The sequence below is a fragment of the Triticum urartu genome, chromosome 7A (genome assembly GCF_056163025.1).
Source record: "Triticum urartu cultivar PI428250 chromosome 7A, HENAU_Tu73, whole genome shotgun sequence".
Classification (NCBI taxonomy): domain Eukaryota; kingdom Viridiplantae; phylum Streptophyta; class Magnoliopsida; order Poales; family Poaceae; genus Triticum; species Triticum urartu.
The window spans coordinates 494,811,796-494,883,884 of NC_141879.1; the positions used below are offsets into that span (position 1 = coordinate 494,811,796).

Sequence of the window (72,089 nt, forward strand, 5' to 3'; positions counted from 1 at the left end):
ATGAATTACCAAAACCACCTAGGGATAGTTGCACTTTCAATCTCCCCCTTTTTGGTAATTGATGACAACATATAGATCAAAGCTTCGACAAATGATAATAAGCATGAAGTATATCGTCGCTTTGAGAAGTATGTGATAAGTAAGAGCTCCCCCTAAATTTGTGCATATAGAAAATTTGCTTTGGACTGCAAATGCACAAAGAGTTAGAGTCATGGGTTACTCTTCGATGTCACATACATCTTGGTGGAGCGCTCAAAATGATAAGAATGAAATACATGCACTCATCACCAAGAATAGTGAATGATCACAACGATAGATAGCATGATAATATTTAAGCAAGCATTAAGCAAACATTAAGTGTAGCTTATGATCAAACACATGATCATCGATGTCTCACAAATAATGACATAGTATCAAGCACTCAAAAGCAGAAAAAGTTCGAAAAGACCACCAAATAAAACAAGAGAGAAAAGCAACACTCTCTCTCTCGAAGCCTATGATCTATACATATTCTCCCCCTTTGGCAACAAGTTACCAAAAAGTTCCTAGAAAATGCATAGTGCTAAGTCGTCGCTCAGGCTTGATCTTCAGGTGGTGGTGGAGTCCGGATCACTCCAAGGACGAAGGCTTCTGTAGATGCTGAAGTAGTCGCTGGAGTTGGAGCTGAGGTAGACGCTGGAGCTGAGGCTGTGGCTGGTGCAGACGTTGTAGCTCTGGTGTCAGCAACTGGCAGTGCAGACGACCTCGGACCTCGTGGCACTCTAGAAAAGGCATGAGTTGTGGTCCTACCTCTCCTCTCATTCCTGTCCTCCTGGAGCTGCTCCACTACAGACTGGACTTCTGTTACCTTGACATCCAAGTCATAGAACTTCTGTTCCATGATCCTCTCTAGGCTCTGCTGATTTTTAGTGAGGTTGGCTAGACTTTGCTCAATTCTCAGCGAGGATGCAATCAAGTAACTGAGCTGCTCTTGTTTGGTCTTCAAGAAGTACTCAGATGCCTCCTCTTGAGTAGGCATCCTGGCAGCTTTCTCCTTCTTCGCCTTCTCCTTCTTTGCATAAGCTTGTGCAGAGAATGGCTCATTCTCTGTCATCATAACTTCATTGTTCTCAAAATCTGGACGGATGGGCAGGTGTTCCTTATCCAACAAATATACGCCCGTGCCCATCTTGGAGTTGATGAGCTCCTGAATCTGAGGGGCATATCCACAGCTCCTCTTTTGATCTGCAGCTGTCCTCTTAATGGTTTCCACAATGAGACTCATGACCTTGAATTTTTGAGGCACGTCAAAGACATGAAGCAGGTTGATCGCGTGACCTCTGATCATCTTGTGATCTCCAGACTTAGGCAACAGAGTGTGCCTTAGTATCCAATTGATAGTAGGCAATCCTGAGAGCAGATAGTGCACTGAGCCAAACTTGAATGTGTCAAGAGCTTCATTGGGAATTTCCTTGTACATGTTGGACATGGAGTTATGGTCCATTTTCTTCTTGGCATAGATGTCCAAGTCCTCATCTTGCTCTTCTGGGGCATTGATGATCTGTGCCCACTCAGCCACTGTAGATTGGTACCTTGTACCCTCTGACATCCATGTCATCCTTCCATCCAGATAAAAGTGAGCTGTGGAGTAGAACTGCATGATGAGTTCCTCGTTCCACTTTGTGAGCTTCTGCCCAACAAAGTCCTCTACTCCACACGCTCTGAAGCTGTCCTGAACTCCTGGGTAGTGCTCTTCATTCTCCTTGATATGGGTCCAGTCGACCCATCTCATGTCACAAACGATTGGCTTCTTTTCAAGCAAAACAGTCTCATAAAAATCTTGTTGCTCCTTTGTGTGAAATCTGTAGTCCACGGCAGTCCTTCTCCTATAAGCATATGGATCTGCTTCTCTCCATTTCCTGAGCCCTGAGTCTCTCCTGAGCTTCATGTCCTCAGCCACAGGATGAGCATCGTTGTGGTCTGGGATCTTGGGCTTGAGCTTCCGAAGGACACTCTCTTCCTCTTCTTCAATAGCTTCAGGCACTGGGGCCTTGTTCTTTTCTGCAGCAGGTATACTCCTTGTGTTTCTCTTGGGAGCTGTCTTAGGCTTAGATGCAGCCTTAGGAGCTTCCTTGGGCTTGGATGCAGCTCTCCCTGACCTTATGGCATCTCCCATAAGTTTGGCTGCCTTGGGTGCTGGTGCAGCAACCTCTTCTTCCTCCTCCTCTTCTACCATGATGGAGGCTCTCCCAAGCACTTTGGCTACAGTCTTTTTCACTCTCTCTTTCCTCTTCTTACCCTCAGCAGCAATGGGCTCAATGGGAGCAGGTGCAGGCTTCTCAGTTGAGGCTCTAGCCTTTGACATTGGCTGCCTGCCTGCTGGCCTCTTGATTTTCAGGCCTGGCTTTGAGCCTTGAGCTGGCTCAACCCTCTTGGAAGTGGCCTCTTCCTCTACCACATAGTCTTCATCCTCAGAATCAGACGTTCTCTTCTTCCTTTGACGTGTGGCAGCCTTAGGCAGATTGCTGGGTGTGCTCCTGCTGCCATCATCAGAAGAACTTGAGGGGCTAGTGCCCTCACTCATCACAACTTGCTGCTCTGAGAGGTTCTGGCTGTCACTTTGATCAGACATGTTGCAAACTGACTGCTGACCCTGTGAATAGATTATAGAAGAGATAGAGTGGATGAGCATCACAAAAAGCAGAGATTTTTGCAAAACATTAATTCAAAAACTTAGTTTTAGTTTTCCACAGAAAGCATCTCGGATCTACCGATTTTCAAACTCGGTGACACCGAAGCAGTTTTGGCACCAGAACTGGTGAATCGGTCAGACCGAGTCACAGTTTGGTGGCACCGAGACTGCTAGGGTTTCACAGAATTCCAAAATCGGTCGCACCGATAAGTTATTCTCGGTCAGACCGAGTTTAACTTGTGCAATGGCAAAAGCCAGATCGGTGGGACCGAGTTTTTCAACTCGGTGGGTCCGAGATGGTTCCGGCGGAAACCTAACCCTAAAATTTTCGAATTAAACCTAATCTACGAGCGTTTTGACTGGATAGAAGTTTATCAATCGTGGCAAGATTCATGATGATCGCAATGTGCTAGGAATCAGATTGAGGAATAGCACAATGATCAAGTCCATACCCTAGTTCGGCGTGGACTTGCTACGGCGGCAACGGCGGGGCAGAAATCCGTTGACGGCGGCGGAGACCAGCGACTGGAGGCTGCTGGCAGCGAGGAGACGATCCGGAGACCTCGAGGGCAGAGCAGGCTATCGCGCGGGCGAGGAGGTTTCGGAGAAATTTCCAAAATTCTGCCCGTCACTATATATAGCCCGACCCTGTCGGTGTGACCGAGTGGAACAACTCGGTGGAACCGAGATGCAAAACTGTGTGCAGTTATTGCAACTCGGTGTGACCGAAAAGTTCAAATCGGTTGCACCGAGATCAAAAACCTAGATCAACTTAATGAACTCGGTAGGACCGAAAATGGAGTATCGGTCAGACCGAGATTCATAAAGAGGTTTTGGAAGTTTAAGTCTATGACGAATCGGGGACTCCGAGCGCTCCTCACACAAAGTGGTTCGAATCTGACTTGATCAAATTTTGTGATGCAGCATGAATAGAGTTTGAGACGAGAAAAGCATAGATAGCTAGAGGAGGTTCTTAGGCATTCTTGTCCATCCACTTGGCAAAAGAAGATAAAGCCAAACAATCAAAACAACAAGTGGATGTCCTTGAATGAGTAAAATATGCAACCAACATGCTCACACAATAAGATAGCAAATGAAATATGTGGCAAATCATGCACAACCAATTCTAGCATCTATCAAGCAATTTGCGATGACTAGGTCATCTATATATGAGTATATTGACTTAGGAGTCAAGTGAGAACACTTGATCGTAGGTCATACTCATCGTTTAAGCTCAAGTGGGTTGCCACTTTTACATAAAGCATTGTTTTGTTCACATCTTTAGAGTTGCTTTAGCTCAAGTCTTAGAGTAAAGCTCCCCCTAGATGTGATATCCCCCCTAAGAGGGATGAACTAACCTTGGGTTTTGTCGATGATGACTTCATGTAGATATTGAAGATGTGGATGCTCAATGTTGATGTAGATCTCTTGGAGCTATCCTTTTGAGTGAATTGCACTTTCAATACCTACATGGGTTAGTCCCACAAGGAACAAACAAGGATATCCATAGACATAGAGTGATGTACACAAAAGATGATGTCCATGAAAACTTTAGGTTACCTTGTCCCTTGTCTTACCAACAAGAGGGTTTGTGACTCCTTGAACTAGTGCAAGATGTGGAAGTTGATTGCACTTGTTCTTGCCAAAATGATAAGAGTGAAGTATGTTGGTGGAGTCACCCTCAAGAACTCTCTAGTTCTTCTTCTTTTGGATCCACATCATCTTGATGGGAATCCTTGGAGTTGTAGTCGTACTTGATGAAGTGGAACTTGAAGTAGTCTTGGGAATCCACTTGACTAAGGTCTTAGGAGCTTCCTCAAATGCATCGATTTCCTCTTGAACCTTGTCCTTGCCTTTTTGCTCGTAGTCTTGTGGTGGAAGATCATATTGAGCTTGTGTCCCCTTGAAAGAAGTATACTTCTCTTGTTGAGGGACAAACTTCGTCTTGGGGTATTGATCTTCTTCCCATTCAACTCCATTGGCATTGAACTTTCGTTCAAAACCAACACCTTGATTCTTCCGGTGCATTCCTTGCTTGCGCACAATTTCCTCGAATTGCTTACTCCCGGCAAGGCTTTTGTACACTCCTTTCTCTATAATTCCCTTCAATAAGCTATTTTCTTGCTCAAGTGTAACTTGGCTAAGAGAATCATTAGTGGAATCAAGAGAACTACTAGAAGCAACAATATTGGATTTAGCATGATCATTGTTACTACTAGAGGAAGAATCTTTCTTGTTAGATTTGACTTGAGGCATGTAAGTGGATGAGAGTAAACGCTTGGCAATGTAAGAAGAACTTTTCTTGCGGAGATCATCATTGATTGCCTTTAAGAACTCATGCTCTTGCTCAAGATTGAGCTTTTCAAAGCATAGCTTCTCATGAGCCCTTAAAAGTTCTTGATGATCTTCGAAGATAGTGTCATGAGCTAACTTAAGAGTTTTTAGTTCTTTAGTTAGAGCCTCAATCTTCTCCTTATCATTGTCATTCGCTTTATCTTGTTTGGCATGATTAATTGGTCTTTCATCATAGTATTCATCACTAGAGTTGTCACCAAGTAAATCATCACCTAACAAGTCATCTTCATCACTATTGAAATCAACATACTCGGGGTGTGTTACCTTAGGACCTTTGGCCATGAAGCATCTTCCAATTCCTTCATTTGGTGAGTCAAGTATGTCGTAGGAGTTGGTTGACACAAGTGCTAGACCGGCAACACCTTCATCTTGAGTATCTTCGGAGTCGGAGTGATAACTTCTCTCGGAGTGGCAGTCGGAGTCGGAGCCGGATACCCATTCACCAACATGAGCTTGATGTCTTCGTCTTGTGTAGCTCCTTCATGATTTTTCCTTCCTTTCCGAGTCCTTGCTTCTCCGTGAGTATCTTCGTTCATAACGATCATCTCTACTCCTTCTCTCTCTTGGTGGTGATCCTTTGCTTCTTCTTTTCGGAGAATCTTCTCTTCTCTTGTAGGGAGCCGTACACTCATTGGAATAGTGTCCGGGTCTTCCACAGTTGTAGTAGTTTCGCTCTCGACTAGAAGATCTTTTGTCATTGTAGGACCTTGATTTGGAGCTTCTATATTTGCTTCTATTCTTGTAGAACTTGTTGAAGTTCTTCACCATTAAGCTCAATTCTTCATTGAAGTCTTGTTTCTCACTTGATGATGTAGGGGCTTCACATGAGGCTTTGTAGGCACCACTTGATTTGTTGTGAAGTTCCTCTTTATCCTTAAGTGACATCTCATGAGCAACAATCCTTCCAATCACCTCCGTTGGCTTGAGATCTTTGTAATTGGGCATCATTTGGATCAATGTGCACACGGTATCATATTTTCCATCCAAGGCTCTTAGGATCTTCTTGATGATGAATTTATCGGTCATCTCTTCACTTCCTAAGCCGGCAATCTCATTTGTGATGAGAGCAAGCCTAGAGTACATTTCAGCGACACCTTCACCATCCTTCATCTTGAACTTGTCAAGTTGGCTTTGAAGCACATCCAACTTGGATTCCTTGACGGAGTTGGTACCTTCATGCATATCAATCAAAGTGTCCCAAATTTCCTTTGCATTCTCAAGGCGGCTGATTTTGTTGAATTCTTCGGGGCACAATCCGTTGAAGAGAATATCACAAGCTTGAGCATTGTATTGCAACATCTTCAACTCATCAGCGGTAGCTTCACGGTTTGGTTCTTTCCCATCAAAGAAGTCACCTTTCAAACCAACACACGCAATAGCCCAAACGGCGGGGTTATGTCCAAGAATATGCATTTTCATTTTATGCTTCCAACTAGCAAAATTAGTACCATCAAAGTAAGGACCTCTACGGTGATAATTTCCCTCGCTAGACGCCATACTCTCCTAGGTTGTGAAACCAAGTCTATGACCACCAAAAGCAATGGAGATCAAGCAAATGGAGACCAAAGCTCTGATGCCACTTGTAGGATCGAAAGTATGTCTAGAGGGGGGGTGATTAGACTACTTGACCAAATAAAAACTTAACCTTTTCCCAATTTTATTTCTTGGCAGATTTTAGCTATTTTAGGACAAGTCAAGCAATCATCACATAATTCAAGCAAGCATGCAAAGAGTATATTGGCAGCGGAAAGTAAAGCATGCAACTTGCAAGAATATAAAGGGAAGGGTTTGGAGATTTCAAACGCTATTGGAGACACGGATGTTTTTCCCGTGGTTCGGATAGGTGGTGCTATCCTACATCCACGTTGATGGAGACTTCAACCCACGAAGGGTAACGGTTGCGCGATTCCACACAGGGCTCCACCGAAGGGCAACGGTTGCGCGAGTCCACGGAGGGCTCCACCCACGAAGGGTCCACGAAGGAGCAACCACCCACAAAGGGTCCACGAAGAAGCAACCTTGTCTATCCCACCATGGCCAACGCCCACGAAGGACTTGCCTCACTAGCGGTAGAGCTCACGAAGTAGGCGATCTCCTTGCCCTTACAAACTCCTTGGTTCAACTCCACAATCTTGTCGGAGGCTCCCAAGTGACACCTAGCCAATCTAGGAGACACCACTCTCCAAGAAGTAACAAATGGTGTGTAGGTAATGAACTCCTTGCTCTTGTGCTTCAAATGATAGTCTCCCCAACACTCAACTCTCTCTCATAGGATTTGGATTTGGTGGAAAGAAGATTTGAGTGGAAAGCAACTTGGGAAGGCTAGAGATCAAGATTCATATGGTAGGAATGGAATGTCTTGATCTCAACACATGAGTAGGTGGTTTTCTCTCAGAACATATGAGTAGGAATGGTGTGTGTGTTCTGATGGCTCTCTCATCGAATGAGAAGGAGGTGGAGGGGTATATATAGCCTCCACTCAAAATCCAACCGTTACACACAATTTACCAATCTTGGTGGGACCGAATCAGAAAACTCGGTCGGACCGAAATGGTAAACCTAGTGACCGTTAGGAATTTCGGTGGGACTGACATGCAACTCGGTAGGACCGATTCGGTTAGGGTTTGGGCATAACGTAATCTCGGTGAGACCGATTACACAAACTCGGTGAGACCGAGTTTGGTAATTAGCTAACCAGAGAGTTGGTCAGGCAAACTCGGTGGGACCCATTTGCTCTTTCGGTAGGACCGAGTGGAACTCGGTGAGACCGAAAAGTTAAGGGGAAACACTGAGTTTACATTGCAATCTTGGTGGGACCGATTCGCTCTTTCGGTGGGACCGAAAAGTTACGAAAGGGAAACAGAGAGTTTGCAACCCCATCTTGGTGGGACCGAGATCCTTATCGGTAGGACCGAATTGCTAGGGTTTGGCAGTGGCTAATGACAATTGAAACTCGGTGGCGCCGGATAGGAAAAATCGGTAGGACCGAGTTTGGCTTAGAGTTTAGGTCATATGTGGATATGGGAAAGTAGTTGAGGGTTTTGGAGCATATCATTAAGCACATGAAGCAAGAGGCTCATTAAGCAACACCTCATCCCTCCTTGATAGTATTGGCTTTTCCTATGGACTCAATGTGATCTTGGATCACTAAAATATAAAAAGAAGAGTCTTGAGCTTTTGAGCTTAAGTCAATCCTTTGTCCTTAGCATTTTGAGGGTTCCACTTTCACATCCATGCCATGCCAATCATTGAGCTTTCCTGAAATAATCATCTTGGAATAGCATTAGCTCAATGAGCTATATGTTGTTATGAATTACCAAAACCACCTAGGGATAGTTGCACTTTCACCTGCTCTGGCCGCTGTCGCCGGCGCCGGGCCACGCGCCGGCCCTCCCCTTCAACCGCTGGCCGCAGCGCCCTGTCGGGCGGGCTGGTGCCCGGCTCCGCCCGCGCCCGTCGCTCGCGCCCGCAGTGGCCTATGGGCCACTGATCTGTGGGCCTTGCCTCCCTGTGGCAATGAGAAGTGGGGCCTGCCCCTGTGAAACGTTTAAAATAAAATAAGATTTTAAAAAAAATATAATAAAATTAATAATTAATTAATTAGTAAATTAATTAACTTAATTAAAACTTGATTAGGTAGCTAATTAAAACCTAATTAATATGCTAATAAAACTAACTAATGTTGATTAGTGTTCAGTCAATGACAGTTGGGGCCCACATGTCAGGTTGACCCGGTCAACTGCTGACGTCATGATGACGTCAACAAACACTATTCTGGATAATGTTAATTTAAATAATTAAATAAATCCTAAAAATGATTTAAATCTTTTAAAATTAATATAAAATAAACCGTAGCTCGGATGAAAAAACTTTGTACATGAAAGTTGCTCACAACGACGAGACGAATCCGAATACGCAGCCCGTTCGTCCGCCACGCATCCCTAGCATAGCGAACATGCAACTTTCACACTCCGGTTCATCTGTCCGAAAACGCGAAACACGGGGGATACTTTCCCGGATGTTTCCCCCCTTTGCCGGTATCACCTCCTACCGCGTTAGATCACAACCGGCACATCTTATTGCCATGTTATGCTTTGTGGTGCTATGTTTGCTTAATATTTACTGTTTCTTCTCCCTCTTCTCTCCGGTAGACCCCGAGAGCGATGCTACCCTTGTGATCGACTACATCGACGATGACCCCTCCTTGCCAGAACAACCAGGCAAGCAAACCCCCCTTTGAGCATTCCGATATCGCCCATTTCTTTCCCTCTCATGCTTGCATTAGAACTGCTACTACTTTCTGTATGATCCTACTCTGATGCATAGCCTGTTGTTGTTACCTGCTTTCATACCTTACCTACTTATCCTAAACTGCTTAGTATAGGTTGGTTAGAGATCCATCAGTGACCCCCACCTTGTCCCAGTTGCCCCGCTTTATGTTCGATGACTCGGTCAACGTGATTGACGTCCAGGCCCCGACACCGCACATCACCCCCTAGTTGTACGACTCTGCAGAGTTACCATCGAGTGCCGAGGGTGGAACCTCTTACATCACTCCTGATGAGATCTCTGTAGTGTAGCTTTACGGTCGAGGTCATCGAGGGTGATTTCCTCCTTAACCACTTCCGTTACGGCTCTGTCGCGCAACCCATCAAATGTGAACCTCGAGGGTGGATCCTCTTACGTTCACCTTGATGACAACATCAAGTGGAATTCACCGGGGGTGATTCCTCGGGTTTTCCCTTTGGTGTTAGACACACAGTTACTATGGTTACTATGACTTTACACTGAACCATGTTACTAAAGACGGGTCGACCCTAAGGGGTACCCGCGCGAGCTTAATAGCGAGTGATGTGGAGTCGGGTTGACCTGGAAGGTGCCCGCGAGATACTTACGAGGCGTGGCCGGGCATTCTTAGCCCTTGCCGCAAGTACTCGAGATGGGGTGACGGGGTCACATCGATCGTGAGTCTCTGCTCGTTACCGCGTGTTCCTAATCCACTACGATTTGGATATTTGATCCGAGGGGCCTCTGGCCTGATAGCACTAACCATCACGTGGGCATAGTATGGGCGCTCTGCGTCGTATACATCAGCCGAAGCTTAATAGACATCAGCGACTAAGCAGCGCGCGCCGGGTTGGACTACGTAAGCTCCTGCCTTGTTGAAGGAGGTAGCTAGGTCTGCTCACCGGCCGCGTACGCAACGTGCAGGAGTTCCCGGGAGATGGCCCATGACCCCTGGGGGCATAGGTTTAGTCCGGCGTGCTGGCCTCTCTATTAATCCTAGGTCGGGTTGCGCCGTATTGTTTGGCTGAGGCCGGGCATGACCCAGGAAAGTGTGTCCGGCCGGAGTAAATCGAGCATGGTGGATAAGTTGGTGCACCCCTGCAGGGAAGAAAACATCTATCGGTAGCTTGTCCTATGGTAACGGACACTTGGAGTTGTATCCCGATTGATACAACTAGAACTGGATACTTGTGATGAGAACTGGATGGTGATAAGATTTGGAATGTGTTGACACTTGGATAGTATGGCTCTGGGATTGCTTTCTCGCAGGGAGTCGAGAAAGGATCTCTGGCCAAGGTTGATAACATTACTGCTACTTTACTTTATGCTACTCTACTCCCTCATGTTGCTGCAAGATGGTGGTTTCCAGAAGATGCTAGTCTTCGATAGGATAGGCTTTCCCCTTCCCTTCTGGCATTCTGTAGTTTAGTCCACAGATACAACCTATTCCTTTGATACATATGCATACTTAGTTAAGATCTGATGTAAGTCTTGTGAGTACTTTGGATGAGTACTCACAGTTGCTTTGCTACTTCTTTTCCCCCATACCCGATTGTTGCGACCAGATGATGAACCCCTGGAGCCAGACGACGCCACTGATGACTACTACTTCCCGGAGGATGCCTACTACTATGTGACGACCGTTGACGACTTGGAGTAGTTAGGAGGCTCCCAGGCAGGAGGCCTTACCTTTTCGATCGTTGTTGCTTTTGTGCTAGCCTTCTTAAGGCAAACTTGTCTAACTTGTGTTTGTACTTAGATATTGTTGCTTCCGCTGACTCTTGTGTATTCGAGCTTATGTATTCGAGCCCTCGAGGCCCCTGGCTTGTAATATAAAGCTTGTATTATTTTAATTTGCGTCTAGAGTTGTGTTGTGATATCTTCCCGTGAGTCCTTGATCTTGATCGTACATATTTGCATGTATGATTAGTGTACGATTGAATTGAGGGCATCACAACAGGTTGCTACCATCACTCTGGATTTCTGCATGCACTCCTTACATAATCTCACTATGTTTTATTCCTATGCATGACAGTTATTGTAAACAATGGAACTGAACATGTAGAGCAAAAGAGACGAGCCTTGCGTGGCAATAAAATTTCATGCAGAAGTCGCTCCATGGTAGGCGCAAAGGCAGCCCCCCTCCACGCATTTCGGATTGTAATCGAGAGGAAGATATCTGTTCTGAGGGGGATTCAGAAGGAGAAGACAACTCCTATTTACCCCCTGAGGTCTTCGCTCTAACTTGGCATGCTGATGTTGGTTATATCATGCATATGGTGTCTTGCATTGCTTACTTTATACATCAAATATGTCATGTGCTTAGTTTAGACATCCTTTGTGCGAATGCCATCTGTTTAGTTTATTCATCGTTTATGTGAACTATGCAACGCCATCTTGTTTAGCCAGGCATCATATATGTGAATTTTGCAATGCCATCCTGCTTAGTCAGTCATCTTATATGTAAATTATATCAGGCCATCCTTTTTTCGTTACATATTACATTTGTCAACAATGTTAGTACATTCAACTGCTCTTCGTGTGCATCAGCCATTTGACACGGTGAAGGCAAATTCTGGAGTGAAAACAAGGTCTTCATAGCAGACTATGCTATCTGACGAAGCGCATATCTCGCTGGTTACGGATAGCTCCTCACAGGAGGATTCAGAGACAGATGACCAGTCCTATTCCCCCCCCCCCCCGAGGTGTATGCTCTAACTTGGCAGGGTTATGTTGCTCATATCGTGCGTATGGTGTCTCGCATTACTATGTCATTTGATTAGTTTAGACATGCTTTGTGTGAATGCCACCTATTCAGTGTCTAATTACCATATATGTGAATTATGCATTGCCATCTTGTTGCAAGACATTATATATGTGAATTATACAATGCTATCTTGTTGCAAAGGCATTATATATGTGAATTATGCAATGCCATGTTGTTTAGACAATCATCATGTATGTGAATTATATCATGCTATCATTTTTTTTGTATTACGTGTTCCATTTGTCGACAACGTTTGTATATTCAACTACTCTTCCTATGCATCAGCCACTTGAAGCGGTGATGGAAGTATCTGGAGTGAAAATAAGGTATTCAGAGCAGACAATGCTACCTGCTGAAGCAGACATCTTGCTGGTTATAGAGAGCTCCTCAGAGGAGGATTCGGAGACTGATGACCAGTCCTATTTCCCCCCTGAGGTCTATGCTCAAACTTGGCAGGGTTATATTACCCATGTCATGCATGTTGTCTTGCATTGCTTAGTTTTTACATCATATATGGATTGCCATCCGCTTACTTGCTCACTATATAAATCATATATTTGAATTATATCATGCCATCATGTTTACATAGTACATACACATCATCTATCTGAATTATGGCATGGCAACCCATTTAATAAAGACATCATATAGTTATATCATCTCATCCTGTTTAGTGTTTACAGTCATCATATTTTGAATTATGGCATTCTATCTGTGAATGTATGTGAATTATGGCATGCCAACCTATTTAATAAACACATTATATAGTTATGTCATGTCATCCTGTTTACATAGTCTCATATTTTGAACTATGTCTTTCCATCTTTTTTAGTTAGCCATCATAATGTGAAATTGTGTCATGCTATCCTGTTTAGTTAGCCATCATATATGTGAAATTGTGTCATGCTATCCTGTTTGGTTAGACAACATAAATATGAATTATTTCATGCCCTCTTTTATTCCCCACTATCCATTGCACCTGTCTATCATACAATGTCTATACTTTCAATTACTTTTCTTATTTATCAGCCATTTGAATTGGAGAGCGTGATGGCAGTATCTAAGGGAGTAACAACATGGTCTTCAGAAAAGATAGTGCTACCAGTTGATGCAGATAGAACCACGGTTGTACTTGCCCAAGGACCAGATCCACCACACATAACCCAGACTCTCACAAATTGTACCCCTACCCAGTTGGACAGAGAACCAGCTACACCCCTTCTAACCCCAACCCCGGCAGATAGTAACCCAGTTCCAGTTGACACAGCACAGTCTCCACCACAGAGCACCCAAACACGAGCAGTTAGTAAGGGAACTGCAGTGCCCAAAGCACGAGGACCACCACTCCGAATCCCAACTCAACACTTAAAGGATAAGAAGATTTGTTCTCAGGTCAGGTTCTGTAGCTATGGTTCATACTCCTTTGCTCTTGCATTACTGTATTTACTCATACAAACTATTTTCAAATTTGAAGGATGGAATTGAAACTCCAATGGCGCAACAGGCATGTTTTAAACCTGTTTCTTTAACTGGTTTGCTGTTGTAACCTGCTCTATGTTGATTTCAGTTTCAATTCAATAAATAGTTATGTTCTCATGTCATGCACATTACAAGTGTTGTTATTGCTCTATAGTTACCCACACTTATATTCTGTCTATTCTGCTTTGTCTTGAACAAATATTATTTGAACTGTGTCTCTATCTTGATTTGGCAACAAAAACTAGAATGATATAGACCATAAAGTGACCATGGTACATAGATATATGTTTGTTTCATGTTGTTATCCTGTCCACTTTACTACTGAACTCATTTACCAAAATGAGTTTCATATACAACATGGTAAACATGTGATGTGTCTGCTTGTTTCTCTTTTAGAATGCGGACAAAATATTGGAGAACAGTACCGCATTATCCAATGGTAAAGGAAGTAATGCAGATAAGGTTCAAGATAGTGAGACATCCCTGTTGGTCTCCAAGAAAGCTGATAAAAACTATCTTGACGACAGTGAGGGAACCCAAAAGTCCTGTCTTGATGTAGTGTTCGAGTTACTGGCCACAACTGCTGGCACAAGCTCTTCGAACTCGCTGCCGGAATTAGTTCGTCTTCTTGAGTCTCAACTTTAAGTTGATAGACATCGATCAGATGTGCTGCGACAGGAAACTGAAGGACTGAGTAAGTCCCTGCAGAATTTAGATGCATATTTTCTGGTGCAACAGCAAGCGCTGGAGGATTTAAGCGCCAAACAAGAGAAAGTTAATAAGCTTGCTAAGCATCTTGCCAGCATTATGGGTACCCAGGATATTGTTTCTTGAGATCTTCTGAAGTGGTTTCAGTTCTGGATTTGTTTTTCTGCGGCGTTTATTTGTGCTGGCCGCCAACTTTGACAACCAGTGTATATGATATGCTGCTTTGTTCCCTATATTTGCACTGGTGGCGAACTTTGATGCCCAGTGGATGTAATATGTGTAATAGCCGTGATAGCCTAGCGTTAGTTGCTTGCTTATTTATTTCCTTGTTGTCTTGTTTATTTGTTTGCTTGTAGTCATTGCAGTTCTTTTTCCGCGGTTAGCTAGTGGCTGCAATAACCTATTTTTTAAAACTAGGCCACAATAACCATGGGCTAATATTTACTGTAGTGACACTGGGCCTCCTATTGGCCGTAGAAACAGTGGGCCTTCTACGAGCCATAGAAACAATGGGCCTTCTATGGGCCGTAGAAACAATGGGCCTTCTGTGGGCCGTATCATCAATGGGCCTTATACGGGTCGTATGATCGATTGGCCAAACATGGGCCAAACAGACCGCATTATGGCCGTAAACGGGCTAGAGTTGGAATCGTCCGTTCATGGGCCGACCATAACGGACCATCGTTAATAGGCCGCATTTGATGACGCTATGAAAACGGCCCAACGTATTAATGGACCACAAACGGGCTGACTGTAACCACGGGCTGAATTTGGCCCACAAGCAGAAAATGACAGTAACGGGCCGTAAGTAAACGAATGCTGGAAATGAGCCCAAGAATAAATGGGCTCTGAGAAGGCTGAAAGATAACATGGGCTGGAAACGGCCCAACGGAATAACGGGCCGTTAATGGGTATAAAGCGATACATTGTTCATTACGGGCCAGTTTCACCATGGGCCGTTAATGGGTGTAAAGTGATACATTGTTCATTACGGGCCAGTTTCACCATGGGTCGTTAATAGGCCAAGAGTTACATAGGGCCTCATATGGGTCGAAAGACGTCATGGGACATACATGCCAGAAGTGAAAACAGGCTGGAATCATATTGGGTGGCCCAGATGACGCTACTGGGCCTAATTCGGATAGGGCGTAACGGGCCTTGGGTTAGCGGGCTGTAAATGGGCTATATGCGAACAGGCCGTTAACAGGCTTTACATGGGCCGGCCCGCCACCTTTTGACCAAGTCAAACGGGCCGGCCTTTTCACAGGAATGGGCCTCTATTAGGCCGTGCCACGTGTCGATGTATCATAGGCGCCTTCTGTCTAATGAGTGGATGACATCTGTCCCAACGATGAGCCGACACGTGTTTCCTCCAGCCAATGATGATTTTACACGTGGAAAATCCCCATTGGTCAGGGTTGTTAATGGGTTATCGGATCCAAAACCCGACCCGATAGCTTAACGGTGTTCCGTTACGGTGGATGCCACGTGTCGGTCACCCTTGACGAAAGCACTTCTGTGACGCGGGATTTATCGTCATGGAAGTGGACACTTCTGTGATGATAATTTTGGTAATGTCATGGAACAATTCTACGACAGCACATGTATGACTATCTTGATTCTGTCATAAAATCGTCATGGATGTACATGCATGACAAAAAATGCGACCTACTATGACAAACACGTATCATCACGGAAGTGTTTTTTTGTAGTGATGGGAGTTCTTAAGTAATATGATTAATTGAACTTCAATTTATCAAGAACTTAGTCCTGATAGTATTTGCATAACTATGTTGTAGATCAATAGCTCGCGATGTAGCTCCCCTTTTATTTTTTATATGTTCATAGAGAAAAACTATGTTGAAAGATGATAGTAGCAATGATGCAGACTGGGTCAGTGATCTGAGGATTATCCTCATTGCTGCACAGAAGAAATTATGTCCTTGATGCACCGCTAGGTGACGGACCTATTGCAGGAGCAGATGCAGATGTTATGAACGTTTGGCAAGCTCGGTATGATAACTACTTGATAGTTTAGTGCGCCATGCTTTATGGCTTAGAACCGGGACTTCAAAAATGTTTTGAACGCCACGGAGCATATAAGGTGTTCCAAGAGCTGAAATTGGTATTTCAGACTCATGCCCGAGTCAAGAGGTATGAAACCTCTGACAAGTACTTTGCCTACAAGATGGAGGAGAATAGCTCAACCGGTGAGCATGTGCTCAGAATGTTTGAGTACTACAATCGCTTGAATCAAGTGTGATTTAATCTTCCAGATAAGATAGTGATTGACAGAGTTCTCTAGTCACTATCACCAAGTTACTAGAACTTCGTGATGAACTATAATATGCAAGGGATGACGAAAATGGTTCCCTGAGCTCTTCGCGATGCTGAAATCAGCGAAGGTAGTAATCAAGAAATAGCATCAAGTGTTGATGGTTTATAAGACCACTAGTTTCAAGTAAAAGGGCAAGGAAAAGAAAGGGAACTTCAAGAAGAATGACTTGCAAGTTGCCACTCCCATGAAGAAGCCCAAAGCTAGACCCAAGAGTGAAACTGAGTGCTTCTACTGCAAAGCAAATGGTCACTGGAAGTGGAACTGCCCTAGATACTTGGCAGATAAGAAGGATGTCAAAGTGAACAAAGGTATATTTGATATACATGTTATTGATGTGTACTTTACTAGTGTTTATAGCAACCCCTTGGTATTTGATACTGGTTCAGTTGCTAAGAGTAGTAACTCGAAACGGGAGTTGCAAAATAAACAGATACTAGTTAAGGGCGAGGTGATGATGTGTGTTGGAAGTGATTCCAAGGTTGATAAGATCACCATCGCACACTCCCTTTACCTTCGGAATTAGTGTTGAACCTAAAATAAATGTTATTTGGTGTTTGCGTTGAGCATGAATACGATTGGATCATGTTTATTGCAAAACGGTTATTCATTTAAGTCAAAGAATAATTGTTGTTCTATTTACATGAATAAAACCTTCTATGGTCATACACTCAATATAAATGGTTTATTGAATCTCAATTGTAGTGATACACATATTCATAATATTGAAGCCAAAAGACGCTAAGTTAATAATGATAGTGCAACTTATTTGTGGCACTGCCGTTTAGGTCATATTGGTGTAAAGCGCATGAAGAAACTCTGTTCTCCGGAACAATGGAGCAAGCAACAAACTTGTTGGAAATAATACATATTGATGTATGTGGTCTGATAAGTGTTGATGCTCGCGGCGGGTATCATTACTTTCTGACCTTCACAGATGATTTGAGCAGATATGGGTATATCTACTGGACGAAACATAAGTCTGAAACATTTGAAAAGTTCAAAGAACTTCAGAGTGAAGTGGAAAATCATTGTAACAAGAAAATAAAGTTTCTACGATCTGATCGTGGATGTGAATATTTGAGTTACGAGTTTGGCCTTCATTTGAAACAATGCGGAATAGTTTCACAACTCACGCCACCCGGAACACCATATCATAATGGTGTGTCCGAAAGTCGTAACCGCAATTTATTAGATATGGTGCGATCCGTGATGTCTCTTACTGATTTACCGCTATCGTTTTGGGGTTATGCATTAGAGATAGATGCATTCACGTTAAATAGGGCACCATCTAAATCCATTGAGACGACACCATATGAACTGTGATTTAGAAAGAAACCTAAGTTGTCGTTTCTTAAAGTTTGGGGTTGCGATGCTTATGTGAAAAAGATTCAACCTGATAAGCTCGAACCCAAATCAGAGAAGTGCGTCTTCATAGGATACCCAAAAGAAAATGTTGGGTGCACCTTCTATCACAGATCCGAAGGCAAGATCATTGTTGCTAAATGGATCCTTTCTAGAGAAGGGGTTTCTCTCGAAAGAAGTGAGTGGGCGGAAGTAGAACATGATGAGTTAATTGTACCTTCTCCCGAATTGGAAAGTAGTTCATCGCAGAAATCAGTTCCAGTGATGCCTACACCAATTAGTGAGGAAGTTAATGATGATGATCATAAAACTTCAGATCAAGTTACTACCGAACCTCATAGGTCAACCAGACTACGTTCCGCACCAGAGTGGTACGGTAATCATGTTTTGGAAATCATGTTACTAGACCATGACGATCCTACGAACTATGAGGAAGTGATGATGAGCCCAAATTCCGCGAAATGGCTTAAGGCCATGAAATCTAAGATAGGATCCATGTATGAGAACAAAGTATGGACTTTGGTTGACTTGCCCGATGATCGGCAAGCCATAGAGAATAAAATGGATCTTCAAGAGGAAGACGGACGCTGATAGTAGTGTTACTATATACAAAGCTCGAATTGTCACAAAAAATGTTTTTGACAAGTTCAAGGTGTTGACTACAATGAGATTTTTTCACTTGTATCGATGCTTAAAAGTCTGTCCGAACCATGTTAACAATTGCCGCATTTTATGAAATTTGGCAAATGGATGTCAAACCCGCATTCCTTAATGGATTTCTTAAAGAAGAGTTGTATATGATGCAGCCAGAAGGTTTTGTCGATCCTAAAGGTGCTAACAAAGTGTGCAAAGCTCCAGCGATCCATCTATGGACTGGTGCAAGCATCTCAGAGTTGGAATATACGCTTTGATGAGTTGATCAAAGCATACAGTTTTATACAGACTTGCGGTGAAGCCTGTATTTACAAGAAAGTGAGTGGGACCACTACAACCCTTCTGATAAGTATATGTGAATGACATATTGTTGATCGGAAATGATGTAGAATTTTCTGGAAAGCATAAAGGAGTGTTTGAAAGGAGTTTTTTCAAAGAAAGACCTCGGTGAAGCTGCTTACATATTGAGCATCAAGATCTATAGAGATAGATCAAGACGCTTGATAAGTTTTTTCAATAAGTACATACCTTGACAAGTTTTTGAAGTAGTTCAAAATGGAATAGTCAAAGAAGGAGTTCTTGCCTGTGTTGCAAGGTGTGAAGTTGAGTAAGACTCAAAGCCCGACCACGACAGAAGATAGAGAGAGAATGAAAGTCATTCCCTATGCCTCAGCCATAGGTTCTATAAAGAATGCCATGCTATGTACCAGACCTATTGTATATCCTGCCCTGAGTTTGGCAAGGGAGTACAATAGTGATCTAGGAGTAGATCACTGGACATTGGTCAAAATTATCCTTAGAGGACTAAGGAAATATTTCTCTATTATGGAGGTGATAAAGAGTTCATCGTAAAGAGTTACGTCGATGCAAGCTTTGACACCGATCTGGATGACTCTGAGTTTCGATCTAGATACATATTGAAAGTGGGAGCAAATAGCTAGAGTAGCTCCATGCAGAGCATTGTAGACATAGATATCTGCAAAATGCATACGGATCTGAATGTGGCACACCCGTAGACTAAAACTTATCTCACAAGCAAAACATGATCACACCTTAATGTTCTTGGGTGTTAATCACATAGCGATGTGAACTAGATTGTTGACTCTAGTAAACCCTTTGAGTGTTGGTCACATGTCGATGTAAACTATAGAGTGTTGAATCACATGACGATGTGAAGTGTTGGTGTTAAATCACATGGCAATGTGAATTAGATTATTGACTCTAGTGCAAGTGGGAGACTGAAGGAAATATGCCCTAGAGGCAATAATAAAGTTGTTATTTATATTTCCTTATATCATGATAAATTTTTATTATTCATGCTAGAATTGTATTAACCGGAAACTTGACACGTGTGTAAATACATAGACAAAATAGAGTGTCCCTAGTATGCCTCTACTTGACTAGCTCGTTAATCAAAGATGCTTAAGTTTCCTAGCCATAGACATGTGTTGTCATTTGATGAACGAGATCACATCATTAGAGAATGATGTGATGGACAAGACCCATCTGTTAGCTTAGCATAAAGATTGTTAAGTTTTATTGCCATTGCTTTCTTCATGACTTATACATGTTCCTGTGATTATGAGATTATGCAACTCCCAAATACTGGAGGAATACTTAGTGTGCTATCAAACATCACAACGTAACTGGGTGATTATAAAGATGCTCTACATGTGTCACCGATGGTGTTCGTTGAGTTGGCATAGATCGAGATTAGGATTTGTCACTCCGAATGTCGGAGAGGTATCTCTAAGCCCTCTCGGTAATGCTCATCACTATAAGCCTTGCAAGCAATGTGACTAATGAGTTAGTTGTGGGATGATGCATTACGGAACGAGTAAATAGACTTGCCGGTAACGAGATTGAACTAGGTATGATGATACCGACGATCGAATCTTGGGCAAGTAACATACCGATGACAAAGGGAACAATGTATGTTGTTATGCGGTTTGACCGATAAAGATCTTTGTAGAATATGTAGGAGCCAATATGAGCACCCAGGTTCCACTATTGGTTATTGACCAGAGATGTGTCTCGGTCATGTCTACATAGTTCTCAAACCCGTAGGGTCCGCACGCTTAACATTCAATGACGATTTGAATTATGATTTATGTGATTTGATGTATCGAAGTTTGTTTGGAATCCCGGATGAGATCACGGACATGACAAGGAGTCTCGAAATGGTCGAGAGGTAAAGATTCATATATTGGAAGGTTGCATTTGGACATCGAAATGGTTTCGAGTGATCCGGGCATTTTTTTTGGAGTACCACGAGGTTACCGGAAACCCCGGGGATAGATACGGGCCTTATGGGCCATAGGAGGGAGGCTAATAAGCCCACAAGGGGCTAGTGTGCCCCCCACAAAGGAGGAGGCCGAATTGGACTTGGGAAGGGAGCGCCACCCCCCTTTCCTTCTCCTACTCCCTCTCCTTCCCCTTTTCCCCCTTCGGTAAAAGGAAAAAAGAGTGGGGCAGAATCCTACTAGGACTGGAGTCCTAGTAGGACTCCCCTCTCCCTGGCGCGCCCCTTGTTGTCTGGCCGCCTCCTCCCCTCCTTTATATATGGGGGCAGGGGCACCCCAAAGACACAGAAGTTGATCTTTAGCCGTGTGCGGTGTCCCCTCCATAGTTTTACACCTCGGTCATATTGTCGTAGTGCTTAGGCGAAGCCCTGCGCCGGTAACTTCATCATCACCGTCACCACGCCATCGTGCTGACGGAACTCTCCCTCGGCCTCAACTACATCAAGAGTTCGAGGGACGTCATCGAGCTGAACGTGTGCAGATTGCGGAGGTGCCATGCTTTCGGTACTTGGATCGGTTGGATCGCGAAGACATTCGACTACATTAACCGTGTTACTAAACGCTTCTGCTTTCGGTCTACGAGGGTACGTGGACACACTCTCGCTGCTCGTTGCTATGCTTCTCCAAGATAGATCTTGCGTGATCGTAGGCAAATTTTTTGAAATACTACGTTCCCTAACATTGGCATCCGAGCTAGGTCTATGTGTAGATGTTATATGCACGAGTAGAACACAAAGAGTTGTGGGCGATAATAGTCATACTTCTTACCAGCATGTCTTTGATTCGGCGGTATTGTTGGATGAAGTGGCCCAGACTGACATTACATGACTGCGTTCATGAGACTGGTTCTACCGCCGTGCTTCGCACACAGGTGGCTAGTGGGTGTCTGTTTCTCTAACTTTAGTTGAATTGAGTGTGACTACACTCGGTCCTTGTAGAAGGTTAAAACAACACACTTGATGAAAAAATCATTGTGGTTTTGATGTGTAGGTAAGAATGGTTCTTGCTAAGCCCGTAACGGCCACGTAAAACTTGCAACAACAAAGTAGAGGACATCTAACTTGTTTTTGCAGGGCGTGCTGTGATGTGATATGGTCAAGACGTGATGATATATAAATTGTTGTATGAGATGATCATGTTTTGTAATAGTTATCGGCAACTAGCAGGAGCCATATGGTTGTCGCTTTATTGTATAAAATGCAATCGCCATGTAATTGCTTTACTTTATCACTAAGCGGTATCGATTGTCGTAGAAGCAATAGTTGGCGAGACGACAACGATGCTTCGATGGAGATCAAGGTGTCAAGCCGGTGACGATGGTGATCATGATGGTGCTTTGGAGATGGAGATCAAAGGCACAAGATGACGACGGCCATATCATATCACTTATATTGATTGCATGTGATGTTTATCCTTTATGCATCTTATTTTGCTTAGTATGGAGGTAGCATTATAAGATGATCTCTCACTAAAATTTCAAGGTATAAGTGTTCTCCCTGAGTATGCACCATTGCGACAGTTCTTCATGCTGAGACACCACGTGATGATCAGGTGTGATAAGCTCTACGTTCACATAAAACGGGTGCAAGCCAGTTTTGCACACGCAGAATACTCGGGTTAAACTTGACGAGACTAGCATATGCAGATATGGCCTCAGAACACTGAGACCGAAAGGTCGAGCGTGAATCATATAGTAGATATGATCAACATAGTGATGTTCACCATTGAAAACTTCTCCATCTCACGTGATGATCGGACATGGTTTAGTTGATATGGATCACGTGATCATTTAGATGACTAGAGGGATGTCTATATAAGTGGGAGTTCTTGAGTAATATGATTAATTGAACTTTAATTTATCATGAACTTAGTCCTGATAGTATTTGCATAACTATGTTGTAGATCAATACCTCGCGATGTAGCTCCCCGTTTATTTTTGATATGTTCCTAGAGAAAAACTATGTTGAAAGATGATAGTAGCAATGATGCGGATTGGGTCCGTGATCTGAGGAGTATCCTCATTACTGCACAAAAGAATTATGTCCTTGATGCACCGCTAGGTGACGGACCTATTGCAGGAGCAGATGCAGACGTTATGAACTTTTGGCAAGCTCGGTGTGATGACCACTTGATAGTTCAGTGCAACATGCTTTACAGCTTAGAACCGGGACATTAAAAACATTTTGAACGCCACAGAGCATATAAGGTGTTCCAAGAGCTGAAATTGGTATTTCAGACTCATGCCCGAGTCGAGAGGTATGAGACCTCTGACAAGTACTTTGCCTACAAGATGGAGGAGAATAGCTCAACCAGTGAGCACGTGCTCAGAATGTTTGAGTACTACAATCGCTTGAATCAAGTGGGAGTTAATCTTCCAGATAAGATAGTGATTGACAGAGTTCTGTAGTTGTCAGTGTCAAAACCGGCGGATCTCGGGTAGGGGGTCCCGAACTGTGCGTGTAAGGTTGATGGTAACAGGAGACAGGGGACACGAAGTATTACCCAGGTCCGGGCCCTCTCGATGGAGGTAGTACCCTACGTCCTGCTTGATTAACATTGATGAGTATGGGGCTTACAAGAGTTGATCTACCACAAGATCGTAATGGCTAAAACCCTAGGAGCCTGTATGATTATGATTGCCTCTACGGACTAAACCCTTCGGTTCATATAGACACTGGAGGGGCCTAGGGTTGTACAAAGTCGGTTACATAGAAAGGAAATAGTACATCCGGCCGCCTAGCTTGCCTTCCACGCAAAGGAGAGTCCTATCCGGACATGGGAGGAAGTCTTCTATCTTGTATCTTCATGGCCCAATAGTCTGGCCCACGTCACACAGGTCGGACGCCCGAAGACCCCTTAATCCAGGACTCCCTCAGTAGCCCCCGAACCAGGCTTCAATGACGAGGTGTCCGGCGTGCAGATTGTCTTCGGCATTGCAAGGTGGGTTCCTCCTCCAATCACTTCAAAGTACCTGACTTAAAGAGCTGTATTCGACCCTCCATTTAATGTCACACCCATCGGCTTCTGTGCCTCCACGCCTTCTGCTTCCACATGTCGAGCGAATACGAGAGGTCAGGGTATTTTTTGCATAACCCCCCTCTGGCCACATAAGAGAGGCCTCTATTTAAAGGGATTGGATCTCAAATCCATTCCACACCAAGCAGAAAATCCTCAGAGTCTTTGCCATAGGAAACCATTCAACATGGCTAATGTCCCTAGTTCCTCCTCCCGCCCTCACGGCTCCGAAAAAGGCGATTGGGAGAGATACTTTGTATCCCATGAGCAGTTGGTCAAGCTCCAAACACAAGGATTCCTTCCCCCCGCATCTGGTCCCTGTTCGAGCAGGATTGACCACCTTCACAGGCGAAGTTCTGGCGGAAAATTTCCCAATCCAACCAGGGGGAACGGGTGTGCTTCGTATATATCTTACTTGTTGAGAGGCGTCGGGTTTCCAATACACCCTTTCCTCCGTGGACTCCTGGAGTATTACGGCCTCCAACTGCACAACCTCACGCTGGCCTCTATCCTGCACATCGCGGGTTTTGTTGCCATGTGCGAGCTTTTCCTGGGCTGTGAAGCCCACTTTGATTTGTGGAGGAAGCTATTCTGCCTCATCCCTCGCAACCGAGAAGGGTCGATATTCGAGGTGGGCGGCGCTGAAGTATGGCGCATAGCCGGGACCGGATACCTGTCCGGTACGCCGAAGAAGGCGCCCGAAGAATGGCCCTCAGAATGGTTCTATATCAAGGATGTTGCTCGCCCCGACCCAGTGCGAAGGGGTCTTCCTGAATTTTCAAGTGCTCCACTGAAGAAACGCCATAGCTGGCGCCCCCGGAGTCTCGAGGAGGAAGATAGCGCGGAAGTCCATCAATTGATGGGCAAGATAAAGACACTTGCCCAGTCCAGATTATCAATAATCAAGGTGATGTTGACTTCCATAGTGTGGGGGGTCCAGCCACTTCAATACGAAGGGCTTCCCATGTGGCACTATAATGGGGAGGATGACGCCTCATGCTGCGGTCGGAAGGGTCCGGACACCCCCACCGCTTTGGTCAAAATATTGGCCGAACTGTACAAAGGGGAGAAAGAGGAGCTCATTCGTCTGAAACGTCGAGATGGATTTTCCATGTACAATCCTCCGAGCTGGGTGAGTTCTAATCCCACCACTTTACTCGATCCTCTCCCTGAATCGCTTTTAATGGATATTGACTCATCTATTCGTAACAGGAATGGCGGAAGGTCACCGAGGGGATTTATAGCCCCGCCCCACGTCCAGAGGATCCCAAACGGGACCTAGACCCCGGATTCGAAGAGGATCTGGACATATTTGTGGAGCTCGAGGATGGAGTATTCTACCAGGCGAGCTATGATGGCACAGTAGTGCCAATCGTGGCTGACTATCCCGGCCTCCTTCCTGCCTCATATGTAAGTAATCAAGAGACATCTTCTTCGAAAGAGCTTCCTCATTATGCCTCACCCATTGCACTATTGCATGCTCCAAAGGGGAGGCGCTCGACGCCACAACGTGCACCAGAGGCATCTCCTAGGAGAGCGGTGCCCGCACCGAGCAAAACTTCAAAGAGAAAGGCGAATGACAATACGGCAGAACCTTCATCAAAGAGGTATGATTTTCAACCATGCCTCCTGGCAGTCATATCAAACTGTGACATTATCCGTTGTGTCTTATCAGGAAAAGCGTTCGCCGGACTATGTCTGGGGATCCTGCCGGCCATGCCTCCACTAGTCAGATTCCAGACCCTGCCCTAAGGGCAGGGGCTGACACGGGAGTGGCGCCGGACTGTCCTTCCGTAGAGGACTCAGATGATATGTCTGTTACAAACTCTGAAGTGGAGAGTGCCATGAATCATCGGCGCCGGAGGGCTGCTCTCCGCGACCCCGGCTTTTCAAAAGAGGCATTCAATGCCTTCAACTCGGTCAATGCATACATCCGAGCTGCTCGGGATGGACTTGCCAGAGCCACGGACCAGCATTTAAAAAATATGCGGGTAAGTGTAGATTTGATAATCATATACCAGTAGCCCCCGAGACTTGAAGCGGTTGATACAACTGATTTAAGGATCATTGTATAATCGGGTACTCACGGAGAAGAACAGCCTGCTGTGTCAAGAGCTAGAAAAGTGTCAGACCCAGCTAGCTGTGGCTACCGCCGAATTGGAGAAATCCAAGGGGGCATCGCCGGGTAATGTTTCCCCGCTGTCAAGGGAAATGACACCTATGGGATCACTGCGGTCCCTTTTTGCTACGGTTGGCGGGCGCGGGGTTGTGCAAAGAGCGGGTCTAGAAGGCAGCACGAGGATCGTTTACCCAGGTTCGGGCCGCAAGGATTCGTAATACCCTAGTCCTGCTTTGGTGTATATTTGAGTGTTCTTGAGTTCTTGAAATAGCTACGACGTGTGCGTCATCCAAAAAATACGAATCCTCTCTCAGTACACCGCGGGCCTCCTTTTATAGTCAAAAGGGGCTGCCACAGTGGCACACAGGAGGTGGAAAGGTATACAGTAATCGAGTCTATCTCCTGGCACCGTAGGACACACGCATTTAATGCACTGCCGACGTGCCCTTCTTGCTTTATCAGGGACAGCAAGGAAGCACGTCCCAGCTGTCGCCGCCTCACCTGGCTTTGACGCGCGTCCGAACTGACGAGGCGTGTAGTGCCATGTTGGTTGGCTGCTGAGTTGGTGCGGTGGCTAAATCTTCATGAAGATCGGCATGCCACCACGCAGGTGCTTGTCGAGTCGGCCTAGAGGACGCACGTCTCCACGCAGGTGCCTGCCTAGCTGGTGGGCTGGTAGCTGCATGGGAACGGCGGTGGAGTCTTGGCAGACGTGGGACTGGCTGCGGCCCCACGGATGTTTTCGGCAAGAGTATTGCCGAGGACCCGACAAGGGCCTTGCCGTGGCATCTTGGTCGTCCCCGGCAAGGGTCTTGCCAGGGGTCTCGTGGGTATCCTTGGCAAGGATCTTGCCGAGGATCGTCGTCTTCTGGGCGCCATCTAGTCTTGTGTGTTTCTGGTTTCCACAAAGATTTGCATGCCACCATGGAGGTGCCTCCCGAGCCTCGGTTCCAATGATGTCGATGGCGTTGGAACTCACATGCTCAAGGGTGGATGTGACATTGGTGTTGGGCAAGTTGCCCCGGCAAGGTTCTTGTCAGGGCTGCGGAGGCCGCCCCGGCAAGGGCCTTGCTGGGGGAGTCCACTTCGCCCCTCTGCTCTTCATGTTGCTGGCTTGGCGTTGTTCTGGCTGTCTTGTGGCTTTGCTTCCTTCCTCTGCCCCGCTAGGTGTGGCCGCAGGCGTGGCTCCAACTGCCCGCGCACAAGTAAAGGGGTACAAAATAGGACCCCTCCTTTTATGCACCGACACCCACATCAGAAAAAAGTATAATCATATACCAGTAATATTAATATTGTTGTGTTTCCACTGACGGGATCCGTAGATCAACTGAGGGAAAAGCTGAAAATCGCCTAGGCTGGTGAATAGGAGGCCAAAAGGCAACATGCGGTAGGCGGGCGTGTGCTGACGCGGGCCAGGGATGAAAAGAAACAAGCTGCAAGATTCCAATACCCTGCTGGGCAAAGAACTAAAAGATGTGCGAGCCCAGCTGGCTGACGCCGTCAAAGAGAATATGAGGCTACAAGGCGACATATTCAGTATGTGTTTAACTTTACCTTTATGTAATTCGGCAAAGAAATGATCTGACAGATTTATGTCTGCGGGTATGTTGACTGGCCATCCCGAAGAGGAAATGTCCGGCTCTCAAGGCGACCTTCTGCAAGAGTTGTCCCAATTGCACGAGCGAGCTCGGCAAGCAATGCGGAGCATTGCCAAAGCTTTGTGGCCGTCCGCCTCTCCTCCAGGGAGTATGGAGGAGCTTGTGAAGCTATTCCAGGGAGCTCGGTGGCGCTTTCGATTATGGAAGATATCAGCCTGCCGAGAGGGTGCGCGAGAGGCCTGGGCCATGTTAAAAACACGGTACACCAAGCTCGATCCGAATCATATGGCCCGGGTCAGACCTAAGGGGTCAGATGGAAAGGAAATTCCGGTTAGTTTGGTATACGACCAAGTAAAGGTAGCCGCCACATATTCCCAACAAGATTGTAAGGTAGACAGCCTGTTAGATGGCATAGAAGAAGAAGTTTTTGAGTCTAAATGACTATGTACTTCAATTGACAAATTTGTTCCTAGCCGGATTGTAAAACGATTGTCATGGCAGACCTTTTCGCTTCGACCTCTGGACCCGAAGGCTCGGAGTGTTTCCGAATACCTGCTCGGTAATATAAACCGGGGTATGCATGGAAACTAGGCGTAGGGGTCATAGTTGCTTGAACAGACAAGTTGTATCCGGCTAGCTATGTTATATTACCTTATAATTGTAAGAAACATCTTCCAGGGAGAATAGTTCCGTTAAGGGTTCCTTTCCCTGGGCGAATATGCGTTAGTATGCATGTCCGACTGTGATTGAAAAAATCGCAGTGTGAATGACATCTAGGGGTTCATAGTGTAATGAGTGTAACACGTCTTTAGTCCGCCGACCGAATATTCCCTTAAGAACGCTAGATTTTGGCTTCACCTAGTCCGAGGTATACGTCCGGATGACCCGGCAGTAACAATCGCAGAGGTGCTCCCTTTATGTCGTAGCTGAACAAACGGGAACGTAGGGCATAAGCACGGGAGCAAGGCAACCCAGCTTGGCCAAAACTTAAGTCATAACAATGCATATAATGGCAAAGAAAAGGTACATATGCGGAAGAGGACACATATGTGTTGAGCTTGATGCTCGGAAAAGAATAATAAGCTTCTGTAAAAGAAGCCCCCAGGTATTATGAGTGTATACATTTAAGGATGTGCACATCATAGGTGTGCGGTGTGGTCACACAAGAGCTAAAGAGCTAAACGAAAAGTTAAAGAGAGGAAAAGAAAATAATGGGAACAAAAGGAGAAGAAGACGAACAAAGAGTCCGGCTCTAGGCGTAGAATCTTCGGAGTCTGGCGGCATTCCATGGGTTCGGCTCTAAGCGGTTGTCCGATGCATCACGCGGGTGGTACACTCCTCCAATGAGAACTTCATCTGTGATGAAGGGACCCTCCCACTTGGGCTTGAGTTTGTCCTTTTTCTTCTCTGGTAGGCGTAGAACAAGTTTGCCAATGTTATAAGTCTTGGCACGCACTTCTTTGCTTTGATATCTGCGAGCCTGTTGTTGATAAAATGCGAAACAGGCTTTTGCGATGTCGCGCTCCTCCTCCAGGGCATCTAAGTCGTCCTGCCGATCAAGCTCGGCCTCTCTCTCTCTCTCTCTTCATACATGCGCACTCAATGTGAGTCATGAATAATGTCGCAGGGCAACACAGCCTCTACGCCGTACACCATGAAGAAGGGTGTATATCCGGTAGTGCGATTGGGCGTGGTCCGCAACCCCCAGAGTATGGAGTCGAGCTCCTCAACCCAGTGCTTTTCTGATTCTTTCAAATACCACACTAGTCTAGGCTTAATGCCGCTCATAATAAGACCATTAGCTCGTTCGACTTGACCGTTTGTTTGTGGATGATAGACCGAGGCATGATCGAGTTTAATGCCCAATTTAGCACACCAGGATTTCACTTCATCGGCTGTGAAATTGGAGCCGTTATCAATGATGGTTGTGTGGGACACCATAATGGTGCACGACATCGGATATAAAGTCTATCACCGGTCTAGCTTCGGCCGTTTTCACTGGTTTGGCCTCTATCCACTTGGTGAATTTATCTACCATGACTAGCAGATATTTTTTTCTTATGGCTACCTCCTTTAAGGGGACCCACCATATCAAGCCCCCAGACCGCAAAAGGCCAAGTAATGGGGATTGTTTGTAGTGCAGTAGGCGGCATATGGCTTTGATTGGCGAAGAGCTGGCATCCGACACAACGTAGGACCAAGTCCTGTGCGTCTGCTCGAGCCGTCGTCCAGAAAAAACCTGTACGGAAGGCCTTACTTACAAGGGCCCGAGCCTCGGCGTGGTGACCGCCAAGGCCAGCATGAATTTCGGCCAGGAGTTGCCGTCCTTCTTCTTCGGAGATACATCTTTGAAGGACTCCGGTAGCACTTTTCTTATAGAGCTCTCCGTCATGGACCTTGTAGGCTTTCGAGCGCCGAACAATGCAGCGAGCCTCATTCTGGTCCTCAGGGAGCTCTCGCCTATTAAGGTAGGCCAAGAACGGTTTGGTCCATGGGGTAATTACTGCCATGGTTAGATGGCCCGATGGTGTTATTTGGGTGGCCGAGCCCCTGATGATATCGGTATTGTGTTCGGAATCTGGGGGTCTAGTCGGATCCGGACTAGTGTTGCCGCTCTCATCCTGCCATACCACAGATGGCTTGAAGAGCCTTTCCAAAAAGATGTTAGGCGGGACGGGGTCGTGCTTGGCGCCCATGTGAGTGAGGACGTCTGCCGCTTGATTACTTTCTCGAGCCACATGATGGAACTCGAGTCCCTCGAACCGTGCTGATATTTTGAGCACGGCATTACGATAGGCCGCCATCTTCGGATCCTTGGCATCGAAGTCTCCATTTATTTGGGATATTGTGAGGTTTGAATCCCCGCGCACCTCCAGGCGTTGTATGCCCATGGAGGTAGCCATCCGAAGACCGTGCAATAAGGCCTCATATTCGGCTGCATTGTTTGAGTCTGTGTATAATATTTGGAGTACATACTGGACCGTGTCTCTAGTGGGGGACTTTAAAACGACTCCTGCTCCTAAACCAGCCAGCATTTTAGAACCATCGAAGTACATGACCCAGTTGGAATATGTGCCGTACTCTTTAGGGAGTTCGGCCTCTGTCCATTCGGCGACGAAGTCGGCCAATACTTGGGATTTAATAGCTTGGCGTGGTTTGTATGTTATGTCAAATGGTAGGAGATCAATATCCCACTTGGCAATCCGACCCGTAGCGTCGCGGTTATTTATTATGTCATTAAGTGGTACTTCGGAAGCCATTGTAATCGAGCACTCTTGGAAGTAGTGTTGTAGCTTCCGGGATGCCATGAATACCGCATATGCTATCTTTTGGTAATGAGGGTACCAGGATTTGCATGGTGTAAGGACAGTGGATACGTAGTATACTAGTTTCTGGAGTGGGAACTTGTGTCCATCCTCCTCTCGCTCAACGACGAGCACTGCGCTCACCACCTGGTGCGTTGCAGAGATTATAATAACATCGGTTCACCGATGTTTGGCGCGGCTAGGATTGGGTTGCTTGCTAAAAGAGCCTTTATTTCCTCCAGTCCGGCCGTTGACGCTTCTGTCCACTCGAAGTGATCGGTACATTGGAGAAGTTGATAAAGCGGCAATGCTTTTTCTCCTAGTCTGGAGATAAAGCGGCTTAAAGCTGCCATGCATCCAGCTAGTTTTTGGACCTGTTTAAGGTCGGTTGGTGTAGCCAATTGTGACAAAGCTTGGATTTTGTCTGGATTTGCCTCAATTCCTATATTGGAAACGATGAAGCCGAGCAGCTTTCCGGCGGGAATGCCGAAAACACACTTTTCCGGATTGAGCTTAATGTCATATGTCCGGAGGTTGTCGAATGTGAGACGTAAGTCGTCGATTAACGACTCGACATGTTTATTCTTGATGATGACATCATCCACATATGCTTCCACTGTCTTGCCGGTTTGCTTCTCCAGGCATATTTGAATCATGCGTTGGTAGGTGGCGCTGGCATTTTTAAGCCCAAGGGCATAGTGTTGAAGCAGAAAGGCCCATATGGGGTGATGAATGCCGTTGCAGCTTGATCGGATTCCTTCATTTTAATTTGATGGTATCTGGAGTATGCGTCGAGAAAACACAGTGAGTCGTGTCCTGCAGTAGCATCAATGATCTGATCGATGCGGGGGATGTGGAAGGGATCCTTAGGGCAAGCCTTATTGAGGTCTTTAAAGTCGACGCACAGGCGCCAGGATTTGTCCTTCTTTGGTACCATCACCAGGTTTGCTAGCTAGTCCGGGTGTTTTATTTCTCTGATGAATCCGGCCTCGATTAACTTGGCTAGCTCCTCCCCCATGGCTTGTCGTTTGGGTTTGGAAAAGCGCCGCAGTGTTTGCTTGACCGGCTTATATCCCTTCAATATATTGAGGCTGTGTTCAGCCAGCCTGCGTGGGATTCCCTGCATATCAGAAGGGTGCCAGGCGAATATATCCCAGTTCTCGCGCAGGAACGTTCGTAGTGCGGCGTCAACCGTTGGGTCCAGCTGTGCCCCGATGGAAGCTGTCTTCTTGGGGTTCGTCGAGTGGACTTGGAATTTGACTATTTCGTCTACTGGTTTGAAGGAGGTGGATTTGGGACGCTTATCAAGGATTACGTTGTCCCTATCCACCGTAGAGCGTAGTGCGGTTAACTCTTCGGCCGCGAGGGCCTCAGACAGTGCCTCGAGGGCTAGGGATGTTGTTTTGTTTTCGGCGCGGAGGGCTATGTCCGGATCACTAGCAAGAGTGATAATACCGTTGGGCCCGGGCATCTTGAGCTTCATATACCCGTAATGAGGTGTAGCTTGAAAGCGTGTGAATGCATCTCGCCCCAACAGGGCATGATATCCACTGTTGAAAGGGGCCACTTGGAAGGTTATCTCCTCGGACCAATAGTTCTCTGGCGTGCCAAATACCACATCGAGTGTAATTTTCCCCGCGCATCGTGCCTCCCGGCTGGGAATGATCCCTCGGAAGGTTGTATTACTATGCTCGATGCGGCTCCTGTCTATTTCCATTTTATTCAGTGTGTCCTCGTAGATGAGGTTTAGTCCGCTGCCACCGTCCATGAGCACTTTAGTGAGCCGAAAGCCATCCACAATTGGGTTAAGGACCAAGGCGGCTAGTGCCCGGACTGACCGGATTTTTGGTTCGTCACTAGCATTGAAAGTTATGGCTGTGTCGTTCCAAGGATTTATTGTTGTGACTTGGCAGACTTCGGCGAGGTCACGGAGTGCCCTCTTGCGCCGATTGTTTGAAGTGAAAGTCTCGAGGACTGTCAATACTCTATGGTCATCGTGTTCTGGGGGGAGTTGCCCAGTGGTGTTTTTGGTGAGGATATCCTCGCTGCTCTTGGCCACTTGCCGGAGTATCCAACATGCTCTAAGGCTGTGGGTTGGTATGGTATCTGGTGTTGTGTGTATTTTGCATGGCCTATCGAGCCATCCCTCCAGAACGGTTCTACGGCCCGTGATGGGCTTAGATTTCTTTACTATTGGGTCGGGCGCCCCATGAGGGTGCATCCTTTTTGCCCGGACGAGGGGTTGAGTGGAAACCGGTGGTTCCCAGTGAGCTGCCTGAGTTTTCCAGGCGCTTTCCATTGCGCAGTACTTCTGTACTATGGTTGCCAAGTCAGCAAAGTGTTATATGTGACGGCGGTTGATGGCATTGAGGATTCCTTCGTCCGTGCAATTATTACAGAATACTAAGATTGCGTCTTCGTCGCGCAATCTTTAATTTTGTCTTTGACAAGGAGGAATCTGACCCAAAAGTGATGGACTGTTTCCTGAGACTGATGTCGTATGCACGTGAGATCGCTCATATCTGGGTGGGTGGGTGGCTTTAGATCCGAACCCTAACCCAACTTGGGATCCGGAGTCTGAGGAACTTCCAAGCTTAATAGTTCGGGCTCCGGGATATCAACAGATTTTTCAGGTCAGTCGTCCGATTCTAGGTTCGGAGGACGGGGCGTGTTGTTCCGCGGACGGGTATCTGGCTCTTCGAGCTCGGAAATTCTAACATAGTTCGTCCTCAATATAGAGGAAGAGTTGTTGATTTGCTCCTCTACTACCGCTATCTGATGGGTGATCGGCAAAGATTTGATATCTCTCTGATCGGGTTTAAGCCCAATCCGATCGTAGTCTGTAGCGACCCCCAAGGCAGCGATGCGATCCAGGAGCTCGTTTAAAGACGACAACTCTGTCGGATCCAACCGTTTGGAGTATTCTGGGTCAACATGAAGGCGATTTTCGATGACCCAAGAAGTCATCGTCGGCTTAACGGCCGGACGGGCGGTCATGGAAAGCGGCCCGGCCGGAGGATTTGGCCTGAGGCCAGGGCTCCTCCGGAGGTGATACTGTCCTTGATAACAAGGCGAGCCATCAATCCTGTCTTCGACATCGGAGAGGAACTCTCAATGAAAGCACCAATGTCGGTGTCAAAACTGGCGGATCTCGGGTAGAGGGTACCGAACTGTGCGTCCAAGGTTGATGGTAACAGGAGACAGGGGACACAAAGTTTTACCCAGGTTCGGGCCCTCTCGATGGAGGTAATACCCTACTTACTGCTTGATTAATATTGATGAATATGGGGGTTACAAGAGTTGATCTACCAAGAGATCGTAATGGCTAAAACCCTAGGAGTCTGGCCTATATGATTATGTTTGCCTCTACGGACTAAACCCTCCGGTTTATATAGACACCAGAGGGGCCTAGGATTGTACAAAGTCGGTTACAAAGAAAGGAAATAGTACATCTGGCCGCCTAGCTTTCCTTCCACGCAAAGGCGAGTCCTATCCGGACACGGGAGGAAGTCTTTTATCATGTATCTTCATGGCCCAATAGTCCGGCCCACGTCACACAGGCCAGACCCCCGAGGACCCCTTAATCCAGGACTCCCTCACTAGTCACTATCACCAAGTTACTGGAATTTCGTGATGAACTATAATATGCAAGGGATGCCGAAAATGATTCCATGAGCTCTTCGCAATGCTGAAATCAGCGAAGGTAGAAATCAAGAAATAGCATCAAGTGTTGATGGTTGACAAGACCACTAGTTTCAAGTAAAAGGGCAAGGGAAAGAAAGGGAACTTCAAGAAGAATGACTTGCAAGTTGCCACTCCCATGAAGAAGCCCAAAGCTAGACCCAAGCGTGAAACTGAGTGCTACTACTGCAAAGGAAATGGTCACTGGAAGTGGAACTGCCCTTGATACTTGGCGGATAAGAAGGATGGTAAAGTGAACAAAGGTATATTTGATATACATGTTATTGATGTGTACTTTACTAGTGTTTATAGCAACCCCTCGGTATTTGATATTGGTTCAGTTGCTAAGAGTAGTAACTCGAAACGGGAGTTGCAAAATAAACAGAGACTAGTTAAGGGTGAGGTAATGATGTGTGCTGGAAGTGATTCCAAGGTTGATAAGATCACCATCGCACACTCCCTTTGCCTTCGGGATTAGTGTTGAACCTAAAATAAATGTTACTTGGTGTTTCCGTTGAGCATGAATATGATTGGATCATGTTTATTGCAAAACGGTTATTCATTTAAGTCAAAGAATAATTGTTATTCTATTTACATGAATAAAACCTTCTATGGTCATACACTCAATATAAATGGTTTATTGAATCTCGATTTTAGTGATACACATATTCATAATATTGAAGCCAAAAGATGCTAAGTTAATAATGATAGTGCAACTTATTTGTGGCACTGCTGTTTAAATCATATTGGTGTAAAGCGCATGAAGAAACTCCATACCGATGGGCTTTTGGAATCACTTGATTATGAATCACTTGATGCTTGCGAACCATGCCTCATGGGCAAGATGACTAAGACTCCGTTCTCCGGAACAATGGAGCGAGCAACAGACTTGTTGGAAATAATACATACTGATGTATGCGGTCTGATAAGTGTTGATGCTCGCGGCGGGTATCATTATTTTATGACCTTCACAGATGATTTGAGCAAATATGGTATATCTACTTGATGAAAGATAAGTCTGAAACATTTGAAAAGTTCAAAGAATTTCAGAGTGAGGTGGAAAATCATCGTAACAAGAAAATAAAGTTTCTATGATCTGATCGTGGAGGTGAACATTTGAGTTACGAGTTTGGCCTTCATTTGAAACAATGCGGAATAGTTTCACAACTCCCGCCACCCGGAACACCACAGCATAATGGTGTGTCCGAACATCGTAACCGCACTTTATTAGATATTGTGCGATCTGTGATATCTCTTACTGATTTACCGTTATCGTTTTGGGGTTATGCATTAAGACAACTACATTCACGTTAAATAGGGCACCATATAAAATCCGTTGAGATGACACCGTATGAACTGTGGTTTAGCAAGAAACCTAAGCTGTCGTTTCTTAAAGTTTGGGGTTGCGATGCTTATGTGAAAAAGTTTCAACCTAATAAGCTCGAACCCAAATCAGAGAAGTGCGTCTTCATAGGATACCCAAGAGAAAATGTTGGGTACACCTTCTATCACAGATCCAAAGGAAAGATCATTGTTGCTAAATGGATCCTTTCTAGAGAAGGGGTTTCTCTCGAAAGAAGTGAGTGGGAGGAAGTAGAACTTGATGAGGCAATTGTACCTTCTCTCGAATTGGAAAGTAGTTCATCGCAGGAATTAGTTCCGGTGATGCCTACACCAATTAGCGAGGAAGTTAATGATGATGATCATAAAACTCAAGTTACTACTGAACCTCGTAGGTCAACCAGACTATGTTCCGCACCAGAGTGGTACGGTAATCCTGTTTTGGAAATCATGTTACTAGACCATGACGAACCTACGAACTATGAGGAAGCGATGATGAGCCCAAATTCCGCGAAATGGCTTAAGGCCATGAAATCTAAGATAGGATCCATGTATGAGAACAAAGTATGGACTTTGGTTGACTTGCCCGATGATCGGCAAGCCATAGAGAATAAAATGGATCTTCAAGAGGAAGACGGACGCTGATAGTAGTGTTACTATATACAAAGCTCGAATTGTCACAAAAAATGTTTTTGACAAGTTCAAGGTGTTGACTACAATGAGATTTTTTCACTTGTATCGATGCTTAAAAGTCTGTCCGAACCATGTTAACAATTGCCGCATTTTATGAAATTTGGCAAATGGATGTCAAACCCGCATTCCTTAATGGATTTCTTAAAGAAGAGTTGTATATGATGCAGCCAGAAGGTTTTGTCGATCCTAAAGGTGCTAACAAAGTGTGCAAAGCTCCAGCGATCCATCTATGGACTGGTGCAAGCATCTCAGAGTTGGAATATACGCTTTGATGAGTTGATCAAAGCATACAGTTTTATACAGACTTGCGGTGAAGCCTGTATTTACAAGAAAGTGAGTGGGAGCACTACAACCTTTCTGATAAGTATATGTGAATGACATATTGTTGATCGGAAATGATGTAGAATTTTCTGGAAAGCATAAAGGAGTGTTTGAAAGGAGTTTTTTCAAAGAAAGACCTCGGTGAAGCTGCTTACATATTGAGCATCAAGATCTATAGAGATAGATCAAGGCGCTTGATAAGTTTTTTCAATAAGTACATACCTTGACAAGTTTTTGAAGTAGTTCAAAATGGAATAGTCAAAGAAGGAGTTCTTGCCTGTGTTGCAAGGTGTGAAGTTGAGTAAGACTCAAAGCCCGACCACGACAGAAGATAGAGAGAGAATGCAAGTCATTGCCTATGCCTCAAGCATAGGTTCTATAAAGTATGCCATGCTATGTACCAGACCTATTGTATACCCTACACTGAGTTTGGCAAGGGAGTACAATAGTGATCTAGGAGTAGACCATTGGACATTGGTCAAAATTATCCTTAGAGGACTAAGGAAATATTTCTCGATTATGGAGGTCATAAAGAGTTCGTCGTAAAGAGTTACGTCGATGCAAGCTTTGACACCGATCTGGATGACTCTGAGTTTGATTGAGATACATATTGAAAGCGGGAGGAAATAGCTAGAGTAGCTCCGTGTAGAGCATTGTAGACATAGATATTTGCAAAATGCATAAGGATCTGAATGTGGCAGACCCGTAGACTAAAACTTATCTCACAAGCAAAACATGATCACACCTTAATGTTCTTGGGTGTTGATCACATAGCGGTGTGAACTAGATTATTGAGTCTAGTAAACCCTTTGAGTGTTGGTCACATGGCGATGTAAACTATAGAGTGTTGAATCACATGACGATGTGAACTATTGGTGTTAAATCACATGGCGATGTGAACTAGATTATTGACTCTAGTGCAAGTGGGAGACTGAAGGAAATATGCCCTAGAGGCAATAATAAAGTTGTTATTTTTATTTCCTTATATCATGATAAATGTTTATTATTCATGCTAGAATTGTATTAACCAGAAACTTGATACATTTGTGAATACATAGACAAAACAAAGTGTCCCTAGTATACCGGAGGAACACTTTGTGTGCTACCAAACGTCACAACATAACTAGGTGATTATAAAGGTGCTCTACAGGTGTCTCCGATGGTGTTTGTTGAGTTGGCATAGATCGAGATTAGGATTTGTCACTCCGAATGTCGGAGAGGTATCTCTGGGCCCTCTCGGTAATGCTCATCACTATAAGCCTTGCAGGCAATGTGACTAATGAGTTAGTTGCGGGATGATGCATTATGGAACGAGTAAAGAGACTTGCCGGTAACGAGATTGAACTAGGTATGATGATATCGACGATCGAATCTCGGGCAAGTAACATACCGATGACAAAGGGAACAATGTATGTTGTTATGCGGTTTGACTGATAAAGATCTTCGTAGAATATGTAGGAGCCAATATGAGCATCCAGGTTCTGTTATTGGTTATTGACCGGAGATGTGTCTCGGTCATGTCTACATAGTTCTTGAACCCATAGGGTCCGCACACTTAACGTTCGATGATGATTTGTATTATGAGTTATGTGATTTGATGTACCAAAGTTTGTTCGGAGTCCTGGATGAGATCACGGACATGACGAGGAGTCTCGAAATGGTCAAGGGGTAAAGATTCATATATTGGAACGTTGCATTTGGACATCAGAATGGTTCCGGGTGATTCAGGCATTTTTTCGGAGTACCAGGAGGTTACCGGAACCCCCGGAGAAAGATATGGGCCTTATGGGCCATAGAAGGGAGGCTAACCAGCCCACAAGGGCTGGTGCGCCCCCCACAAGGGAGGAGGCCGAATTGGACTTGGGAAGGGGGCGCCACCCCCCTTTCCTTCTCCTACTCCCTCTCCTTCCCCTTTTCCCCCTCCGGTAGAAGGAAAAAAGTGTGGGGTCGAATCCTACTAGGACTGGAGTCCTAGTAGGACTCCCCTTTCCCTGGCGTGCCCCTTGTTGGTCGGCCTCCTCCTCCCCTCCTTTATATACGGGGGAAGGGAGGCACCCCAAAGACACACAAGTTGATCTTTACCCGTGTGCGGTGCCCCCCTCTACAATTTTACACCTCGGTCATATTGTCGTGGTGCTTAGGCGAAGCCTTGCGCCGGTAACTTCATCATCACCGTCACCATGCCATCGTGCTGATGGAACTCTCCCTCGGCCTCAACTAGATCAAGAGTTCGAGGCACGTCACCGAGTTGAACGTGTGCATATCGCGGAGGTGTCGTGCGTTCGGTACTTGGATCGGTTGGATCGCTAATACGTTCGACTACATCAACCGCGTTACTAAACGCTTCCGCTTTCGGTCTACGAGGGTACGTGGACACACTCTCCCCGCTCGTTGCTATGCTTCTCCTAGATAGATCTTGCGTGATCGTAGGGAAAATTTTTGAAATACTACGTTCCCCAACACCTGGTGACTGCCACATTGCAGATGGTGGGGGTGCAGAGCATCGGGAGCGTGTCAGCACCAGCCGTGGTTGCGGGGTGGTCCCTTGAGTCGAAGGTGAGGTCGGCCATAGGCGCTTGGTGGCGCTCCTCGCTGTATGTGGGCGGCGCCCACTTGGCAAAAGAACTGCTTGACGTGGCGGTCCGAGGCCGACGCTTGTGAGCCGCCGAGGATGGCCGCAACGGCATCAGGCGCTGGCGCCGTGAAACATGTGATAAAAAGGCCGTGCAGCTCCTCCCAGGAGGCCATTGAAGACTCCGGCAAGCCCATGAGCCAGGCGCGCGACACGCCCGTGAGGGCCATGGGTAGCCAGTTTGCCATGGCCTTGTCATTGCCGCCAGCCACCAAAACAGCCTCCGCGTATGCCTGGAGAAACCCCGTCGGGTCCGCCGCGCCGTCGTAATGAGGCGGCAGCTCCGGCCTGAACTTGGGCGGCCACTGCACCAAGCTCTGAGACCCACGGCCCCCCCGAACACACCCATCGGTCCGGTCGGTGGAGCGACGCCCGCCATGAGAGCCAAACGGCGTGGTGGAGTGTGGCGAGCGGAGAGGCGAATCTTCAACGCACCCCTACCTAGCGCCAAATGTCAGATTCTCGGCTCCGCAGACCTTGGATAGATTCGAACTCTGGGGTGCGTGCGAAGAACTCGACCTCCCTAGCCTGCCTACTCGCCGATCTCACAGCCTGGCTCAATGAACAGGAAGGAAACAAGACAAGGCAGTTTATCCAGGTTGGGGCCACCTTGCAGTGTAAAACCCTACTCCTACTTTGTGGTGGATTAGCCTCGAGGTGGGCTGAGGATGAACTAGTACAGTGGGAGAACAACCTCACGAGGTGTGTTCTTGTGTGGGTGTGAGCTGGTGAGGGAGGAGTGGATTCGATCCCCCTCTATGGTAGTAGCTAGGCTATATTTATAGTGGCCTTGGTCCTCTTCCCCCAAAACGAAGGCGGGAAGGGATCCCCACAACGGCCAAATTCGAAAGGGAACAACTAGTACATCTTATCCTGACAAAAGGTGGTCTTCGCCTGCAAAGCTTCTGGTCGTGACGCCGTGGTGGGCTCGGTGATGACCTTCATCCTGCCGTCCTGAGGGTCTTGGCCTTGTTGCATGAGAATGGAAACCTTTGGCTGATTCATCGGGACTCCGTGCCTGCGCTTGCCTCCTTAGCACCAAAGAGAAAACTGTTGTACTGCGCCCTCTGGCGCCCGCCTGGCCTTGGTCGTCATGGCTTGCGTCATCTGAACCTCACGAGGTGGAAAGCTTGCATAGAGATCTCCGCTCCTCAGGAGCCAGCCTGAGGAGGCCGCTCCTCCTGGAGGTCTTGGTGTCGTCCGCCTTGCGAAGCTTGGCCCCTCGCGAGGGTCTTGTGTTGGTGACGCTGAAGGTGGGCCATACCAGGCCGTCGGTGGAGCCACGTTGTGGGCCGCGGGCAGGCAAGTCTGGGTACCCCCGTTCCCAGAACGCCGACAATTACAATCCCCCCAACATCAATCATATGACCATTCATTAAAAAAATGAATCTCCAACTAATTTTGTGATGAACTAGGGTTCATATGGAAACTACATAGAATCTCTCCAACTAGTTACTAGAGTTCATATTCAACTCCATACATCATATAGAATCAAGCTAAACAAACCTAGCATCAATCAAAATTAAAATCTAGTAGGAAAATACGGTTTATTTGGACCAAATAATGCATCGAATCGAATGTTTTTTGACTAAAACTAATTGGAGGGATTGAGAGAGCTTACTTTTCTCGTTTTGGAGCCATATCGATTCGCAAAAATGGTGAAGAGACGAAGAAGATCAGAGGAGGGGAGTGGGGGGGGCTCTCTATTGCTAGGCGACGCGGCGCAGTCGCGGGAGAGAAGATGGGGGCTGGAGTTCGTGGGTGGGCCCCGCGCCCCGGTCTTTAGCGGTAGGGTTGCATAGCCTACCACTTAGGACTCTGGCGGTAGGGTGGGCCGCAGGAGACGTCTGTCGTTTACTCGGATTGACGTGGATGAGTGAGCTATCGCCTAGGCTTCTGGTGCTAGCCTTTACAACCCTACTTTCGAGGACCCTGGCGATAGGAAAAAGGCTCAAATCTCGAAAAACTTTCAAACCGAGGTCAGATCCGGCTAAACTTTTCGAAAAAGGTCAAAACACAAAAATTAGCCATGTGTGAAGAACTTTGTGTGATGTGATGAAGAACTGCCGCTTGATCGTCAACAATTTCTGGCGCGGATGTTTTTATTATTAAATTTGCAGTATCGTTTTAGAGGATCTGTTCAGTCATTGTTTGCGCGATACCGTAAATCAGTATATCCCTCAAACGTTTTTTGCGGTACCGATTTATAGCTGATCTGGAGATGCTAAGTGTGATTCAGAAAAAGTACGAGAGAGTTAGCAGCAGCAAGTCAATAAAGACAAACTAGGGTGGGTGTCGGCCGAGGAAGCGAGAGAAAGAGGAGCGCACGGAAGGTGTCTTCTTTCGAGAGGGGGAGGGGAGAGGGGAGAGACCAAGGGAAGCTTCGCCGAGGATGGCCGACGTCCCTCCGCCGGAGACCGCGCTCTCCTCCGCGGCGGACGGCTCGGATGACGAGGATGGGGACCAGTGCCGCATCTGCCGCTTCCCAGCCGAGGCGGATCGCCCTCTGCGCCGCCCCTGCGCCTGCAGCGGCAGCATCAGGTTCGTCCACGACGACTGCCTCCTCCGATGGCTCGCCACCAGCCGCCAATCCCGGTGCGAGGTATCCCTCTAGTCTTCGCCTCCGCCTGCCCTCTCTCGGCATCGATCATATCCGCCATGAATGGTCCATGCCCTTGTTTGCTAATTTCGATTCATGCTGTTGCTGTGTGGTTCGCGCTTAGCTTAATCTTCGAGTTCCAATTCGACGCGATGCTCATGTTCCTCTGCTCCTTCGATCAGGTGTGCAGCCGCGAGATCACCATCAGCCCTCTCTACGCTCCAAACGCCCCTGCGAGGCTGCCCCTTTCCGAATTCATGCTCGGCTTGGCCAACAAGGTCATGGGTTGGGTTATCGTGCTGCTCTCCCTCGTCGTCGCGGTCCTCGTCTGGGAATTCATCATGCCCGTCACCACTCTCTGGACATGGCGCCTCGCTCTCTCCAGGAGCTTTGCTCAAGTGCGACACCTGCTCTCCCTCCGGCTCTCCGCCACCTCCTTCTTTGCAGATGGGTTCTACAGGTTCAGGTTCATGCCTTCCGTGGATACCATATTCGCCTGTGTTTCTATCAGAAGAGCCTTCGTCAGGGACCTTGGCCATTTTAGACAGCTTAACGGGCTCGCCAGAATTGGTGCTGATGCTGTTGCTCCATTTGCTCTCTGGGTTGCTCGCCTGGAAACTCACCTTCAAAACAGATTTGGGGGATTGGATAGCCTGCAAGTCCTTGCGCTGCATACTGTGGAAGCTTCCTTGATGGTACGCTTCTTGCTTTGATCTCCCCACTGTCCTCTGACTGTACATTTATCGTTTTCCTTTTCTGAGGGAACGTCCACAAGCTTTGCACATCTTATGACTAAGTAGAGAAGCAAATTCTAATTCACAAGAGCCTGGCATTAAGGGTTTTTTCATCCAACACCAACTACTGTTTCTTGTTTACTGTGATGGGAGGATTCTACATTCTACCTGCAGAAGTAGAGCACTGATTAATGAAGTTATATTCTAGAGATTAAGCACATCTTGTCATGGTTTTGCTTAACACTGGTCATAGTAGAGTATAACTTCAGTTCAAAGGGAAGATGCTGCTTACGGTCCTGACTATTGCGAGTAACAGCAAAACTTAAATGATTTGGTCATCACATGGACCAAAATAGTATGAGTTCTTTTGTAAAACTGGATGGCGTTCAGTTCTTTACCTTTTTCCTACCCTGCAATTGGGCGAGACATCATCAATATGGTTTGCTGTCCATCAGTCTGGACCCTGGAGGCGTAGAAAGTGCAATGTTGGATGACTATTCCTAATATGTAGGTTTAGGATTTCTTAGGCCATTATTTTGAGTGCACCTCCATGAGTGGCTAACCTTGTCCTCCTTGGTGCTTTAATCATTGTGTTGTTGCTGTAGCTTTTGTTACCTTGTTGGGCTAGTTCCACCATGGTTTTAATTAACATTTTTGGACAATGCTTCAACACCACATGTGGATGCTTTATTGCTTTTGTAGGATGGAGGCTTCAGATATCTTCTGCTTATCTTTTTTAATATACTTAATTGCGGAAAATTCTAACTAAATCATTTTCTATTCAGGTGGTAATAGTTGACATAGGCATTGCTTTCATGTTTGGTTTTGTTCCCTTCACGTTGGGAAGGATAATCCTATGGTGCGTTTCGTGTTTCAATTTTGGAAATGTGGATGATGTCAACTCATACACTTCAACAGCTTATATCCTTTTAATTGGATATGGATTTATCTTTTCACTGGGTGTAACTTTTGGTGGGATGCATACTTTCCATCAATACTCGAGGGGAGAGCGACTTCTGATTGCCATTTTCTTCAAGATCTTGGCTGATGGGACATGCTGGTTGTTGAGCCCCTTTAGATGGCTGCATCGTATACATGTAATGATCCGCAAGACATTCTCTCTCTGCCAGATGTTCTTCAGAGGGATCGCAAATTTGATCACTTTTGCCAACTTTTCTCTTAATGTCATAAACATGATTATAGTATTCCCCTTGCTCTTTGGCTGGTCTCTTGATATCTGTACTTCGAAAATGTTTGGTGCAACAATACATCAAAGGTTCAAACTTCTGTGGGCTTCATCCTTTCCTTCTATTACTCTACATTGGCTTACTGGATGCATCTTTTTGATACTACGCTCCAAATTGTCCAGTCTTCTTCGCCCGGTATTTATCGTACTGTATTTGTGGTCTCATCATTTCGTAGTGCATGCAGTATATGTTTCAGGGGTGTAACAGTAATTTTTTTGTTTGCTTGTGAATAGATACTGAGGCCAGGAGTTAGTATTCCATTTTTCCATCTTGCTGAAGAGCATAATGTGAAACCATGCATGCGCGAACCATTCTATATTATCTCTTTCAAGAAGCTTCCTCGTCTTTTTGTTGGCATTATCAATGTTGGTATGGTCTTTCTTGTTCCTGTTCAAATCGCTGGTGGATTGGCACCTAAGTTGTTCCCATTAGATATCATGTAAGTATTCTTTTTTCTTCTTCATCTTATGCATCTGCCAGTCTTTGGTGATTCAACGCATTTATTTTAATATTATGAACTGTAGCTACTTCGATCCACCTACTAAGGGCACATCATTTTGGCAAGCGCCACGGACCTACGCAGAGTTACTTTCTGGCATTGTCCTTCTGAGGTTTCTCATTTGCAATACACTCAAATACCTTCAACCTCGCAAACTGGTGGAGAAGATACTGCGAAATTGGTTTGCCACTACTGGACAAGCTCTTGGTCTATTAGATTTGTTGATTGTCCAGCCTGACGGAGCATCTGGACATGAGGTTAGTAATAGTGTCGCACCAAATGACCAGTATGGCAGCACTTACGAAGCTATGGCTAATAGGTAAACTCCCATATTTTTGTTCACTCAAGGGACTGTACATTCTGCACTATTTGTAACCTGATGCTCCCACACCCATTCTCTAATATGATCTAATTTTATTTCTTTATGATTTCATTGTTGACTATTCATTTAAGATACATGCATTCTGGTGGTTAGGCAGTAGTGTTGGTGTTTGTTCTTTTTGCACACTTTTATCTTTAGAGTGAAGAGGGTACCCAATCTCGGTATATATCTTCCCAAATGTGTCTCGTCACAGGAATTTCCATCTTTTGGGGGTTAAACATTGCATAGGTGGTTCTAGTATGCCACAGAACTGGTAATCGAATATTTGGATCCTCAAACTTGTACAAACTGGATCAAATATTGAAGTGAGATCCATATATGGTTGTACTGTCTGACATTACTTCCATATGGGCACTATGGATCATGTAAAAACAATACTTCAAACACTGTTCCAAATATAGGTCAGTTAACTGCTATTCGGACCCCTCCCGATATGAGAACGCGCTATTCGAGCCATTAACTTGTAGGTCCAGTTAATTTGTCTGACAAGCCGATTTATCAGTTGTCAGGCTGAATTATCGGCTGGGTCAATTAACTGCTAGGCCTTTTTTAGCCCAAAACTGGCCCGTTCCCTCCCTATGTTTCAATGTTCAGGTTTATGGCCTTCCAGATCGGCTGCAACATCAGAACATCAAGGCAACAATTTCCTTGTTGCTATGTAGCCTAGGATTGCATATTTAGATACTTAGTACATTGCATGTTGCTATATAGCCTAGGATGTATTGATATGGCCCTAGTTGACCTCCTGATAAATGGGTTACCGATAAATTTAGTTAAATGGCTGATTCACCGTTTAATCCCTACCCAGCACCCAACTGATATGGTACCAATTACCGATATCCTGAACATTGACTTCAAGAAACAAATATGCGTACCATTGTTGCATCTTCAGTACGGCAATTTTAGTCTTCAGTCAAAATAAATTATATTTTCTTTGAATTCTTTTTCTAATCTCGTTTTTATTTCCTATACTTGCCTGCTCATTTTTTTACCATTCAACTAATTAATGTTTTGCAAACTCAAGATGTTGGCTGCACAATTTTTCTAGAAGATATTTACCCTTCTTACACATTGTAACAGGAGATCTGTTGCAGTTCGAATGACACTACTTGTAGTGCTAGCATGGTTGACTGTTGTGATACTCAACACTGTTGTGCTTATCTTTCCAATCTCAGTTGGGCGTGCATTATTGTTGGCCATCCCTCAGCTGCCAGTAGCAGGTGGATTGAAGTCCAATGGTAATAATTGCTCAGAGATGATCACTGAAATTCCTCTGTAAATGAAGTGAATGTTTGTTTATGTTATTCATCTTATTTGGGCTTACTTGGGTAATCTTTCTTTTAGATCTGTTTGCGTTTGCTGTTGGATTTTGCACCATATCAACTATTATTGCCGCCTCTAGAGATTCATTTGTCTACATGACATCTGGGAGAACATGCCTTCTAGCTTCTGTTATCTGCAAGTGGGGTATAACTGCTCTGAAGAGCTCTCCTCTTTTGTTCATATGGGTGAGCATTTTAATTGAGGTGGTTTCATTTTTATTTTATTTTGATAAAACAGTTCAGTAACTTGTTGTTTGTTGCCAGATTGTTATCATTCCCATTCTAATAGGATTGCTGGTTGATTTTCTCCTGATATCACCCTTCAAGTTCCTGGTTGATTTTCTGGTGATGTCACCCTTCATTGTGCCATCTGATGACATTCCAGTTCTAGACTTCTTCAGCATTTGGTTCCTGGGGATGCTATTGCTGAAATTCTGGACTAATTTGGTGAGATGCAACTTATCTTGTCACTTTTCTGATGACTTAACTTGTATTCATCATGTATGCACCATACTTGGCATAATCAGGCGATCGCAATTATTTGGGAAAATTTGCTACTCCCTCCGTTCTAAAATGCTTGTCGTAGTTTTAATTCGAACTAAAACCATGACAAGTATTTTGGAAAGGAGGGAGTACATGACACCAAAAGTGTACCAGTTCCAAAATGCATAGTTTCCTTGCTAAAGCGAATTATCAAAATGAACAGTGCATATTTTATTTTAGTCCATCTCATTTGCAAAGCTGTTTTGTTGTTATTAGTCACAATATTTTTGTAATTGACTCTTCCCATTGAGAAAGCCTGCAATATTTAATTCGTCTCCCGTGCCGCCTCAGGCATGCTATCAAGTATCAATTGCCAATATCTGCCCAATGATGGCTGAGTTTCTATTCTGACTGATCTTGCAATGGGCACATGGTTACTTAATGTAGTAGTTTGCTGGTAATTTGCCAGGTTATTCTAATTAGATATTTTTGTTACCATTGTTGAAGGCTCATTGGACAAGGGACGCGCCTTTCCTGGCTCATTTCATTGATGGAAGATGGGACTGGAAGCTTACTCGGGCAAAGGATGATGGCTTTGCAGGGTTGAGGGCAAAGTGGGTCTTGCAAGATATATTGATGCCTATCACCATGAAGCTAGTGATTGTTCTGTGTGTTCCTTATGTGCTTGCGAAGGGCCTTTTCCCAAGGTTTGGCTACTCTGCTGCGGTGAACTCGACGGTGTACCATTTCGCATGGCTGGGCAGCCTCGCCTTATATGCGCTCTGCTACCTTGCCAAGGTATTCTGGGGTGTCCTGGTGAAACTCCACGATTCTATCAGGGATGAGCGCTATATTATCGGGCAGAGGCTGCAAGACTACACTGACAACAGCTGAAGGCCCTTCTCCTTGCAACTCAGTTTTCTATAGTAGTTAGGTTTAAACATAACAACAGTCGGCATCAGGAAGCGAAGAGGCCGTGTTACAGATGGAGATGATACAGTGAGATGTCGGAGAGGTAGTTTGCTTGTAAATATGGATGTAGTTTTAGTTGCCATCACCTGTTGGTCACGATCTTTTGTGCCGGTTTGGTAGGTTGCTGAGTCTTGAGAATTTGATCGTAATCGTGGTTGTAATAGCCTATGGTTTTTAGGAATCTCAGACACCTTTTGCGATCGTCATTACATGAGGGCCTTGGTCTGGTGCTGATTCAGGCAATATCAAATTCTGAGGTTTTCGCTTGTTTCTGGGGCTGTAGCCATATGGGTGTGGTGTTTCTCGGCATTTTGGTAGCCCTCAGGACCCATGGGCCGTGCACTCATGTTCTGCTGCCGATTCAGGCATGTTGCAAAATCTATCATTTGGACAAATTTCACATAACTTTGCCGCTAGCCAGAAAACATTTTTTGTTGGTATGTTGTAACCGTGGGTGTCGTGTAGGGAGGCAGGGGAAAGAGCTCTCATAATATGTTGTACTCCTAGTTTTTTGATACTCAACAAAAAGATATATTGCAGTTTTTCCTTCTTCTGAGACGGGGTAGGCTGTAGTTTCCACAGACCGACAATCAGCTAACCACATCATATATAACAAATGTACACATAAGATAGTGTGCTTTCAAAAATAATAATTTAATTTACACTCAACGAGGATAAGGGAGGGCCACGGGAAGATATAGCAGAAAGGGTTTATCCATAAAAGCAAGTTGAGATCCAGGAATGACTCCTACTAGACTGCCTCTTCGACGCTTCCTCAGATTCCTAACAGCTTTTGGCCTGCCCAGCACCTTGTATGATTTAGTTTGCGGCTGGCATGTCTTTCTGCTCCCATTTAAAGAAATAAGATCAGGAGAGTACTTGAATGAATAATGGGCATCATTGAACAAAAAAAATATGATTAACTGTAGTTACAATTCCGTTTATGGAAAGCACATGATCAATTTTATTATTAGTATGCACCTACCACAAAATTTGACATACAGAAGGGCATTAGCAAACAGCCAGTAGTAAAGTAAAAATGGACAGCGTTTGCATAACGCAAATCCGTCTTCAATAAAAAATTACAAGTTAATTGATTTTTGTAATAGCAAGAACCTACTATTTGCCACCTCTATTATACTGCCGTTTTACAAAAACATAAATACTCTGTAATACAGAGTACAGTTTGTGTTTCTAAGGTCCAGATTCTAAGTGTGTCACATGTGCCACTGTATTAATCATGGACCATATTGTGGTTAAGAACAAAGTTAGGCTGGTAATCACGACTCCTTTCTTATTAGTATTTTTTTGCAAGATGCTAAATAAATATATTCCATGATAGACACATTTCAAATTATTTCAGTTAAATATTCATGAGTAGATTGAGAGCTTCCACCTTTGCACTGGATATATTATTAGACCTGGAAATTGCTCTCCTGCCCAGATTGACGTGCACGGTAACACTGGCTTGTGACAAATCGATGCCCAAATTTTCCATTGCATTAGTCAAAGCCGTAAATAGGCTGTTCAAGAAGAATTACAAATAATAGTTGAGTGAGTCAAAGCTGTTCAAGATGAATGTCAAAAGAACATGTAGGAATACCAAATGCAGAGCAATTGATCAGAAAAGAAAATGTATCTAAATGGATGACGAAGATAATTCCATCCTCAAGGTTAACAAAAAGATGCAAACATACGGAATCACTTCTTATGAACTGCAGTGAATAACATGTGTGTATTTTGCCCAACCCAATACTGGGTGGACATGTATCCAAGTGTATCCATGGCATAACATGTACTCCCTTCGTTCTTAAATATAAGTCTTTTTAGAGATTTCAACATGAACTACATACGGATGTATATAGACGTATTTTAGAGTGTAGATTCACTCATTTTGCTCCGTATGTAGTCCATATTGGAATCTCTAAAAAGAATTATATTTAGGAACGGAGGGAGTATTCGATATAGGTATCAGATACGGATATGAAACCTTGTATTGGGGCATCAGAGGCGACTAGGGTAAATATTTATACATTTACATACACTTTTTCCATCATACACACACTGGAGTATGAAGAAATGCATAAAATATCAGGCAAGAACAAGTTGAGAAATCTTTTGCAGTTAACATTATATGTACCATAAACAATAGCAATCCCTTTCTTCGTTCCAGTAACTCTAAAACTACTAGTAGCAATTATCAGTAAGGAAAATTTCACAGAATTTTGCGAAGGCTAGAAACATACTTTTGGGAGTACATGCTGGAAACAGTTATGGTACCCTCATCTATAGTCAATTCTTCTTTTTCATTGCTCATTTCACTGTCCACAAGGCAATCCGCTGGACATGGAAGCTCTTGCCATTGGGACTGGTACTGTGATTCTATAATATCTGAGAGAAAAAGGAGAGCAATTAGCACTCATTGTTGAATAGTACAATCTAAAAGGCTAACAACTCACACAGACTATATTATCTACGTATACCTGCATTTAACTTGGCTGGTTCTACTACCGTTTCAGCATTTTGCAGCATTTCTGGCATGGTGGGGATACTGTTGTCCAGAAAGTTCCCAGCAGAGCAATTTTTTGTTGTGGGTGCTGCTACACCTGGCATGAGGTCAACTGGTACTCGGTTGCTACTCTGTTATAATATAACATGTTATTTCAATAATTTTAAGGTTTCAACACCAGGCATTGCTGAACGCTACTAATCCATCTGTTCAGAAACTTACCTAGAAAGAGTGCAGTGAAACATCCCTAACTTTAACAACTAATATAAAATTTCCAATTATTGACTGCATGGAAATGATAACATCAGATTTGGCCAGATTTTCTTTCTTAACACGACAATATTTGATTTCAACTAACATATCAGAAGTTAAATATGAGATACTGCGCAGCTGTTCAGCAGTGTATATTCTTGAGCACAAGGAGTAAAATATGACAGCCATAATCATAACATAATGTGTGAGTTACTATTATTGGTTTACTGTTTTTTTCCAAACAGAAGAATTCGGTTAATTACCTATGACTGAATCATTGTGCATATACCTACGGTGAACGTTAGTCGCGACTTACTGACAAAATTCAAAAGATTTGCGGTGCTAAATTATAGTGAACTTCACCTTTGCACACTTTCCATCATGGAAATTCTATGGTAGAACTTTCTACTCAGCTGCATAGGATTTCAGAGATAGAGATTTCCAGTGAACAGCAATGAAATAAGTTGCTAGTTGCAGATCTAATAAACGAACCGGACAAATTTCTCCTGAATGTGTACTGGAAAGTAAATTCGAAATAATCTATAATTTCTGTTAATGCTTTAGTGGTGCAAATTGTAATGGCTGTCATGTTAATCTTTATTTAGGCTGCCACATATGATATTTTCATATAATTCTTTCACATACAAATTTGACTGTCATGACAAAGCAAATAGCAGGCACGCTTATGTAATGAATACGGGAGGACAGTGAAATGTGGATTACCCAAGGCGCCAATTTTGTATTTTCTTGGTTCCAGTCTCCACCAGCACATGCTTCATGGTTTTGTACCTTTTCTTGTAAGAATTTGACATATTCAATCACCTGCAGAGGATAACAACTGCTTATGTGCACTGGAGTATAGACACAGGTATCCTTATCGAAATAGGGGAAAGGGAGTGATGAGAAAGGGAAGAAAACAAGGACCTCCAAAAGGAATGTGGCCTTATCTCTCTTCTGGTCACTTTGTGGTACAAGATCACGGAGTATCTGAAATCTGCATTGCAGTTAGTAATGCTAACAGTTATTGGTAGATAGGGGGTAATATCGCAGAAAGAATAATATAGTTCATAATGGATTGGCTAGGGTGGGCAGTTGGGGGCTTGCCTCTCATTGATTTTGCAGCGACGTCTCTGCTCGGTAGCGGAATGCTTGGACCTCGGGGAGCCCGGTGCTTTGTGGTCTCCCCCGCTGCCAGCTTCGATTTCCACTGCAATATGGCATTGTACGGTTGTACCAGATTCATTGACACGAGTTCATAGATGATGTGAAGGGGTTGACAGAAGAAAACTGACTTATATCACTGAGGCAGAAGCCTGAACCAGAGCCGTCTCCGCCGCTGGAGGCAGAGGACGAGGCTCCGGCAGGATGTACTCGATTCTGCATGAGAGAGGAGACCGGTCCCGCCGCCTGCCCTAGCCAGCCGACCACCGCACGGCAACCAAATCCTGCACAAACTGAAAAGGAGAAGAGGAATTTGGATCAAATTTGCTGCAGTAAAGGAGAATCAACCCAGGACAATCAATGCTAGGGTTTCATTACGCAAAATCCAAGCTAGGTTTCGTCAGCGACAATTCCAAGGAATTAACCCATGTTGGGATAGATCTTCACTCCACGCCACTGCAGTAACGGAGGAGTATTTGAAAGAAGAATACCTTGGGGTGGAGATCCTCAGACCAAGGAGGAGCGAAGCAAAACTGCCACCGCCGCCTCCACCGCCGCCGTCGCCGGAAAAGAAGATCGGAGCGGCGCGGGGGTTTAATGAGTTTTTTTCTCAGTCAAAATTGTAAGGTGCGCGGAGAAAAACTTGTAGGGACATTTTTGCAATTAGCCAATTAGGGTAACTCAAAAATCTGATCTCTCCAAATCCAAATCGACCGTCAATGTCTAAAGCGGATGGTCAGGACACTTTGGGTTGGATATCGTGGTTATCAAATTTGTTCACATCACCCGTAAACTGGCATCAAACAGGGAGATTTGGGGGAGTCAGGACGTTGTCATGTCGAACTTCGAAGCGTCATGCCCATTCATAACCTTTTTCGGCCGCGTCTGCTTCGGCCTCGCATTCACTCCGGCAAATCGGCCTATTCACATTCATGATGGCGCAACGATCGAGAAGCCTATCCCGACTTTAAAGCCGATCAGACTTCTTCTCCGTAAACCCTACCCTGCACAGTCCTCATCCTTTCTAACACATCCACCGGCCGCCGCACACCATCACACCTCCGACCACCACGAATGGCCAAGAGGTGCAACACCGAAGTGGTCGTCGGTGCTGTTATATTCTGTCGAATATTATGTTGCAAGGGGTTACATGGTCTTGGAGTTGTAATTGGTGTGGTTAGGTAAGAGTTGTGTAGGAGTCGGACACGTTGTATCCGAGGCCTTTTATATACGGAGGGGCACCACACGTTATAACCCATGACGACTTGATAGTAACGGGTATGCGGGGAGCCGATGGCTTATGCCGGCGCCCGGTCGGTCGGTGTTGTGATATCTTGGGGAGGAGCGCCCGTAGTCATGCCCCGGAGATGTAGCCATATTGGTGAATCTCGTTAACAAATATCGTGCATCGATGCGTCGTCTATGATTTTGCATTAGCGTTTTATTCTAGCAAGTGGTATCATGAGCAAGTTGCGAGAAGGCTATGCGAAAGATTATCCGGAGGTACGAGGATCATGCTCGACGGGTGCCATGGAACGTCCATTTGGTGCAAGGTGGAGCATGGCGGCATCGCGGATGCGGTTGGTGGTGTCGGACACTTCGGGCAGGAGGCCTGGACCGTCGATGCGTTGTGGTGGTAAGGATCGGCTAGACGTGGCGATCGGACCAGCGTAGTGGTTGTTGAAGACGTTGTAGAGGCGACGGATCCAGCTCGCGATCAGACCCACGACCAGATGTTGGGGGCGGTCGGATACATCGAAGTGTGAGAGCATCGAGATGGTGCGCTCGGTGTTGTACAAGGGGCGTGGCACTATGCACGGATTGTGTCGGCGACGTGGATAGCCAAGATACAGCATGGCTCGTGCACGAATGATGCGTGAGGCGGCGACTGTTACGGTAGGGTTAATACGTGCGACGGGGCAGTACAGATCACTGGCGAGAACCAAGGTCAGAGGTGACGGGGTGAGCTGTTCGTTGGATACGGCGACGAGTTTTTTCCAAGATGCATGGACCGAGAGAAGGAAGGTTACGATACAAGGCTGTGCGTACACGAAGAGGCAGTTTGCGACGTGCGGCAGCAGATCTCGTCACGCAAATAGTACAACGCAGGGAAATAGGCGTGTTTGTTCAGGAGTCCAACGGATGCCATGGAGAAACCACCGGTTGTGATACGTGTACAAATTGAATTTTGTGAGTTTCCTTTTGTATGCATGTAGGGCCGGTTCGGACTAGTGCACAGGCACGGTGGTCCATGGCTTGCATGCATGTACAGTTTTGGATTGAACAAAAGATAATCTGCGTGGATGCATGTTCGGCCGACATGATTGTTGGAGTTGGGTTCGACTACGGCTGCTGCTTGGAATATGTGATGCCGTGACGGTTTAGACTCGTTTTTTTATAAATAAAAGGTAGATCTCGTTCTACCTTATGCATTTTAAAACAGCCACAACATGATAACCAAAGGTCAATTACATGAAACTTATGTTACACACCGTGGTGCAGAGGCCATAAGTTGCCTCGGAAAAGAAAAATAGGGGGGTCGGAAGAAAGTACATGGCATCAGTTAAATATCTATGCTAGGAACTAAGTTGATGTACTCAGGAAACTAAATACTCTATATCCTTCATGCGTGTAGCCCTGTTCATCCAAAGGGATAAGAGTTGGACTGCATATTGTCTGGTATAAGAGGGCGACCAGCGCTTGAAATGGAATACCCTGTCGTTTCTGGCGTGCCATAATGTGACGGCACAGGCAGCAAAAAGAACATGTACTTCCCTAGTAGAAGGCCAATAGAAATGGAGTTGTTGCACAAACGCCAGAATGTCCGGGGAGCAGGAGGCATGGCTGGCCACACTCAACTTGTTTCAAATTGCATCAGCCGGTACGCAACGCAGAACTATGTGATTGATGGACTCAGTAGCTGGGCAGATATCGCAGTCAGGGTGAGTAGCAACTGGGTACCACTTCTTCTTTGTCATATTGTCCCGTGTGTTGAGCCGCCCCGAAAAGCGAGCCAAAGAAAAATCCGATATTTGAGAGGGATGATAGGATCCCAGATCCAATGCGCGAATGTGCAAGACACGCCTCTGAAATTCAGTAACCCGTAGATGTACGCGGTACTGACCTCTTTGTTGCAGATGGCGGTTCGACGAAGGTCTGGGTGAGCCAAATTGGGCAGCACGTCCAACAGGAAAGAATTGAGGCGACGTAGCTCCTGATCCGCTGAGCTTGATAGGCTAGGATGCAACTGGATAACCCAGCGGCCATTGTCAAACTGAGAGGCGACGGAGCAACGACTATCCCTTGCATATGAGTACAAGACTGGTAGGACGAAGCGAAGGCGGCCGACCCCTAGCCACTTATGATGCCAGAAAGAGATCATCTTGCCACCATCGAGAGAGCAATACGTCGAGGCCATAACCAGGGAAATGCATTCCTTGAAGCCCTTCCAAATAGCAGTGTCTCTGCTGGCTGAGCCATGTGGTATGCGAGTATAGCAGTACCGATGGGCGAACCACTGATAGCAGGGGACATCGGAGTTTTGTAGAACCCTGGCAGTGAACTTGCATAACAGTGCATTATTGTGCGCCACGAGGTTCCGAACTCCCAGCCCACCGGCGTATCTAGGCAAAGAAACATATTCCCATGCGACCAAACATTGACCACCCTTGACAGAATTCTTTGAAAGAAATATGCCCTAGAGGCAATAATAAAGTTATTATTTATTTCCTTATATCATGATAAATGTTTATTATTCATGCTAGAATTGTATTAACCGGAAACATAATACATGTGTGAATACATAGACAAACAGAGTGTCACTAGTATGCCTCTACTTGACTAGCTCGTTGATCAAAGATGGTTAAGTTTTCTAACCATAGACATGAGTTTTCATTTGATTAACGGGATCACATCATTAGGAGAATGATGTGATTGACATGACCCATTCCGTTAGCTTAGTGTAGCGACCCGACCTCAGATGGTCAAGTCTCTGTGCTTCAGTGTCATCCCTGGATCGGTAATGCTGACACACACAGTACTCGAAGGATTTATAACAGAGTAGCAACCACACACTTATTACATCAAATGTCTCAAGAGAGAACTTATTACAATAATATGGCTTAAGGCCATATAATACGATAACAGCGGAAGGCTTAGAAGATAAGGTGAGTCCATCAACTCCAACGACATAGCTGAGCTGCACGGCAACGACCTAACGTACCTTACTCCCTGTCTGAAAAGTCTGCAACATAATACGTTGCAGCCCGAAATGGGTCAGCACATGGAATATGCTGGCAAAGTAACACAGTAGAGCAAGAACAAAATAATGCTATCACTACATGCATATTTGGCTAGTGGAAAGCTCTATGGTTACAGTTTTGCGAAAAGCCAATTTTTCCCTACAACAAATGAATAGATTTTAATTTTTACTATCATGGTAGTTGAAACATCATTGAGAAGGTTCCTCCAACTCAATCCCAATTAAAGTGATTAACAACCCAACAGTATTAATTAAACATGATGAGATACATGTGATAACCCAAGTACTAGATACTCAAGAATTGTCCATAACCGGGGACACGGCTAACCATGATTAGATTGTACACTCTGCAGAGGTTTGCGCATTTTTCCCCACAAGACTCGATCTCCTCCGTTGGATTTCTCGCACTACGGGGTGTTTGAGAAACGGATGACCGAGATACAGTCTTTCAGAAACATTAACTCTCTACTCCGGACAGACCATACCAAACCTACATCCCACTACCTGCTGATCTGCCTCTTCAAGAGCTTCACGTAACTTACTCAACTATGCTAGAGCCCATAATAGCTTGTGGCTGCACACGGAAGTTTCTAGCATGAATCATCTCAGTTCCCTTTGAGCCTGGGTGGCGGTCCATAGGAAGATCACACGGGTACTCCGGGATTTCCAAAAAAATACAGGCAACACTGGGTACTCCAGGTGCCTCAATCCATCCAGTTGTTTGATTAAGTTGCCACCTTAAGTTGAACCATTAATTTAACAATCTCGCATCTGTCATAGATTTCACTCAAACCCAAACCACGTCTACGAGCATAGCATAGCATAGTAATATAAGCAACACGTAGAGTAACTCCCAAGGGTTTGAATGTAACAGGGCAATAGGTTCTACCTCATCAACTACTTCCCAACCCACAAGTTAATGACATCCTAATCATGCAATGTTTGAGGATTGGAACTAATGCATAAAAACTGGGTGATAAAGGGGTATGATCAAAGTGTTACTTGCCTTGCTGACGATCTGCGAAACCCAGGGACTCATAGTAGCACGCTTCGCACTCCGGGTGTTCTATCGCAAGCAAACAATAGCATACATAAGTAACAAGCAACGATGCACAAGAAAAACTCAAATAAAAGAGGTTGACGAGAAAGTTCAAATTAAGAACTCTAGTTCGCAAAAAGAATCAAATCAAATGAAGCAACAAAACTCAAACGGCGAAAGAAAGAAGCTTCATTTACTAATCTGAAACTAGGTCAAATTTTACAGTAGAGAAAACTTGTTTGAGTTGGTTAAACGGAAAGAGGGTTTCGAGAGGAAACTCTAGGCGCTTGAATCGCCTGATTCCGACTAACGAGCGAAAAGATAAACAGAAACTAAGATCGGATCAGAAATAGCGATCAGAGAAAATCGCGGATTAAATCCGATAAAAGAAAACTGACGAACAGACTAACGAACGAGCGTTCGTTAGCTGTATCTAACGGGCGAAGAACCGTTCGTTAACACGAATGTTCGGACGAACGTACGCTAACTAGAAGAACCGAGAAAAACCGGCGAATCCGAAAAAAATGGATCTAGGGTTTCAAAAAAAATCGAATGGTTTTATAAAAAAAATCGGCGACGGAGTCCGGCGACTACCTCCGGCGAGGGGTCCGGCGACTACCTCCGGCGAGGGGTCCGGCGAGGCGAGGTGCGGCGGCGGAGCAGTGGCTCGCGGGGGCGGCGGCGGCGGCTAGGCGCGGCGCGGGCGGCGGGGCTAGGCGGCGCGGCGGTGGCTGCAGCGGCGGTGGCGGTGGCGTTTGGGGAGGGGTGGTGGCGTATATAAAGGGGCGGGGCGGGGCGGCTTGGAGGAGGGGTCAAGGCGGTGGTGGAGTGGAGTCCGGCTCGGACTCCTTGTCTGAGTCGGCAGCGGCGGCACGCACGCAGGGAAGGCGGCGGTGGCGGCCTGGCTCGGCTGGGCCTTAGGCCCAGTCGGGCGCGGGAACTTTTGTTTTTTTTTTAAATAATAATTTCGCCGACCGAAATAAAATCCTAGAAAAATAAATAAAAAACTAAAAATGCCAAAATAAATTTTCACCATCTAAATAAAATATTTAGAACGAGATGAACATTTTCTTGGCCCTAAAATGCAATTTTGAAAACGCGCAATTTTTCTAATGCAAACAAAATTGCAATAAAATCCAAATGGAACAAATATTTGATTTTAGTATTTTTCCTCCAATACTTCATTTATTTTGGAGAAGTCATATTATCTCCTCTCTTGTATTTTAATATGAAATATTTTCGGAGAGAAAAATAATTAAAACCAAAATCCTCGTTTCAAAATTTGATAAAAGAATCAAATATGAAAACCGGGAAATCCCCAACTCTCTCCGAGGGTCCTTGAGTTGCTTAGGATTTCGAGGATTACGGAACGGAAAAGCAATAAAACATGATATGCAATGATGATCTAATGTATAACATTCCAAATTGAAAATTTGGGATGTTACAAACCTACCCCCCTTAAGATGAATCTCGCCCTCGAGATTCGGGCTGGCTAGAAAATAGGTGCAGGTGGTCTTTGCGGAGATCATCCTCTCGTTCCCAGGTGGCTTCGTCCTCGGTATGGTGGCTCCACTGAACTTTACACAACTTGATAACCTTACTTTGGGTGATTCTGCTGGCAAACTCAATAATCTTAACTGGTTTCTCCTCATAAGTCAAATCACTGTCCAACTGAATCGCCTCCAGGGGTACTGTATCTCTTAGCGGTATATCTGCCATCTCAGCATGACACTTCTTCAGCTGTGAAACGTGAAACATGTCATGAACTCCTCACAGTCCTTCGGGTAACTCCAACTTGTAGGCAACTTCTCCCATCTGTTCCAAAATACGATACGGTCCTACAAATCTCGGGGCTAACTTTCCCTTAACTCCAAAATGTTTCACTCCTCGCAAGGGTGACACTCGCAGATATGCTCGGTCTCCAATTTCATAGGTTACCTCCTTGCGTTTTGAGTCAGCATAACTCTTCTGCCTGGACTGAGCAATCTTCAGTCTGTCACGAATCAATTTAACCTTCTCCTCAGACTCCTTGATCAAGTCTGGTCCAAACAACTGTCGGTCTCCTACCTCGTCCCACATCAACGGTGTTCTGCACCTTCGTCCATACAGGGCTTCAAACGGTGCCATCTTCAAACTGGCTTGATAGCTATTGTTGTAGGAAAACTCTGCGTATGGAAAATTGTCATCCCAACTAGATCCATAATCTAACGCACAGGCTCTCAACATGTCCTCCAAAATTTGGTTGACTCTCTCTGTTTGTCCATCCATCTGCGGGTGAAATGCTGTACTAAACTCCAATCTCGTTCCCAAGGTCTGGTGCAACTGGTGCCAAAACTTTGAGGTAAACTGTGTTCCTCGATCTGATACGATGGTCCTCGGAACTCCATGCAGACATACTATCCTGGACATATATATCTTGGCCAGCTTTGCACTCGTATAGGTGGTTTTCACTGGGATGAAGTGAGCTACTTTGGTCAAGCGATCAACTACTACCCATATGGAATCGTATCCTGCTTTGGTCCTGGGCAATCCGGTGATAAAGTCCATGCCCAGTTTATCCCACTTCCATTCGGGTATCGGCATAGGCTGTAACAGTCCTGCTGGCTTCTGATGCTCTGCCTTCACGCGCTGACATACATCACATACGACTACATACTCGGCAATATCCTTCTTCATACCGGTCCACCAGAAACATTCCTTCAAATCCAAATACATCTTGGTGTTTCCGGGGTGTATCGAGTATGGTGAGTCATGGGCCTCTTGAAGTATTAACTTCCTGATCTCCTGGTTATTGGGCACATAAACTCGGTCCTCAAACCATATGGTATCGTGCTCATCTTCATGAAAACCTTTGGCCTTTCCTTTGCTCATCTTCTCCTTTATCTCAGCAATCTCCTTGTCCTCTTTCTGGGCTTCCGAATCTTGTCCAGCAATGTCGACTGGACCTCCATTGTTGCAATAAATCCTCTAGGAACAATCTCCAATCGAAGTTCCATGATGTCCTCTGCTAATTCCTTCGGCAGTCCCTTACTTTCAAGGATATTAGCATAACTCTTCCGGCTCAAAGCGTCTGCTACGACATTGGCCTTTCCTGGATGATAGTGTAGTTTCATGTCATAATCCTTTATAAGTTCCAACCATCTCCTCTGTCTAAGGTTCAGTTCCTTCTGGGTGAAAATGTACTTCAAACTCTTATGGTCCGTGTACACATCACAACGGTTTCCAATAGGGTAATGTCTCCAGGTCTTCAATGCATGTACTATGGCTGCTAACTCCAAATCATGCGTGGCATAGTTCAACTCATGAGGTTTTAGTTGTCGTGAGGCATACGAAACAACTCTCCCGTCCTGCATAAGCACACATCCAAGTCCTAAGCGTGAGGCATCGCAGTAACTTGGAACTCCTTATGTATATCTGGCAGTGTTAGTACTGGCGCTGTAGTCAAACGTTTCTTCAATTCCTGGAAACTTGCCTCGCAATCTTCTGTCCATTTAAACTTAGTATCCTTCTTCAACAGTTCAGTCATTGGCTTTGCAATCTTGGAAAAATTCTCGATGAATCTCCGGTAGTATCCCGCGAGTCCAAGAAAACTGCAGATCTCGCTAACTGAAGCGGGTGCCAACCATTCAGTGACTGACTGAATTTTGCTGGGGTCTACTGCTATACCTTCTCCCGATATAACATGTCCAAGGAACCCGACTTCCTTCAACCAAAATTCGCATTTGCTAAACTTAGCATACAACTGGTGTTCCCTGAGTTTCTTGAGAACTAAGTGCAAATGCTCCTTGTGCTCCTCCTCGTTCTTCGAGTATACCATAATATCATCAATAAATACCACAACAAACTTGTCCAAATACTCCATGAACACCTTGTTCATCATGCTCATGAAATAGGCAGGGGCGTTATTCAGTCCAAATGACATGACCGTGTACTCGTATAATCCATATCGTGTTGTGAATGCTATCTTCGGTATGTCCTTCTCTCGTATCTTCAACTGATGATACCTCGATCGCAAATCGATCTTCAAAAACACTTTAGCTCCTTGCAACTGATCAAACAGATCATTGATCATCGGCAGTGGGTACTTGTTCTTAATCGTCACTTCATTTAATGCTCGATAATCAACAACCATCCTCAGGGATTTATCCTTCTTCTCAACCAAAAGTACCGGGGCTCCCCAAGGTGATGAACTTCTTCGGATGTATCCTTTCTCCAATAATTCCTTGATCTGTTTCTTAATTTCTTCCAGATCATTTGCGGGCATCCGATAGGGTCTCTTGGATATTGGTCCTGTACCTGGAAACAACTCTATCAAAAACTCAATGTCTCTATCCGGTGGCATGCCTGGTAACTCCTCTGGAAAAACATCCGGGTAATCCTTCACTACATGCACTTCCTCCTAAACAACTCCCATAAGGGCATTCACTTGACTCCTCCTAGGCACATGCCTAGATACATACTTAATCCTTTTCCTTCCGGGGTGGTGAGATAAATCGACTTACTAGCACAGTCAATGCTTCCTCCAAATTTTGACATCTAGTCCATACCCAATATCACATCCAATCCTTGTGACTCCAAGATAATTAGGTCAGATGGAAAAACATGTGTACCAATGGTTAAGGGTATCTGGTCACACCATCGGCTGGCCATATACTCTGCTCCGGGTGAACTTACTAAAAGAGGGGTCCTAAAGGTTTGGGTTGGTAGTTTAAACTTATCCACGAATCCCCTTGATATGTATGAATGCGATGCACCATTATCGAAAAGAACAAGAGCGGTAAATGACTTAACCAAAAACTTACCTATTACCGCGTCCGGCTGCTCTTCAACCTCCTCCACGTTAACGTGGTTCACTTGTCCTTTGTTGAATGGATTTGGCTTCTTCCCAGCGCTCCCATTTCCATTTCCATTCTTTCCTTCAGGGCACTCCATGGCGTAGTGTCCAGTCTTCCCGCACTTGAAACAAGTAACATGACTTAAGTCCCTTTTGGTGGGTGTGGCTGGGTTGGGGCGGTTATGATTATTGTTGGTTCCGTTCCCATTCCCATTCTTAGAACCATTGTGGTTATGCGATCCTCCTCCAGTGTGGTTGTGACCTCCATGGTTATGAACAAGTCCTCCCGAGTTTGGGGCTAGGCGAGGTTTCTGCTGAGCTCCTGAGTTATACTTCCCTTGTCCATACTGTTGGGTAACGTAGTAATTTCAAAAAATTTCCTACGCACACGCAAGATCATGGTGATGCATAGCAACGAGAGGGGAGAGTGTAATCTACGTACCCTTGTAGATCGACAACGGAAGCATTAGCACAACGTGGTTGATGTAGTCGTACGTCTTCACGGCCCGACCGATCAAGCACCGAAACTACGACACCTCCGAGTTCTAGCACACGTTCAGCTCGATGACGATCCCCGGACTCCGATCCAGCAAAGTTTCGGGGAAGAGTTCCGTCAGCACGATCTTGATGTACTACCATCACAGGGCTTCGCCTAAGCACCGCTACAATATTATCGAGGACTATGGTGGAAGGGGGCACCGCACACGGCTAAGAATATGATCACGTGGATCAACTTGTGTCTCTAGGGGTGCTCCCTGCCTCCGTATATAAAGGATCAAAAGGGGGGGGGTGCGGCCGGCCAGGAGAGGGCGCGCCAGGAGGAGTCCTACTCCCTCCGGGAGTAGGATTCCCCCCCTTTCCTAGTTGGAATAGGATTCGGGAGGAGGGGAAAGAGGAGAGAGAAAAGGAAGGGGGCGCCGGCCCCCTCTCCTTGTCCTATTCGGACTAGGGGGGGGAGGGGTGCGCGACCCAGCCCTGGCCACCTCTCCTCTCTTCCACTAAGGCCCACTAAGGCCCATATACCTCCCGGGGGGTTCCGGTAACCTCCCGGTACTCCGGTAAAATCCCGATTTCACCCGGAACACTTCCGATATCCAAATATAGGCTTCCAATATATCAATCTTTATGTCTCGACCATTTCGAGACTCCTCGTCATGTCCGTGATCACATCCGGGACTTCGAACAAACTTCGGTACATCAAAATGCATAAACTCGTAATATAACTTCATCGAAACCTTAAGCGTGCGGACCCTACGGGTTCGAGAACAATGTAGACATGACCGAGACATGTCTCCGGTCAATAACCAATAGCGGAACCTGAATGTTCATATTGGCTCCTACATATTCTACGAAGATCTTTTATCGGTCAGACCGCATAACAACATACGTTGTTCCCTTTGTCATCGGTATGTTACTTGCCCGAGATTCGATCGTCGGTATCTCAATACCTAGTTCAATCTCGTTACCGGCAAGTCTCTTTACTCGTTCCGTAATACATCATCTCACAACTAACTCATTAGTTGCAATGCTTGCAAGGCTTATGTGATGTGCATTACCGAGAGGGCCTAGAGATACCTCTTCGACAATCGGAGTGACAAATCCTAATCTCGAAATACGCCAACCCAACATGTACCTTTGGAGACACCTGTAGAGCACCTTTATAATCACCCAGTTATGTTGTGATGTTTGGTAGCACACAAAGTGTTCCTCCGGTAAACGGGAGTTGCATAATCTCATAGTCATAGGAACATGTATAAGTCATGAAGAAAGCAATAGCAACATACTAAACGATCGGGTGCTAAGCTAATGGAATGGGTCATGTCAATCAGATCATTCACCTAATGATGTGATCCCGTTAATCAAATAACAACTCTTTGTCCATTGTTAGGAAACATAACCATCTTTGATTAACGAGCTAGTCTAGTAGAGGCATACTAGTGACACTCTGTTTGTCTATGTATTCACACATGTATTATATTTCCGATTAATACAATTCTAGCATGAATAATAAACATTTATCATGATATAAGGAAATAAATAATAACTTTATTATTGCCTCTAGGGCATATTTCCTTCAGTCTCCCACTTGCACTAGAGTCAATAATCTAGATTATACAGTAATGATTCTAACACCCATGGAGCCTTGGTGCTGATCATGTTTTGCTCGTGGAAGAGGCTTAGTCAACGGATCTGCTACATTCAGATCCGTATGTATCTTGCAAATCTCTATGTCTCCCACCTGGACTAGATCCCGGATGGAATTGAAGCGTCTCTTGATGTGCTTGGTTCTCTTGTGAAATCTGGATTCCTTTGCCAAGGCAATTGCACCAGTATTGTCACAAAAGATTTTCATTGCACCCGATGCACTAGGTATGACACCTAGATCGGATATGAACTCCTTCATCCAGACTCCTTCATTTGCTGCTTCCGAAGTAGCTATGTATTCCGCTTCACACGTAGATCCCGCCACGATGCTTTGTTTAGAACTGCACCAACTGACAGCTCCACCGTTTAATGTAAATACGTATCCGGTTTGCGATTTAGAATCGTCCGGATCAGTGTCAAAGCTCGCATCGATGTAACCACTTACGATTAGCTCTTTGTCACCTCCATAAACGAGAAACATATCCTTAGTCCTTTTAAGGTATTTCAGGATGTTCTTGACCGCTGTCCAGTGATCCACTCCTAGATTACTTTGGTACCTCCCTGCTAGACTTCTAGCAAGGCACACATCAGGTCTGGTACACAGCATTGCATACATGATAGAGCCTATGGCTGAAGCATAGGGAACATCTTTCATTTTCTCTCTATCTTCTGCAGTGGTCGGGCATTGAGTCTGACTCAACTTCACACCTTATAACACAGGCAAGAACCCTTTCTTTGCTTGATCCATTTTGAACTTCTTCAAAACTTTGTCAAGGTATGTGCTTTGTGAAAGTCCAATTAAGCGTCTTGATCTATCTCTATAGATCTTAATGCCTAATATGTAAGCAGCTTCACCGAGGTCTTTCATTGAAAAACTCTTATTCAAGTATCCCTTTATGCTATCCAGAAATTCTATATCATTTCCAATTAGTAATATGTCATCCACATATAATATCAGAAATGCTATAGAGCTCCCACTCACTTTCTTGTAAATACATGCTTCTCCAAAATTCTGTATAAAACCAAATGCTTTGATCACACTATCAAAGCATTTATTCCAACTCCGAGAGGCTTGCACCAGTACATAAATGGATCGCTGGAGCTTGCACACTTTGTTAGCTCCCTTTGGATCGACAAAACCTTCTGGTTGCATCATATACAACTCTTCTTCCAGAAATCCATTCAGGAATGCAGTTTTGACATCCATCTGCCAAATTTCATAATCATAAAATGCGGAAATTGCTAACATGATTCGGACAGACTTAAGCATCGCTACGGGTGAGAAGGTCTCATCGTAGTCAATCCCTTGAACTTGTCGAAAACCTTTTGCGACAAGTCGAGCTTTGTAGACAGTAATATTACCGTCAGTGTCCGTCTTCTTCTTGAAGATCCATTTATTCTCAATTGCTTGCCGATCATTGGGCAAGTCAACCAAAGTCCATACTTTGTTCTCATACATGGATCCCATCTCAGATTTCATGGCTTTAAGCCATTTTGCGGAATCTGGGCTCACCATCGCTTCTTCATAGTTCGTAGGTTCATCATGATCTAGTAGCATGACTTCCAGAACAGGGTTACCGTACCACTCTGGTGCGGATCTTACTCTGGTTGATCTACGAGGTTCAGTAGTATCTTGTTCTGAAGTTTCATGATCATCATCATTAGCTTCCTCACTAATTGGTGTAGGTGTCACAGAAACAGGTTTCTGTGATATGCTACTTTCCAATAAGGGAGTAGGTACAGTTACCTCGTCAAGTTCTACTTTCCTCCCACTCACTTCTTTCGAGAGAAACTCCTTCTCCAGAAAGTTTCCGAATTTAGCAACAAAAGTCTTGCCTTCGGATCTGTGATAGAAGGTGTATCCAATAGTTTCCTTTGGATACCCTATGAAGACACATTTTTTCGATTTGGGTTCGAGCTTATCAGGTTGAAGCTTTTTCACATAAGCATCGCAGCCCCAAACTTTCAGAAACGACAACTTTGGTTTCTTGCCAAACCACAGTTCATAAGGCCTCGTCTCAATGGATTTTGATGGTGCCCTATTTAACGTGAATGCGGCCATCTCTAGAGCGTATCCCCAAAACAATAGCGGTAAATCAGTAAGATACATCATAGATCGTACCATATCTAGTAAAGTACGATTACGACGTTCGGACACAACATTACGCTGTGGTGTTCCGGGTGGCGTGAGTTGCAAAACTATTCCACATTGTTTCAAATGTACACCAAACTCGTAAGTCAAATATTCTCCTTCACGATCAGATCGTAGGAATTTTATTTTCTTGTTACGATGATTTTCAACTTCACTCTGAAATTCTTTGAACTTTTCAAACGTTTCAGACTTGTGTTTCATTAAGTAGATATACCCATATCTGCTTAAGTCATCTGTGAAGGTGAGAAAATAACGATATCCTCCACGAGCCTCAATATTCATCGGACCACATACATCTGTATGTATGATTTCTAACAAATCTGTTGCTCTCTCCATAGTACCGGAGAACGGTGTTTTTGTCATCTTACCCATAAGGCACGGTTCGCAAGTACCAAGTGATTCATAATCAAGTGGTTCCAAAAAGCCCATCAGTATGGAGTTTCTTCATGCGCTTTATACCGATATGACCTAAACGGCAGTGCCACAAATAAGTTGCACTATCATTATCAACTCTGCATCTTTTGGTTTCAACACTATGAATATGTGTGTCACTACTATCGAGATTTAATAAGAATAGACCACTCTTTAAGGGTGCATGACCATAAAAGATATTACTCATGTAAATAGAACAACCATTATTCTCTGATTTAAATGAATAACCGTCTTGCATCAAACAAGATCCAGATATAATGTTCATGCTTAACGCTGGCACCAAATAACAATTATTTAGGTCTAATATTAATCCCGAAGGTAGATGTAGAGGTAGCGTGCCGACTGCGATCACATCGACTTTGGAACCATTTCCCACGCGCATCGTCACCTCGTCCTTAGCCAATCTTCGCTTAATTCGTAGTCCCTGTTTCGAGTTGCAAATATTAGCAACAGAACCAGTATCAAATACCCAGGTGCTACTGCGAGCATTAGTTAGGTACACATCAATATCATGTATATCACATATACCTTTGTTCACCTTGCCATCCTTCTTATCCGCCAAATACTTGAGGCAGTTCCGCTTCCAGTGACCAGTCTGCTTGCAGTAGAAGCACTCAATTTCAGGCTTAGGTCCAGGTTTGGGTTTCTTCTCTTGAGCAGCAACTTGCTTGCTGTTCTTTTTGAAGTTCCCCTTCTTCTTCCCTTTGCCCTTTTTCTTGAAACTAGTGGTCTTGTTGACCATCAACACTTGATGCTCCTTCTTGATTTCTACCTCCGCAGCTTTCAGCATTGCGAAGAGCTCGGGAATAGTCTTATTCATCCCTTGCATATTATAGTTCATCACGAAGCTCTTGTAACTTGGTGGCAGTGATTGGAGAATTCTGTCAATGACGCAATCATCTGGAAGATTAACTCCCAATTGAATCAAGTGATTATTATACCCAGTCATTTTGAGTATATGCTCACTAATAGAACTGTTCTCCTCCATCTTGCAGCTATAGAATTTATTGGAGACTTCATATCTCTCAATCCGGGCATTTGCTTGAAATATTAACTTCAACTCCTGGAACATCTCATATGCTCCATGACGTTCAAAACGTCGTTGAAGTCCCGATTCTAAGCCGTAAAGCATGGCACACTGAACTATTGAGTAGTCATCAGCTTTGCTCTACCAGACGTTCATAACATCTGGTGTTGCTCCAGCAGCAGGCCTGGCACCCAGCGGTGCTTCCAGGACGTAATTCTTCTATGCAGCAATGAGGATAATCCTCAAGTTACGGACCCGGTCCGTGTAATTGCTACCATCATCTTTCAACTTTGCTTTCTCAAGGAACGCATTAAAATTCAACGGAACAACAACACGGGCCATCTATCTACAATCAAACATGAATAAGCAAGATACTATCAGGTACTAAGTTCATGATAAATTTAGGTTCAATTAATCATATTACTTAAAGAACTCCCACTTAGATAGACATCCCTCTAATCCTCTAAGTGATTACGTGATCCAAATCATCTAAACCATGTCCGATCATCACGTGAGATGGAGTAGCTTCATTGGTGAACATCACTATGTTGATCATATCTACTATATGATTCACGCTCGACCTTTCGGTCTCCGTGTTCCGAGGCCATATCTGTATATGCTTGGCTCGTCAAGTATAACCTGAGTATTCCGCGTGTGCAACTGTTTTGCACCCGTTGTATTTGAACGTAGAGCCTATGACACCCGATCATCACGTGGTGTCTCAGCACGAAGAACTTTCGCAATGGTGCATACTCAGGGAGAACACTTCTTGATAATTAGTGAGAGATCATCTTATAATGCTACCGTCAATCAAAGCAAGATAAGATGCATAAAAGATAAACATCACATGCAATCAATATAAGTGATATGATATGGCCATCATCATCTTGTGCTTGTGATCTCCATCTTCGAAGCACCGTCATGATCACCATCGTCATCGGCGTGACACCTTGATCTCCATCGTAGCATCGTTGTCGTCTCGCCAATCTTATGCTTCCATGACTATCGCTACCGCTTAGTGATAAAGTAAAGCATTACAGCGCGATTGCATTGCATACAATAAAGCGACAACCATATGGCTCCTGCCAGTTGCCGATAACTCGGTTACAAAACATGATCATCTCATACAATAAAATTTAGCATCATGTCTTGACCATATCACATCACAACATGCCCTGCAAAAACAAGTTAGACGTCCTCTACTTTGTTGTTGCAAGTTTTACGTGGCTGCTACGGGCTTAAGCAAGAACCAATCTTACCTACGCATCAAAACAACAACGATAGTTTGTCAAGTTGGTGCTGTTTTAACCTTCGCAAGGACCGGGCGTAGCCACACTCGGTTCAACTAAAGTTGGAGAAACTGTCACCCGCTAGCCACCTTTGTGCAAAGCACGTCGGGAGAACCGGTCTCGCGTAAGCGTACGCGTAATGTCGGTCTGGGCCGCTTCGTCCAACAATACCGCCGAACCAAAGTATGACATGCTGGTAAGCAGTATGACTTATATCACCCACAACTCACTTGTGTTCTACTCGTGCAAATAACATCAACACATAAAACCTAGGCTCGGATGCCACTGTTGGGTAACGTAGTAATTTCAAAAAATTTCCTACGCACACACAAGATCATGGTGATGCATAGCAACGAGAGGGGAGAGTGTAATCTACATACCCTTGTAGATCGACAACGGAAGCGTTAGCACAACATGGTTGATGTAGTCATACGTCTTCACGGCCTGACCGATCAAGCACCGAAACTACGACACCTCCGAGTTCTAGCACACGTTTAGCTCGATGACGATCCCCGGACTCCGATCCAGCAAAGTGTCGGGGAAGAGTTCGGTCAGCACGATCTTGATGTACTACCGTCACAGGGCTTCGCCTAAGCACCGCTACAATATTATCGAGGACTATGGTGGAAGGGGGCACCGCACACGGCTAAGAATATGATCACGTGGATCAACTTGTGTCTCTAGGGGTGCTCCCTGCCTCCGTATATAAAGGATCAAAAGGGGGGGTTGCGGCCGGCCAGGAGAGGGCGCGCCAGGAGGAGTCCTACTCCCTCCATGAGTAGGATTCCCCTCTTTCCTAGTTGGAATAGGATTCGGGAGGAGGGGAAAGAGGAGAGAGAGAAGGAAGGGGGGCGCCGGCCCCCTCTCCTTGTCCTATTCGGACTAGGGGGGAGGGGAGCGCGGCCCAGCCCTGGCCACCTCTCCTCTCTTCCACTAAGGCCCACTAAGGCCCATATACCTCCCGGGGGGTTCCGGTAACCTCCCGGTATTCCGGTAAAATCCCGATTTCACCCGAAACACTTCCGATATCCAAATATAGGCTTCCAATATATCAATCTTTATGTCTCGACCATTTCGAGACTCCTCGTCATGTCCGTGATCACATCCGGGACTCCGAAAAAACTTCGGTACATCAAAATGCATAAACTCATAATATAACTGTCATCAAAACCTTAAGCGTGCGGACCCTACGGGTTCGAGAACAATGTAGACATGACCGAGACATGTCTCCGGTCAATAACCAATAGCGGAACCTGGATGTTCATATTGGCTCCTACATATTCTACGAAGATCTTTTATCGGTCAGACTGCATAACAACATACGTTGTTCCCTTTGTCATCGGTATGTTACTTGCCCGAGATTCGATCATCCGTATCTCAATACCTAGTTCAATCTCGTTACCGGCAAGTCTCTTTACTCGTTCCGTAATACATCATCTCACAACTAACTCATTAGTTGCAATGCTTGCAAGGCTTATGTGATGTGCATTACCAAGAGGGCCCAGAGATACCTCTCCGACAATCGGAGTGACAAATCCTAATCTCGAAATACGCTAACCCAACATGTACCTTTGGAGACACCTGTAGAGCACCTTTATAATCACCCAGTTACGTTGTGACGTTTGGTAGCACACAAAGTGTTCCTCCGGTAAACGGGAGTTGCATAATCTCATAGTCATAGGAACATGTATAAGTCATGAAGAAAACAATAGCAACATACTAAACGATCGGGTGCTAAGCTAATGGAATGGGTCATGTCAATCAGATCATTCACCTAATGATGTGATCCCGTTAATCAAATAACAACTCTTTGTCCATGGTTAGGAAACATAACCATCTTTGATTAACGAGCTAGTCTAGTAGAGGCATACTAGTGACACTCTGTTTGTCTATGTATTCACACATGTATTATGTTTCTGATTAATACAATTCTAGCATGAATAATAAACATTTATCATGATATAAGGAAATAAATAATAACTTTATTATTGCCTCTAGGGCATATTTCCTTCACATACTTCCTCTTGCGGCTCTCAATCTGCTGTTGCTTCCCTTCAATCATAAGAGCCTTATCTACCAACTCCTGGTAGTTGTTGAAGGTTGCTGCCATCAACTGCATACTCATCTCATCATTCAGCCCTTCCATAAACTTCTCCTGCTTCGCGGCATCTGTGGCCACATCATCAGGGGCGTAGCGAGATAACTTGCTAAACTCATTCACGTACTGAGCCACAGCACGGTTCCCCTGGCGTAGGTTGCGGAACTCCCGCTTCTTCATTTGCATAGCTCCAGTGGAGACATGGCTATGTGGAAAGCTAGCTGAAACTGGTCCCAAGTGACATTGGCTATAGGAAAAGTGGCTGTGTAATTCTCCCACCATGAGGCTGCTGGTCCATCCAATTGATGTGCGGCAAAGCACACTCTCTCAGCATCTGTGCAACCTGCGGTGGTCAACTCCCTTCCAATACGGCATAGCCAATCGTCCGCAACTATGGGCTCGGTGCTACTGGAAAACACCGGCGGCTGTAACCTTAGAAAATGGTCTAGGTTGTCCACGGGCGGCGGGTTGTTGTTGTTGTTGTTGCCCTGATTCTGAACTAGCAATTGCATCAACGTATTCTGCTGTTGGATCAACTGGGTGAGCTCCGGTGGGAAGGCAAAACCGGTGTCACGTCTCGGAGGCATCTGAGGGGTTTAGATGGAAGAGATTTAGAATAGAAAAGAGGTCTAATGAGAAAACACTACCCATATGCACATGAGACAAACACAATCATTTCACTCAATCAATCAAGCAAGGGCATACAAACGATCTAGAACTATCGCACAAGTGTTCAACTACTACTAAATACATGGGGGAATACTAGTGATATATGGCAGTCATCTAGAAATTTTGATCGGTGGAAGACTCCATGATGTCTGCTCCAGCTTCGTCTTTATAGTCATCATCACTAGGATCGGAATCGGTGTTGTCGATGATGATGTAGTTGTCCGGGCAAGTGGGATCTTCGTCTTCGTCTCCCGGTGCTGGTCCTCCCATGATTACTCCGATCTTCTTGACTAGGTCTTCATTCTTCTCCAGTAGTGTCTTGATTTCCTCCTCATACCCATCGCGTGTAAACTT

At 45.1% G+C, this 72,089-nt stretch overlaps 2 protein-coding genes across 2 annotated transcripts; one reads left to right on the forward strand and one right to left on the reverse strand.

Annotated features, from left to right (window-relative positions):
• Positions 1–41,922: 41,922 nt before the first annotated feature.
• LOC125523477 (putative E3 ubiquitin ligase SUD1) lies at positions 41,923–48,139 on the forward strand. Its single transcript, XM_048688512.2, has 9 exons — positions 41,923–42,231; positions 42,411–42,923; positions 43,748–44,344; positions 44,443–44,648; positions 44,734–45,027; positions 46,171–46,328; positions 46,435–46,598; positions 46,677–46,859; positions 47,403–48,139. The coding sequence occupies exons 1-9, from the start codon at positions 42,022–42,024 to the stop codon at positions 47,787–47,789; spliced, it is 2,712 nt and encodes a 903-aa protein (XP_048544469.2). The 5' UTR covers positions 41,923–42,021; the 3' UTR covers positions 47,790–48,139.
• Positions 48,140–48,456: 317 nt separating this feature from the next.
• On the reverse strand, positions 48,457–52,515 carry LOC125523478 (transcription factor BIM2-like). Its single transcript, XM_048688513.2, has 9 exons — positions 52,281–52,515; positions 51,921–52,082; positions 51,733–51,835; positions 51,553–51,622; positions 51,352–51,450; positions 50,351–50,507; positions 50,114–50,258; positions 49,264–49,390; positions 48,457–48,710 (listed from the first exon to the last, which is right to left on the reverse strand). Exons 2-9 carry the CDS (start codon positions 52,009–52,011, stop codon positions 48,687–48,689), a joined length of 816 nt encoding a protein of 271 aa, XP_048544470.1. The 5' UTR covers positions 52,012–52,082; positions 52,281–52,515; the 3' UTR covers positions 48,457–48,686.
• Between the last annotated feature and the right edge of the window lie 19,574 nt (positions 52,516–72,089).

What these genes read in the sequence shown, in the direction of transcription:
- LOC125523477 (XM_048688512.2), top strand. Translation starts at nt 42,022, where the DNA reads ATGGCCGACGTCCCTCCGCCGGAGACCGCGCTCTCCTCCGCGGCGGAC. An exon ending in TGTCCAGTCTTCTTCGCCCG is followed by an intron (nt 44,345 to 44,442) that starts GTATTTATCGTA and finishes GCTTGTGAATAG; the next exon opens with ATACTGAGGCCAGGAGTTAG. An exon ending in AGGTGGATTGAAGTCCAATG is followed by an intron (nt 46,329 to 46,434) that starts GTAATAATTGCT and finishes TCTTTCTTTTAG; the next exon opens with ATCTGTTTGCGTTTGCTGTT.
- LOC125523478 (XM_048688513.2), bottom strand. Translation starts at nt 52,011, where the DNA reads ATGCAGAATCGAGTACATCCTGCCGGAGCCTCGTCCTCTGCCTCCAGC. An exon ending in CGCTGCAAAATCAATGAGAG is followed by an intron (nt 51,623 to 51,732) that starts GCAAGCCCCCAA and finishes ACTGCAATGCAG; the next exon opens with ATTTCAGATACTCCGTGATC. An exon ending in ATAATATATCCAGTGCAAAG is followed by an intron (nt 48,711 to 49,263) that starts GTGGAAGCTCTC and finishes AAATGGGAGCAG; the next exon opens with AAAGACATGCCAGCCGCAAA.